The sequence below is a fragment of the Eubalaena glacialis genome, chromosome 12 (genome assembly GCF_028564815.1).
Source record: "Eubalaena glacialis isolate mEubGla1 chromosome 12, mEubGla1.1.hap2.+ XY, whole genome shotgun sequence".
NCBI classification, from domain to species: domain Eukaryota; kingdom Metazoa; phylum Chordata; class Mammalia; order Artiodactyla; family Balaenidae; genus Eubalaena; species Eubalaena glacialis.
In genome coordinates this window covers 64,758,887-64,830,975 of record NC_083727.1, presented here as the reverse complement: position 1 = coordinate 64,830,975, position 72,089 = coordinate 64,758,887, and the positions used below count along the sequence as shown (strand labels likewise).

The window sequence follows — 72,089 nt, the reverse complement described above, 5'->3', positions numbered from 1 at the left end:
TAGACTTTTCAACAGATTCTATGGAAGCCAAGAGACAGTGGATTGACATCTTTAAAATGCTAAAGGGAAAAAAAAAACTTGCTTACCTAGAATTCTACATTTATTTAAAATATATTTTAAAAAATGAGATGATACAACTTTAAAAAAAAATCCAAGAGTATCTGTCACTAACAGGTTTGCACTATAACAAATACAGAAAGATCTTTAGCCTAAAAAATTGATCTCATGTGGAATCATGGAAGTACAAGAATTAATTAACAGCATAGAATGAATGTATGTGAAAATATTAGAGGACACTGACTGTTGAAAGCAAACTGAATTTCAATGCCTTACGGGGTTTATAACATATGAAGAAATAAAATATATGACAACAATAGAATAAAGATGGGCATGATAGATGGAATTAAACTCTTCCAGGGGTTTTTGCATTGTTTGGGATATCGCAAAAATAACGATATATAGTAGACACTAATAAGTTAAGAATATATGTTGTAATTTTAGCGTAAGCAGTATAAGAATAAAACTAAAATGGGTCACGAAAAAGCTTATAGAAGAGATAAAATGGTTAATGTGTAATTCTTCATTGACACAAAAGAAATAAGAGATGGAGGAATAAAGGAACGAAAATACCACTGGTACAAACAGAAAGCAAAATGATAGAGCTAAACCCATTATATCAAGAAGTACAGTAAGCAATGCTTGTGAAGATCTAACATAGGAGCAAAACATACTTATAAAGTGTAGCCTTGTGTTAAATATTCAAAAGTCCAGCATCTACAATTTTAAAAAAATTAAAGAAGACACATTTTAAAGTCTAGTGTTCATTCACATGTTTGAGTATTTGCCATGTTCAATTTATTGTGTAAGCATGCTATATTATTATGAATAATGAGTAAGTGGATACTCTGGCTGATATCATAAGAAATACAATTACTTTGTGTAATTGTGTCCTTGTATGAAGAATATTCTTCAGCTTTTGCTTTAACATTTTTATCACATTTCAGTAATTTCATTATGTAAGCATTTGTGTATCAGTAAGTATTTCTGTGTCAGCATTTTGCTACTGATTAAGTGCCATAAACCACTCTGAGTGTGGTATCCCAGAAAGACGGTGTCTTAATGTGATATTGATATAAATCAGGATTCAGGAATATAAATAATACTGTGTGATATCAATTAATGTGGCATTTCAGCCAATGGCCCTGTTAGAGTAAGATTATGAAACATACTTAAAAAGCCTTCCATAGTCCTTAAGCAAGATGACCTTCATTGCTCAGTCAGTTTAGGTATCCTGCTAAGTCTTGATACTTCTGTAGGGCTTTATAAATTTCTCTTCCTGATTCCTTTATATTTTAGGATGGCAATTTTTTAAATACCATCCTAGAAGTGCAAATTCACAAATTTTGATAATTACACTTATAAAATCATTGCCATAGAAGAGACAATATTTAATTATTAAATTGTGAATACAATGATTTTTTTTTTTTGTCAGTGGAGAGATACTAAGATAATTAAAAGAGAAGAGAATGCAAGAAAAATGCAAAAATATAAAATAAGGAAAGCAGAACTTTGCAATGTTTAGAGGCAAATTCTTTTTGAGCTTCTAAAATATGAATAGCTTGGTAAAATATGAACAGCTTCTAATCTGATAGTACATTACTTCTCATTGCCTCAGCAAAACTATTTTTGAATATACAAAGCCTTTGCTACCATCCTATTCATGGGAAGTCTACCACAGTTCTGCAAATCACTCAAATTTTGCAGGAAATTATAATGCTGAAAATGATCACATAAGGCTCCATTTTAGCTTCAGCCTAGTTCTGTTCTTGGATATCAGAATATACTGCAGGTGTTTAATGCTGAAATGGCTCCACAAAATTTGGTTCTCATTACAAATGAAGTAGTCATTACCTTTCTAAAGTAATCAATAGCATATCAATTATAAGATTGTATTTTATACACTCTTTATAGTTACAATGTATTAAAGCATTCAGGTTTCCAAATATTTAAGTCAATATTTTTACATTTGTTGTTATATGTTAATAGTAAAAATTATGAGTATATTCTAATTCTAAATCTATCTGCCTTGAGATTGAACATTATCATGATTTGCTAGAGATAAAGTGGGGTAGGCAGTTTGAAAGTAAGAAAAAATCTATTGAATGGAGTTAGAAATCGATGCACAAAATGGTGAATGATGAACTTGGAAAATAAGACACACGTTTTGTGCAAGTAACAGCTACATTTGCTGGCAATGGCTTTACATACAATTTTGGAATTACCTTAGAAAGACCTTTTTTTTTTTTTTTTTCCCAGTAACTACTTACTTCTATAAAAAGTTAAAACTTATTTTAAAGGTATCACTTGTGGGCATGTACTTTTGAACTGCTTTTTGGCTAAGGCAAATGCAATTTTTAAGATATTAGATGAATATTTCTACAAATGCTGCAATAGTCCATTAACTTTACAAAATGAATAAATTGACCTAGTAGGGCACTAAGGTAAAATTAACAATTAGATGTTGCCATTTAATATACTGGAAGATACTGAAAATATATTTATTTCATGTGGAACATTTGACTCACCAAATATTAATTAATGTCATAATTATAAAAGTTTTAGAGAAACTATATGTCTTGGAATTAGATTTAAATCAGAAACTAAAGTTTGTTATAATTATACATATTCTTATGTAGATTCTTACTTAACTACCATGGCCAGATTTCTGTTTTTACAATCCAGAGTCAAATTTTTGCTAAATTTTCCATATGAGATCAGGATAAAGTCAAGCAAATATAGGATAGCTTTGTTTCTCACCCCTTGTCACTCTGTCTGATGTGACAAACTTGATGCTGAGAGTGTAGAACGATAAGGAAACTATTGGAACATTTTCCAGTAACTCCTGCTGCTTGGTTGGTATTCTTAGGAACAGAGCTAATTTAATGGTCATGCCTGTAGTGATTCTTGCATATTTATTTCTGAAATTATTTGGATTAATCAACCATTTGAAACCAAATGTATTTGAGCTATGGTTTCTCACAATTTCCAACATATTCACATCTGCTTATATGACATATTCTCAACCAGTCAAGTAATGTCTTGCAAGAAGAAATCCTAGTACTGACCTTAGCTCAAACCCAGAATCAAGATGATAAAGCTGTGGAAATAAGTTCTTGAGATCATGTGGACAATATTCGGAAATACCTGTTTTGTTAAAGAATTATATCAGTATAGTTCTAAAGGAGATGGGCATTATAGTTAAACAAACCTCCATTTAGTTCTTAGCTGCTAATTTACATACATTTGAGACTTGTGCTAGTTTCATAACAGCTCTAATTCTTAATTTTCTCAACATTAAAATGAATTTATTAATTTAGCAAGGAACTAAATATAGCAAGGATAATGTGATTTTGCAATGACCAAAACCCAATAAAGCATGGTGGTACTGGAATAATAAAATGGATATTTTGTAATAGTCAAGGATGAATCAAGCAATAGGTCTCAGGAGTTCTAGAAACAAGAACTTAGAAAGACATTAATGATGAACCAGGGAAATGCTCCATGATATCTAGGGATGCGTTGTCTCACATCTTCACTTCTGTCTCTAACTCTGCTTTTTATTTATTCTCTGCAGATGGTTTTTTCTGCTTCAGTTACATAAGGTAGATTTATAACACTATAATTCTAGCATTAATAACACAGTACTATAAATAATCTGCAAAATAATCTCACACTTTACTTAGCAGTTTACAGTCAATAGTAATAGTGATGATGTAATTTTGAAACCATATTATGAATATTGTAGAATAAAGCAAGTAATTTTATTAATCTTATTAGGGACCGATTTCTAAATATAATTCAAGAAAAAGACAAATATAAAACAAACATTAAGTATAGGCCTGTAATTTGAATAATTTGAAAATCTGAGTTGGATATTTTAATATGAACTCATGATATTTATAAAATGTACTTTATATTTCTGACTATTGAAAGGGCCTAAAAATTTGGCACACCAATGAACATAACTATTGCTCAGAAAACTTGGTTTCTAAATATTATACTACTAACAAAGAATCAGGGCTCCTTGGGAAAGTGGCTGATTCCAGGTCTGGGGCAAATAAAGTACAAGATGAGCTTATAAGATATTTTATAGTGCCAGGTAGCAAGGATATATTCAAATATGAGTGGAGGCATTTTAAAGGAACATAAGAGCCAGCTAGAAGGGGTTCCCCATGGTCAACTATGTAACAATTCAAGTATAAAGAGCTTTTAAAAAGAAGGAAAGAAGGAAGGAAGGGAGAAAAAGAGGATGGAGGGAGAGAGGGAGACAGGAAGAAAAGGGGAAAGAAAGGAAAAGCCATGATCTTCAAAACAAGAAATTGAGAATAAACAAATAAACCAAACTAAAAGAAGACAAATTAAATTTTCTACCACGGGAGTACAACAGAGAGAGAGAGAAAGAGAGAGGACTCTTGGAAGGCCTCTTGAGACCTAGGCTTAGAACTTACATCCCATCATCTCCCACCATATTTTTTTAGTTAAGAACATTACAAGACAAGACCTAATTGAAGGGATGCTGAAATAGACTCAACATTTCTAAAGGAGGAACTGCAAAGACACTCTGCAAAAAGCAGTGATAGAGGGAAAAATGTGGATAGAAGCCATTTTGCATTTAATCTATCATACTCTTATTTTCTTTTCATTGCCTCTACTAGTTTAACGTTTTCACTTTTTAAAAATTTTTGATGTTTACAGATTTTGCCTTTTTTTTGTTTGTTTCTTGGTCAAGTTTTTATGGGTTTTTCAGTTCTTAATCTTTTTAAAAAAGCTAAATTTGGTTTTGCTGAATGTTTTTCTATTTTTATTTTCTATTTAATTTATTATTTTCTTCTTTCCACTTTTTGGGGGCATTAATTATCTATTCCAACACTTTATAGAAATTCTCAAGTAAATTTTAAATGTCCTTTTTTCCTTTTATATGAATTTCAAAATATTTTCTATTTTGCGACGTGATCTCTTATTTGACAAGGAAGCCATTTATGTGTCTTTGTATTTCCAAATATTTGGAAAATATCAATAAATATTTATTATTTATTTGTATATAATTCTATTCTTATCAACTGTGATCGTTACACATTTTCAATCCTTTGGAATTTGTTGGGATTTTTTTTTCCCCAACATATAATCAATTTTTTCTGTTTTCATGAGTACTTGAAAATTATGTGAAGTCAATCATTGTTGGATGCAGTTTTCTATGTATATCATTAAGTCAAGTTTGTTGATCATTATGTTGTAATGTTCTATACTCATACTGATTTTTTCTGCTGTTATTCATCCTGAAACATGTATGTTGCAATTTTCACCATGCTTGTGGATTTGCTTACTTCTCTTTTTCAGTTCCATCTGTTTTATTTTAAATTATTAGGCATAAATAATTTTGAATAAGAACTGGATATTAGCAAATTATTACTAATTTTCTTAAGTATGATAATGGCCTATTAACATAGGCAAATATTCTTATCCTTAGAAGATGCATGATGAATCAATTAGGGAAAAAGACATTTGACACCTGAAACCTATTATCAAATGTTTTAGGAAATAAATTTTGTTTTCCATACATGTGTATAATTTTACAGCAAAATTAATGATTACTAAATCTAGATATTAGGTATATGGGTATCACAGTATAATTCTTTCATTATTTCTATGTTTTAAATTCTCTTAATTAAAGTGTTGGGGAAAATTCAGGAATTTTCTAAATTCCTTTCTGAGCTTGCTTTTTAGAGGTCTCATCATGCTGACTAGAGACAAAAAAATTCGTACATCAGGATGGGTGTGAGTTTCTTTTTGTGTTTATATCAGCACTCCAGTGCTTTAAGTTAATCTTTTCTTTAAAATCTTGCCTAATATATGACAGAGTAATCATCTAATCCATGTATTTCTGTATTATCAAAGCCTCAGAAAGAGAGGAAATTTGGGCTGTCATAACTTAATGAGATTGGTTTTAAGCTTCTTTTCTGTCTTAACTTTGTCCTCTTCTTATTTCCTCAGCATCTTCATCTCAGATTTATCAGAAGAGACTCTCTGATTGAATCAGTTCAACTGATGGATTGTTCCTATTTGGAGAAAGAGTCTTCCCCATTCAATCAGATGTACTTAGGTTGGAGGGAGGACATATGTTCTGTATTACAAATGGGTAAACCACTGATGTTGGTCAGAAGGTTCTTTTAGAAGAGATTGTGTGCTGGAAATAGTGATCACCATCTTCAAAACAAATTGTCAACTCAAGCACTGTCAAGGCCATTAGCAAATGGAGCCAGTTTTCAACAATGCTCACTTGGAAAAGCAAAAAGACTATTTTGTATGTGAATGAATTCAGCTAATATTTTATAATAAATATTAGGAACTTATTTTTATATTATCTTATATGTGTCATGATCAGCTTTCTGGAAAAAGAGGCTGCCCTGAATAAATTACTTTATTAGTATGAAGAAATGACTCAGATTTTCATCAAGGTAAAACAAAATGTTTACATAAAATAGCCAACTTGTAATTAAAATAGTAATACAATCTGTCCTGTTATCAGATCCACCAGACTGCCACAGGAAGCCCCTTGAATCTATGTAATGAAAGGGAAACTAGATTTACATTTACGTGTACTTTTCTACAGAGATGTGAATCAAAGGAACTTTCTGCTTTTTGAGGAGTTCCAGTGGATGCACTCTAGTTAGACTCCCCTATCTCATAGAGGTATTTAATTCGATTTAACAAACATGTATCTATGACAGCTTAAGAATATTAAGTTTGATGAGGAGATTTCTTTTAAAGAGACAATACTCTCATAAGCTCATTTATGATTACAAAATAAAATTAATCTGTGAACAATGCCCTTAATGTATGATAAAGTGTTAATGTGTGTGATATAAACTACGTGAAAGAGTAGTTCTGAGCAATGAACTTTTCCAGACATGACAAATGGATACGTCTCGGATAAATGGAGGGGAAAAGGGAAGCACAAGCAGGATGGAGGAATTTCACAAATTGTAATTAATTAAAGATTAGGGTACTAAAGACAATAGGCTAAAACTGTTTTATAATTTTACAAGAAATCTTTACAGAAGGATAAGGAAAATGTATCCTCTCCACCATGATTTTTATGGGGCATGTTGTTGTGCTTTCTGGAATCAGGACTGGAAAATTATGCTGAACAAGTCTGATGAATTTGAAAAAGATGTTTCCTTTCTTTGCTAATCTAACTGAATATTTAATGACTTGGGCAAGATGTGTGTGTCATTTTTGTGATTCAGTGTTATCTATTTTCACAAATACCATCCAAATACTGAAATAAACACAAAGACAAACCATGGATTGTTTGCTGCCTCTTGGCAATGGTACAGTAAATGGTTTTACTAAATTATATGTTCACTGTTTTTCAAGTATTGTAATTAAAGCCTGACAAAAACCCTAATAAATAATATTTTTTCATTAAAAGTACCACATTTTGTAGGAGTCTTTTAATTTAAAGTACTAAGGGTACTTTTGACTATTTTTCCTAGGAATCTCTCAAAACCCTGAAAATTCCTTTTTATGGGAGATTAAAATTTCATATTAAGTAGTAAAATGTTTACAGTTATAGCTCATGCATTAAAAGATAGTTATTTCTCTCCCTCTAGCTCTTTAGAACTTTCACAGTTTTTAAACCATCCTACACATCTTTAATCTATCAAATGTAGTGATATCTTTTTTATAGAGCGTCATATGAATTGAGATATTTGAATAGATTTAAATTAGTAAAACAGTTAATACATTGGAGCTGCTATAATAATCCAAATAATAATCTAACAACAAAGTACACAGAGAGCAATTTCAACACTATTAATACTATGCCAAAAATAACATCTCAAAGATAATATCTCTTTTCTCTCCAGCCAAATTATTATTTGTCAACAAATATTCATTCAACATTTAGAATGTGAGCATTTAAATGTCATATTTTCTGTGATCCATAGTATATCTAAGTTCTCTGTTGTGACTTGAAGATGGGAATTGGTCTCTAAGAATTTTGAACCAATTGAGAAATAAATATAGGTTCAGAAATGGTCTAAAATATTAGCTTATTTTATGGATTGGAGAATAAGTCACTACTACTACCATGAGGAGGTGGGTAGAGCTTATAAGAGCTGGAGGAAAGGTGGACATTTTTTACCCATAGTTCCCTGGGACAGCAGAGACTATTGGGAGAAAAATTTTTTACATGGACCAAGGAAAGAATACAGAAAATACAAAGAACATGACCTCCAACATCATGCTACCTGTTCGGAGTTGGGAGATAAGATATATATGCAGATTTTTAGTAATCAAGAAAACATTTATACCAAAAAGGATATTAACAAGTGTTCCTCTGAGGTTTGAAAATACATGATTCTTCTTACATGCCTGTGATAATTCTACTGTGATCGTTTGTCTCATCCCAATTCTAATGTTTTCAGCAAAATTTCAGTCTCTGTTTTAATAGATTACTGTTCCTGAAACTCTAAAAGACTACTATTTAAAGTGAATCTACTCAGGGGGTAAGGGAGAGGGGAGGGATAAATTGGGAGATTGGGATAGACATATACACATTACTATATATAAAATAGATAACTAATAAGAGCCTACTGTATACACAGGGAACTCTACTCAATACTCTGTAATGGCCTATATGGGAAAAGAATCTAAGGAAGAGTGGATATATGTATAACTGATTCACTTTGCTGTACACCTGAAACTAACACAATCTTATAAATCAACTATACTCCAATAAAAATTAAAAAAAAATAAAGTGAATCTATGAATTTCTTCTTTTATTCTAAGGTCTGACAAACTTTCTTTGAGAATAGCCTAAGGAGTCCCATTAAGCAACCCTGTTTTGAATGCCCTTAGAGTTTATGAATAGTTCTTCAGTTAGAAGACCTTTATAATCAGTTAAAGCTGTTCTTTTTATTTATTTAAATTCTGGGGCTTTTCCTGGAGATTTAGCATAGAGATTTTATTAAGAAATGGGCCCATATTATTTGGAACCTTTGTGAATGCATTAACAAGGTTAAAATTTCACAAAATAAATTCTCTCTGTACCCCACCTACTTTCCTACTTGACTTTCTAGTTAATAAGACTTAACCCTTTTTGTTCTTGATATATCTTAATATTGTTTAGATATCAATAATTCATCATCCATTTAGGTTTTATTTTTTTATAGACTGAAGATAAATCTACCAACAACATTATATAGTTAATTTATTTGCAAATGATGCGACTGACAAGGGCTTAATTTCCAAAATATATAAACAGCTCACACAACTCAATAACAAAAAAAAACAGCCCAATCAAAAAATGGGCAGAAGATCTAAATAGACATTTCTCCAAAGAAGACACATAGATGGCCAATAGGCACATGAAAAGATGCTCAACACTGCTAATTATTAGAGAAATGCAAATCAAAACTACCATGAGGTAACAACTCACACTGGTCTAAATGGTCATTATTAAAAAGCCTACAAAATAACAAATGCTGGAGAGGGCATGGCTAAAAGGGAACCCTCCTACACTGTTGGTGGGAATGTAAATTGGTACAACCACTGTGGAGAACAGTATGGAGGTTCCTTAAAAAACTAAAAATAGTTACCATATGATACAGCAATCCCACTACTGGGCATATATCCAGACAAAACTATAATTTGAAAAGATACATGCACCCCTATGTTTATAGCAGCACTATTTACAATAGTCAAGACATAGAAACAACCTAAATGTCCATCAACAGATGAATGGATAAAGAAGATGTGGTATATATGTATACACATATACATACAATGGAATATTACTCAGCAATAAAAAAGAATAAAATAATGCCATTTGCAGCTACGTTGATGGACCTAGAGATTATCACACTAAGTGAAGTAAGTCAGAGAGAGACAAACACCATATGATGTCACATATGTGGAATCTAAAATATGACACAAATGAACTCATCTCTGAAACAGTAACAGACTCACAGACATAGAGAACAGACTTGTTGTTGCCAAGAGGGGGGCAGGGGAGGGTTTGAGTTTAGCATCTGCTAATCTATTATATATAGATTGGTTATATTATATATAGAATATATAAAACCATCATATATAGAATGGTTAAACAACAAGGTCCTATTGTCTAGCACAGGGAACTATATTCAATATCCTGTAATAAACCATAATGGAAAAGAACATGAAAAATTATATATATATATATATATATATATACATATATATGTGTATATATATGTAACTGAATCATTTTGTTATACACCAGAAACTAACACAACTTTGTAAATCAACTATACTTCAATTAAAAAACATATATATACTTAATTTACTATTCGTGATTGTTTGTATCTGATAAAATGACTTCAGCTACATGTCATGAGAAAAATCTGACTCAATATGGCTCTAATAATCAAGAAATTCTTGGGCTCATCAATGGTTGTCCAGTGATAGGATACATTTCACAGCTAGTTGCTTCAATGTCGTGGTTCCATTTTTTGGGTGTGTACGTATGTGTGATATCTTAATTGTGCATGTTGGCTTAAACTTCAGGCAGCATTCTTCAAGGTGTCTCAAGTTTTCACATTAGCATAATTCAGCACGCAAAGAAAAGAGATGAGTACCTTTGTCCTAACATTGCCAGGAAAACTCTGAGATTCACTATGATTTCAATGTTTAGATCATATGTACCCTGATGCTAGTCCTGGGAATAGAATACTGATTAAGCAAAACATTGCCCATCTTAGGAACTGAGGGGTATGGTCAGTTATACCCAAAGCTTGGCTATGTGCTAAAACTTGGATATCTTAACCAGATTAGGATTTTTATTAGTAACGGGGAAGGAGCTGCATAAGTGATCAACTTGCCCACTACAATGATCCTCTTTTGAAACATCGTCTTTTGCCCAGTGTCCTTTCTTCATGGTCAAAAGCAGTTTTATTACATATTTTGCAAAGTGAAAGAGCTGCTGTGTGTTAGTGTGAACAATTTTTTCCCTCTACAAATCTTACAAGTACATATTTAGTTAAATATCATGATCCTTAGCATCCTACTTAAACTCTCGGGCTAATTATCTCGAGTGATCCATTCGATGATTAAGGACAACATTTAGGTTATTAAGATCTATTGATTGTTTATCTAATTTATTCACAGTGGTGTTTCTAATAATTTTGATCAGAACATGATATCTTACTTATATTCGCTAAACCTGTGTTTTAAAAGTAATATTTTATACTAATTCCTCAAATATTCTGATGTTTGTATTCCTGGAAAAGTCAGTGTAAGCTGCAATGATGACTATCAGATCTGATGTTCCCGTAGAAACAACTTTATAACAGAAAGTTATGTTGCAAACCAAGGGCCTAATGCATTTTAAGTTTTGTTTTATTTTAGAAAGAGCTACAAAAACACTATTTTATCTGTTCTTAAATTTTAAAATATACTGGTAAGACAAATAGTATGATGTTTTTCAGTGTGTTTATTGAATCAGGTAACATGGTATCCATGTACATAAAATTTTAGGAATTCTGGTATAGTTTTCTAGAATAACTTTTTTTTACTTTAAGAAATTAGAGGTGTAAAGAAAACATTAATCAAGGATATAGAATTTAAACAGATACTGTGAAGCAATTTTAGCAGGAAGTTTTAAGGCATTTTTAGGAATCCCAATGATGCCTGCCAGCAGTCACTTTTGTTTGAATCTTTGTTTATTTGGAAGCTGGCTCATGGGTGTTTGATAGTTTCTGTTGATCACTGCAATATTTTCTATAGCAAAAATAAGCTTAGATTCCTCTGCATTTGACATTGTATCCATTTCTTCAGTAGTGACTGGAAAAGATAATTGTGCTATATCTAAGCTGTTTCAGAAAATTTATATGCATTTAAGGTACGGTGTCAGAACTGCTGTTGCCAATGTTTAATGATCTATTTTTTAGTTTTCCAGGTTTTTTTTTTTAGTGCATTGGAAGAGATTGGAGATTTGTTTGTAGGGAACACTGAGATCTTCCCATTCAACTGTATATTCATTGGGAATTCCTTCTACAGCAGGATGGACAACTCTGTCCATGAGAGATGTTGGTCAGAAACCCAGTTCATGCTGAAGCTGAAGCCAACAAAGGGCTTTTAATCAGTTCACAGAACTTAGTCAGGAATGTCTTTCCATTCAGAGTCTCTAAGTCTTTGTTTCATTCTTTTCTCCTCTTAATATGCTTCCTCCCTTTGATGATGAACCTGGCTAATGTCAGCTTTAAGACAGAATCAGGTTAGCTCCAGATTCCAGGAAATGAGGGTCTTCCTCTCTGTCTCCACACATAAAACACCATGCAGTGGAGCCCAGTTAGTCAGACATGAGTCATGAGTCCACAATCTGGACTCATAAAACTTGACCTATGATATAAATGTGATATAAGCCAAAGTCATGTGTGTAATCCTGTGTCCAAGGAGAAGTGGAGAGCTGTGATTGGACTCCCCCCACCAAATCTATATGGAAAGGTGGAGAAAAAATATTTTGTGAAATGGGGGTTTCCATAACAAGAATAAAGCATGAAGAGATGATGGGCAAATAGAGACAGTAGGTACCCTGGTACAACTAGTATGGAGGTTCCTTAAAAACCAAAAAATAGAACTACCATATGATCCAGCAATCCCACTCCTGGGCATATATCTGGAGAAAACCATAATTCGAAAAGATATATGCACACTCATGTTCATTGCTGCACTATTTACAATAGTCAGGACATGGAAGCAACCTAAATGTCCATCGACAGAGGAATGGATAAAGAAGATGTGGTGTGTGTATATATATATATATATATATATATATATATATATATACACAATGGAATATTACTCAGCCATAAAAAATAATGCCATTTGCAGCAACATGGATGGACCTAGAAATTATCATAGTAAGTGAAGTAAGTCAGACAGAAAGAAAAATATCATATGATATCACTCATATATGGAATCGAATTTTTAAAAAATGATATAAATGAACCTATTTACAAAACAGAAACAGACTCACAGATTTTGAAAACAAATTTATGGTTACCAAAGAGGAAATGTGGGGGGCAGAGATAAATGAGGAGCTTGGGATTAACATATACACACTGCCACTGCTATATATAAAATAGATAACTAACTAGGACCTACTGTATAGCACAGGGAACTCTACTCAATATTCTATAATAACCTATATGGGAAAATAATCTGAAAAAGAATGACTATATGTATATGTATAACTGAATCACTTTGCTGTACACCTGAAACTAACACAACATTGTACATCAACTATACTCTGATAAAATTTTAAAAATCAATTAAAAAACAAACAAACAAAGAAACAGTATGTACCCAAATGTCTCTTTTTACCTATGTTAGGCTAAATAATAGCCCCACAAAGATAATAAAGACCATGATATTTTAATGAAGATAAATAGGCTCAGTACTGGCTTCAACCTTTTTAGTATTTGATTTTATAGATAGTGACTCCTTTGATTCATACAAATGCATGTATTAATGACACACTCATAGGAAATCTGGCATACTTTAGGTCCTAAAATACGATTACTAACATTTCTCAATTCACCATCACCTTCTTATCCATGCACATGTAGAAATATTCTCTTTTGTCAATAGTCAACATCTTTCTTAAAATATTGCACCAAAATATTGCTGGTGAATTATAGCTAGGCACGATAAGCCATATGTGGACTTATTAGCACATAATTAATTCATACTTCCCACTATCTGGAATACATACACAACTTTTTGATTACAAAATAAATTTTTCAAATGGTCGGTATTACAGATGCCAATATACCTCAAGACACAGTAAAATAGCATTAACATTTGTCATATTACTTCAAGCAAAAAAATTCAATTTGACATGTATATTAAAGTTCATCTGTACCATCCTTACCCCCTTCCTTAATCCCTACAGGGAAACCAGCATCTTTCAATCTGATTTATGTTTTGGTCAGTTGGTAGATATATATATGCATTCATAAACATTGCGTTTTGTTTTCTATGATTAAAGATGAACTGTATCTCATTGTCTTACCTATAGCAATGCAAAAGAGATTCTGTTTTCCCACAGTTTCATCAACTTAGTGTCTTTAAATTTCCTATTTCTGATCATATGGTTTTAATGACTTGTAGTTTTAGTTTGAATTTTCTGGTTACTAATGAAACTGAACATATTGAACATGTCGTCAATTTGATTTTCTTTTTCCGTAAATTACCTTTTCATACCATTGCTCATTTTTTTTTTTTGGATAGGCTATGCTGTTCCTTTTTCACTTGACAGATTTGTGGGAGTTTAATATTCTCCAAATTTTGGACATTTATTTTACTTATTGTATTTTCTCCCGGGCTTTCCCTTATTTTTAATTTGGTTGATTGTTGTTTTTATTTGTATGACCGTTTATTATTATAAAAATTTAAATGTCAGGGTTATCAAATTTAATGTTGTTATCTGATTTCATAAAGATATCTTATATATTATATTGTAATAATATTCACATTGCATCTTTTGTCCATTGGAATTTAATGTATTTGTGTGAGTTAGGATCCAATATACAAATTTTCCATATAGATTGCCAGATATTCCATTCTTTCTCCAATGTTTTTAATTCCACTTCCCATATATTAATGTGTTTCTGTTTCTAGATTCTCTCATTTGTTACATTGCTCCATTTTTCTGTAGTGTTCTTAAAATTAGTCTAATTTTATTTTGTGTTTTGATATATTGTGGGATAAGTCTTTAAAGTTGGCTGAGTGTTCTTGGACCTTAAGTTTCACATATACATTTTAGCATAACTTTGCAAGCTCATAAACTATCATGTTGGGAATTTTAAGTGAAATTGCATTACATTTAATATCTTATTTAACATGGGCAAAATGACATCTTTATGATTTTCAGTCTTCTGATACATGAATATGTTATAATCTCTCCATTTACTTGCCCTCATTTATGCCCTCCAATAAAGTTTTATAATTTTTTCCATAAAGAATTTGCATTTCTTTGGTTGGATTAATTCCCAGAAATCTTATGATTGGAGTTGATTTTGTGAATGTTACCTTTATTAAGTTGCATTTCCTAGTTATTTTATCAAGGGACAGTAATGCTCTTGATTTTGGAAATTGTTCTCAGATTCATCAAACTTGATTAACTGTATTGTCTATCGATTATGTACAATTACAGCTTTCTTTTTCACTTCACTTTCAGTGTTTTGTTCTTGTGTTGCACTGAATAGGATCTCCCGTACAATGTGTATAGATACAAAGATCATGACTCTCTTGTCTTGCTTCTGATTTTAAAAATAATGCTTTCAGAAATTCAACAGTAAGTTTATTTTCTATGTTTTATTGTTAGTTACGCATTACCAGGTTAAAGAAGTTTACTCTTGTATTTTGCTATAAGTTTTTATTGTAAATGGGTGGTATACCTTTCCTGTATTTAGTGACATTATTTTATGGTTTTCTACTTTAATCTGTTAATTTGGTGACTAATAGTAGATTAGCTAATATTCACTACCTGAATTCAGGATATAAATCCAAAAGTGTGGAAATAAGTTTTCCAAACGCATGGGGATTAGGAGTGTATTTTTTCTATTTTTGTATTAATTTTGCGCCTTATTGCATCATGGACAGCTAGGCTGACCAACCATTCCAGTTTTCCTGGGACTATCTTGATTTTTAGCACAGAAAGTCCTACATCTTGGGAAACCCCTCTCTGGAACTAAAAAAGTCCCATTTTTTGGTGATAGGTGTGGTAGTTTGGGAGGAAAGTATAAAAGTCATACAGCAACTAAAAGATAGGTACTGAAAGCAACATTGCTTTTAGTATTAAATGGATACAGCCGGGATCATTTGACTTCCATAGTCTATGTTGCTAGTATTCCCTGACCACTGAGGTTGGCAATCATGGTATGTAGTTTCTGGTAATGGATCACCCAATGTTACATCACTTGACTGATACAAGGTAATTATGTAACTTAAGAATGTTGTATTTGTGATCATTAACAGTTTGCCTTTGATTTTACCTGTGGATTAACTGTTGTGCCTTGTATCAAGATACCATTAATTTAGTTTTTAACATTGTGAATACTGTTATCAGCTCTTCTAAGGGTTTAGATGATAAAAATGAGAACAAAATAATACCAACATCAACATTACCTAGACCTCAATGAGAAAGAAGGCTAAACAACTGTATAATTTTAATGTCAGATGGAAGGACACATGGGGATTCAGGAGCTATATAACCAAACAGAGCATGCTATAAAATATGCAGAAAATAATTTGGGGTTAGGCATGGTGGAGAAAGCACACATGAAGACTGAATCTCACAAGTCAAGACCAGCAAGTACTTCTAAATCAATCACAATATTTTTCATCTCCCAAAGACACCAATGCTCAGTCAGAAATTGTGACTGCTGAATTAGCTTGGGCATACCACATGCATGAATGCATATCATCATATCTATCCCTTTGTTGCTCAATGAAAATGAGTAAAGTTATACTTTCTGATAAAGTGGCGGCAACTAAAATGTCTTGCGTTTAAAATAGTAATAATAAAGTATCTGATGTTTGCTCCTTACAGTGTAGAGCTGCTTCTGTCCCATCTTACTAATAACCATGCTTTCTTAGAGTACATCCAGTGATACGTCAACCACAGCAACAAAAAACAAAAACAACTGTTCCCCTTAGATCTGAGGTACTTTGATTTGTAAAATGAAGGTTCGAGTAGTCTGCTTAATTTCTATGAAAGTTTTGATGAAAACATAGAAACTATAAAACAATAGATTGTTGATATCTGGTCCAAATACAAACAAGCCCATGCTCATCTATCTGCATTTTCAGCAGCAAGTATAAATATAAACTTTGGCAAATTACATTCATAAACAAACTTCTTACTAAAGAAAAACAGCTCTGATTTGCTAAATGTCCTGAATACCTTGTATGTATTGCTAAAAGGAGGTGTAATTTGCTTACTTATCATATTGAGGCTTTTATAACAAAAGTTTTTCTTTTTATGGCCATTTTTCATTTCTTCAAAAAGTGCAGAAGCACATAATGAAGTTTTTGATTTATAGAAGTGCTTATAAGATATATATCATTGTTGCCTCCCATAGAAGAGATTTTAAAATATGCTGTAGAATCATATTTTCAAAGTATAGGGAAGAAGAATGTCTTTCTCCAGTTTGGAAATACATTGACAATGAGTACGGAGAAAAAGATGACAGTAAAACAGAAATTTGTACGCTCTTTCTCCAAAACTCTTTGATGGTGGTCTTTTGAAGAAGCCATGAGTCTAGAAATGGATGAACTAACTGTAATCTGAATTGCTAGCTTGAGGAGTGGGTTGTGATAGAAACTCATACTGTGAAGAAGTGACCAATTTTATTTTTTTAAAGAAATAAGACTGCTTCAGAACCCAAAAAATGTCGTGAGAAAAGGGCAGTGAAGGTAAGCAGGACTTTCTCACTTTCTTTACTAAAAACGTAACTTAATTGGAGTATAATTCAATTTCACAAGTTCTAATTATCTCTATGCTGCAAAATAGCCTTTTCTGAAAAATGAAGGTTTAAATTCTGATTATATTAAATTGATTCAGTCTTTAAAAATGATGGATGTTTTAGAGATGGATATCCTATACGATGAATTTATAGATGCAAAGAACCTGATTGCAAAAGCTGGTCTACTGAAACAAGACTGTAGATGCAAAATATACAGGCATTTTTTGTAAAGCCAGAATAATTCTGACAAGTTTAAAATGTTTCTGTTGTAGGTAAGTAAAACACCAGTTGTTTTTTACCATGCTCAAATACTTTTTTTGGAAGACTATTTAGTGCAGTTATCAATTAGCTGACACCAGAAATCAAAGGAATGGGACTTGATAAAAACAGAGATGGAAATCAAAATGAATCCTAGGGTTGATTGTATTGCCTTACCTCTCAATAAAAGGATGATTTCCTAAAGGCTGAAAGCCATTCAGGGGAGAATTATTTAGAAAAGGAAACAGAAAGGGTATAAGTATCCTACCGTATTATGGTGTAGAAGGAAATATTATTATTATTTAATATAAGTAATATTTGTTTACTTAGTCCTATTGTATTATGGTTTCATTTTTTAAATCTTATATTTATTAATCTTAAAGACATGCAATACATATATTGTAAAATTTAACATTCAGTAAAAATTAAAACATAAATTGCTATATTAGAAGACAGAAACATAAAATTTCAAATAAATTCCAATTTTTCAAAGTTTATGTTAAAAAGAATGTTATATAGCATTTACTGCTATTATTATTGCTGCTGTAATTAGTATTATTGTCTGGTATGGCTGTGTTGTGAGTTTACTCTCTAAAATATTGGTTATGTTAGGTATGGTCTATATAATATGATCTTTGATATTTGTTGTATTGTAGTTTAATGCATGGTTAATTTTTGCTTAAAGAGAATATATTCACTAACTGTAAGGGTTAAGAGTTCAAGTTACATGTCAATATATAGAGATTAAGCTTGTTATTTATTTTACTTAATTCATTTTTAGTTGTACTTTTGTTCTGCTTGATCTACTAGTTTCTGAAATATCATCATCTCCCACGCTAATTGAAGATATGTCCAATTTTCCTCACAATACAGGCGAATTTTGAATTATCTATTTTGAGATTGTTTTAAACTCATTCCTGTTCTGAATTATAACATCTTGTCAAATTTTTCCTTAATCACTGTGTAGAGTAGTGACTTTATCTCTAATAATCATTCTCTCTCAAATTCAAAATTGTCTGATTAATATTATTATATCAACTTTCCTCTCTTTAGTATTTGCCTATATCATCCTTTCACATGCAATCTTTCTCTGTCATTTTGTTTCATGTGTGCTACTTTATAAAACAGGTTTATTTTTTTAATTCATTTTGAGAGTTTCTGTCAACTGATGAGATTGGCTTATTTCTATTTATTGCAATCCCTGGTTTATTTAAATTCATTTCTGCTTTCATATTTTGTACTTTATATTTGCCATACTTTTATTTCCTTTCCTCTTACTTTTTTATTTAGTAAACTTTATTTTTTAGAGCAGTTTTAGGTTCATAGCAAAACTGAGTGGAAAATGCAGCCCCTCTTCCCACACATGCACAACCTCCCTGTCAACATTCCTCACCACAGTGGTACATCTGTTACAACTGATGAACCTTCACTGACACCTCATATTCACCCAAAGTCCACGGTTTACATTAGTTGACTTAGTCCCTTCGGGCTTCTGCAACAGAATGTTATAGACTGTTATAGAAGGTTTATAAACAGCAGAGATTTATTTTTCACAGTTCTGGAGGCTGAGAAGTCCAAGATGAAGGCTCCAGCAGATTCGATGTCTAGCGAGAGCCAGCTTCCTGGTTCATAGATGATCGTCTTCTCTCTGTGTATTCATAGGGTAGAAGGGGTGAGGAATCTCTCTGGGATCTCTTTTGTAAGGACACTTCATGAGGGCACTATCCTTATGATTTAATCAACTCCCAAAGGTTCCACCTCCACACCATTACATTAGGAACTAGGATTCAATATCTGAATTTTGAGGGGACATAAACATTCAGTCTATAGCTTTAGGGTTCATTATTGGTTTTGCACATTCTATGGGTTTGGATAAATGTATAATAACAGGTGTTCACCATTATAGTATCATACAGAATAGTTTCACTATCCTAGAAATCCTCTGTGCTCCTATCATCCTTCTATCCCCCATAACCACTGGCAACCACTGGTATTTTTACGATCTCCATAGTTTTGCCTTTTCCAGAATGCCATATAGTTGGAATTATATAGCATGTAGCTTTTTCAGATTGAATTTTCTCTTAGAAATACACATTTAAGTTCTCCCCATGTCTTTTTACAGCTTGATATCTCAATCACTTTCAGCAGTGAAGAGTCTGTTGTCTGGATGTACCCAATTTATTTATCCATTCACCCGTTGAAGGACATCTTGGTTTTCAATTATGAATAAATCTGCAGATTTCTGTGTGGATATAAGTTTTCAATTCATTTGGGTGAATACCACAGAGCATGATTGCCGGATTAAATGGTGAGAGTACTTTTAGTTTTGTAAAAGCTGACAAACTGCCTTCCAAAGTAGATGTACCATTTTTGCATTCCTGTCATCAATAAATGAGAGCTCTTATCGCTGTTCCACATTCTCACCAGCATTTGATGTTTCAGTGTTTCGGATTTTGGCCATTTTAATAGGTGTGTAGTGGTAGCTCATTTTTGTCTTAATTTGTAATTCCCTAATGATATATGATGTTGAGCATCTCTTCACATGGTTATTTGCCATCTGTTTATATTACTTGGTGAGATGTCTGTTAAGATCTTTGGCCCATTTTTCAAATCAGGTTGTTTATTTTCCTATTGTGTTTTAAGAACTCTCTGTATATTTTAAACAGTTCTTTATCAAATGGGTCTCTTGTGAATATTTTCTCCCAGTGTGTGGCTTACCTTCTCATTCTTTTGAAAGTGTCTTGAAGAGCAGAAGTTTTTAATTTTAATAAGTCCAGCTTATCAATTATTTCTTCCATGGATCATGACTTTGGTGTTGAATATAAAAAGGCATCACCATGCACAAGATCATCTATATTTTCTCCTGTGTTATCGTCTAGGAGTTTTATAGTTTTGCTTTTTACATTTAGGTAAAAAGCAAAACTATGATTCATAGTTGAGTTAATTTTTGTGAATAATGTAAAGTCTATGTCTAGATTAATTTTTTGCATGTCCAGTTGTTTTTGTACCATTTGTTTGTTGAAAAGGCTATATCTTCTCCATTGTATTGCCTTTGCTACTCTGTCAAAGATTAGTTCACTATATTTATGAGGGTCTATTTCTGGGCTCCGTATTATGTTCCACTGATCTATTGTCTATTCTTTCACCAATACCACAATGTCTTGATTACCATAGCTTTTAGTAAGTCTTGAATTGGGTAGTGTCAGTCCTCTAACTTTGTTCTTTTTCAGTATTGAATTGGCTATTCTGGATGTTTGGTCTCTCCAAATATACTTTAGAATCAGTTTGCCAGTATTCTGGGATTTTGACTGGGACTGTGTTGAATTTATAGGTCAAATTGAGAATAACTGACATCTTGACAATATTGAGCCTTCCTGTTTATGAACGTGGAATATCTCTCAGTATATTTAGTTCTCTGATTTCACTCATCAGGGGTTTGTAGTTTCCCTCATATAGATCTTGTACATATTTTGTTAGATTTATATCTAAGTATTTTAATTTTTTTGGAGTGAAAATATAAATGGCCTTGTGTTTTAATTTCAAATTCCACTTATTTATTGCTAGTATACAGGAAAATGATTGGCTTTTATGTATTAATCTTTTATGCCTTGTATCATGTGATCTTGCTATAATCACTTATTAGTTCCAGGAGTTTTTGTCTGTTCTTTCTGTATTTGCCATAGATGATTATATCCTCAGCAAACAAAAACTATTTTATTTCTTCCTTCCTAAGCTGTACACTTTTTATTTATATATTTAAGAACTCAGACATGCATTCAAATTATATGATTAATTATTTTATTTCAAAGATTTCTAGCTGCTGTGGCAGAAGGGTTTTATATTTTGTCCATCTGTCATCTTGATAGAATTGAACGTTATGCTCAAAATTTGTAGACATCACAACTAGAAGAGGAACCTAGGTGATCACCTAAAACAATGTCTCCAAACCTCTATTATGACCCACTCAGAAATAATAAATGTACAGCTCACTGAGGTAGACTGTATAAGACTTCTTTTAGTTTGTGGCAACCAACCTAGGCACCTGGCCACCCCAGGCTCCACCCACCTCCAAGGAAGGCTGAGAAGATCAGCATCCCTTTAGCCTATTTGTAAGCATACTGTGTTCCTTGGCACACAGCTTAGAAAACTCTGATAACTAAGATGAATGTTTTGCTATCTCTAGTTTTGATAATTTTAACACTATAATATCTTAGTATACTTGTTACAGTTAAAATCTTTGTATCTATTTGCTCATATTGTAACAAAAGTTATATTTTTCCACTCTATACTTTGTATATTTCCTTAAAAATACCAATTTGTTTTAAAACATTAAAAAAAAAACAAGAAATATAAAATTAACAGAAATCTCAACACCAGAAGACAAAAAAAAAGCCCTTATAACCCCAAAGCTTAAAAAACATGTCTAGTAGAGAGTATGTGCTCAATAATATTTTTTAAGTGAATGAGTTCTGAATTTTTATAGAATTTAAAAAAATATTTTACTTTGCATATTTGATGTAGTTGCTATCCTTACATATGTAAATACAGCTTTATGTCTAAATTTTATTTTTTTACCTAACATTCTAATGTAATTAAATCAAGACAAATTTGTATAAAAGTGACAGAGAAGCAAATTAATCTGATTTAAGGGAAAAGAAGCAATTGTTGGAAAGATATCAAACAACTGAAGGAAATTTTAACCTTCAAATTCTGAAAGCAGGCGTGTTCTTGCTTAGCCACAAAGAGTGCTAGGCACTCAAACCATCCCAAGAATCTTTCTGCCATTTTTACTGACTTCTTTCTGCATATCAACTTTCCTCTCTGCCCATTGCATTCCCCCAGATGGCAGGAAGTATGCACACCAAATATACCAAATATCCCATATTGTGGCTTCTTCCAGCAAAAAGAGCTGATTTATGATCTCTCTGGTGCCACATTCAAAAAAATAACACAAGTAAGAATTCTGATGGATCACTTCCCAGAAGAAAATAGACATCCTTTCTAGAAGAAAGGAAAAGTGCCTGAAAGGCACAGCAATATATGTATTATAGAGCATAAAGAATTTTAATTGCTAATTTAAGCTTCTTGTGAATATGTTCTTTAACGACCATACAATGAGCATTGTAGTGGATGTCCCAGAATTTGCTCACCCTTTATCCTGTTTCTAGACAGAACATTGTTCTAATTTTCCACTATTAAAATTAATGTGGTAATGAATGTTTTTTGCATAATATTTGTCATTTTTACAGAATTTACTTAGAATATATTTTCTAAAAAAATCACTAGGGAATACACAGTAAGTAATGTGTAAAATTTTATTTACATCTTAGCATTGGGCATTATATTTTAAACTTTTATTTAAGTGTTCATGTTGACTGTATTTTTTTTCAGGAGAGTGTTTTACCCAATGTATCATACTGTTTGTACATTGGACATCAGTAAAATGAACACTGGTTTTATATGAATTGAAAACAAATATTTACCACATGCTGAAATCTATATTTATACGCAGCTGCGTGATAGAATAAGCTTTAAAAAGTATGCAAGTTGCCAGATGAAAGTCTTATTTAATGAACTGTATTTAAAACAGATGAAACAAAATATAGTAGATTGACTATATGAAGTCACCATTTTTACACGTTAAAAATTCATGGATATCAGAAATTCTATGCGGTTAAGCCTAATATATCAGTTAGAAACTTTTTTTTAATCTGCAAATAAGGAATACTGAGCAATAGTAACTTAAAGCAAATAGAAGCTAATGTTTTTTTCTCCCACAGCAAGAATTCTGTAAGTGGAACATGCTGGTTCAGCAGAACAGTGCCTGTAGAGCCGCAGGGTACAGACTTTTTTCCTTTCTTGCAACTCCACTACATTTTGTGTGTTGGCTTTCATTTTTATGCTTGCTACCTCATAATCACAAAGTTGTGGCTAAAACTCTAGACATTATGCTTGTATGATGAGAAAAAAGACAGGAGGCAGGGTAAAGGGACCATAGTTCCAGCTCTGTCTATGCTTTTTTTATCAGAAAAGAAAATATTTTCCAGAAACCCACAGTAGCCTTCTGCTTATAACTCACTGGCCAAAACAGTGTTGTGGTCACATTTGTCTGCAAAGCTGGAGTGGCAAGTAGGTACATTGCCATCCTGAACAAAATCATGATTCTGTTGGTTAAGGATAAGAGAGAAATAGATACTAGGAAGGCAATTCACAGAGTATTTCCTCACTAAATTCAGTACCATGGAAATCCAGAATAACATCATAATCCCTACTCATGGTAAATATGAAAGAGGACTTTTAACATGGTATGAATGATTTTAGGAATTAAGAAACATAAATAAGTACAATCATAATTTTAGATATTAATAAACATATGCTCTATCATCTTGAACTTTGTGTATTACAGAAAGAAAAAGAGGTTTATAAAATTGTTTCCATAATTGGTGGACCTAGTGATATATTTCCCTATTGAAACACTGGCATTACTTCATCAAAGGTAATCTTACATAGTAGGCATCTAGAATTTACTCAGCTGACAACGACTGTGCTTCACACATGGTTAAACAAACCTGGAAAAACTATGAAGCTGACCCACCAGAAATCATTTTACATCAGGCATTCTGAAGCCTCCTGAAAAGTGAATACCATCCTTAGGGAGAAAGATTCAGGTGTGAGAAGCTCAGCCTTAAAACAAAGCCTTTGTATTGGGAAGGAGTGGTGACTCAGAGCCTAGCACTGTTCTGAAGCATGATTTGTTTCTCAGTCCAAACTAATCCCTTCCAACTATTAGAATCTTAAGAGTATAGAGGGAAGGCATGATTTATAAATGAGAAATGGTTTGTAAGTAGTTCACAGTCATACCTGCTCAATTAATTTACTGGAACCCTAGTAGTTCCCTTTAGTTCAATATAACACAAAAATAGGAGACAGGTATTCTTCTCCACTCAGTAACAATATTTATGAGGATCACAGTGATTCTAGCATAGCAGGTGGCTGCAGTGACTAAGGGACAGAGAGGTGCCTGAGGGAAGCCGCGATCTCTGGCAGGAATACCTACACATCCGTATAGACAGCAATGCCAAGTGTTAGAGGAAGGCCAAGAAGCGATGGCTGTACCCAGCATAGGTGACATGGGTTAAAGTGGAGTCCAACATGAGGCACTGTGATACTCAGCTGGGGATGGGGGGTGCAGGGCGCTGCCAAGTGGTCATAGCGGATGGAGCTAGTTTAAGACAGCGGTCCCCAACTTTTTGGCACCAAGGACCGGTTTTGTGGAAGACAATTTTTCCGCAGACGGGGTGTCGGGGGATGGTTCAGGAGGTAATGTGAGCGATGGGGAGTGGCAGATGAAGCTTCGCTCCCTTGCCTGCCGCTCACCTCTTGTTGTGCGGCCCGGTTCCCTGGTTAGGGATCCCTGGTTTAAGAGGTAAGAAATGGAGCACGCTGATAAAGAAAGTAATCATATTTGTCTGTGAGTGGGTATCATGTTCCTAGATATTCTTATGGGCACATTTTCAGTAGCCACAAAGTATTATTCTTATTTTGACTTCTTTCATCCATTTAAAAAAGTGAAAACCATTCCTAAGCTCTCAGGCTGTATAAAAACAGACACAAAGTTGTAGTTGCTGACCCTTGTTCTAGAAGCATAAATGAACTCATTTTATCTCTGTAAGAATTTAATGGAATAGTTATAATCTTTATCAAATATATGAGTTAACTGAGGTCCAGAGAGACCTCAGTGAGTGGACACACAGTGAGTGGTAAAACCAGTATTCACACAAAGGTATATGTCTGACTTTAAATTTCATGTTCTTCTGATATATGGAAATTTGTATTAATTGGCAGTAGCTTCCGAGAGCGCTGTGCTGAGATGGACCAGTAAAGTTGTGCTCTGGCTCAGCAGGAAGTCCAGCGATGAAGTTATGATGTCTTCCATGAGTATGGGATGCAAGAGTGGAGGCATATGCTCTATATAGTAATTTCTCCGTTGTTTTCATTTCTACTGTGACAACCCTTTCCTGCAGCAACAGATGAATTGGCCTCACATCTAACTGAAGAAGGAGCTGTCCACAGACTAATAATGGAATTATAGTAAATTAAGAATACATAGCTGAATATATCAAAAGGTCATTTTGTCACTTTGTTGATGGCCTTGTTCTGCTCTCTCTTGTGGGGCAGACTCCTTCCTGGGTCATTGCCAGTGCGAGATTAAAGTGAAGCAAAAGGGTGAAGTCCTTGGTCAGCTCATATAGGGGAATAGACCTCAGCATTTTCCAAATCTGTGGTTTCCTTCTACAGTAAAAATGACTAGAGGGTAGAACAGGTTAGCCCACGAGGAATTAGGACTACAGGCTTATTAACTACATTGAGTTAATCAGTGTCAGCAGAAGAATCAACAGAAGATAATAATTGTCCCATTTTACATGGAAGAAAACTAAGCTCAGATTTTTGCATACAGAACTCATTGACATTATGGCTATGATAGGCAAGTGTCATGTTGTATAATTTTCTATTACTGCAGTTACAAATTACCGTAAGTTTAGTGTCTTAAAATAATAACTATTTATTATCTTAGAGTTTCTATGGGTCAGAAATCCAGGTGGGCTTAGTTAGGTATTCTGCTGAGGTATACAGGGCTTAAATCAAAATGTAGGCTAGTTCTTAGCTGAAAGCTCTGAGGAAGGATCCATTTACAATCTCATTCAGGTTTTTGGCATAATTTGGTTCTTTGAGGTTGTAGAACTGAGGTTCCCGTTTCTTCGACATGTTGCCTCCTCCGTCTTTAAGCCAGTAATGGTGTTTCAAATTGTTCTTGTCCTTTGAATCTCATTTCTTCTGTCAAACTTCTCTGATGTCCACTTGTGTTTTGAAGAGCTCATGTGATTACACTAAGGCCATCAGATAATCCAGAATAATCTCACTATCTTGAGGTTAAGAGACCTGTTACCTTAATTATATTTGTAAAGTCCCTTTAGCCATGTAACATAACAAATTCACAAGTGTAACACACTGGCACAAAGGCCACAGGGGCCAAAATTCTGCCTAACACATGTGTTTATACAACATGAACAGTTAAAAAAATGACACCGATTAACATATAGCATAGTTATAGTCTAAATTTTCAACATTCATGCACAATAAATATGCTTTGAACATGTTATCTGGCCACTTAGAGAAACAGAAAGCCTTCTTCTAGTATTTGCTTGGACAGTGTATGACTTGAAATACATCATTTAATCTTTCAGTGCTTCTGAATTTTTATCGTAAAATGGGAATAATACATTTTACCATACCTAACTTGCTGAACTGATTTAAGCATCACTAGAAATAACAGTGGTAAACACAGTGTTTCAAGAATTTAGTGCCTATCCCTTATTTCTCATCATTGAGATTAGACTGTGATTAGAATCACTGCTCTGGCTGAAAAAAAAAAAGGAAGAACAGTCAATGTTTAGAAGAATGTATATTTAGAATTATTTAACACTAATGAACTTTGAGAATCTTATGGAAAAATCCATATGGTGTGTGCAAGTGCAAATAGAAAAAAAAGATGAGAAATCTATTTCTTTTCATGTTTTATTATGCCAAGAGATAATGCAGTCCTTGCTCTGGAATCTCATCTGTTACACTGTGCTCTATAAAGTGACAGGACACGATGTGACATGTTGATGAGACCCAACGTGACACAGGGCATGGTTTGTGGTCTGCGTGTAGGCATAGATAATTAGGAAAATCCTGGAAAAGGGCAGTTGGGGAAGGATTTAATGAAGAATTACTATGATAGATAAATAAGAGATAAGAATGAGGGCATATCTTTAAAAAAATAAAACATATAGAATATTAGGTGGACTCCCCTGACCCTCAAATTGTATAATCATCTGTTTGGCATTTAACCTTCATATATGATTAAGATAGCAAACCTCATACCACAGCATTCCCTTGTAAGAGGAGAATATGGTGATATGAAGTAATTGAATTTTGTTCTGACCCTCTTTGGCCTCTGTGCAGAAGCAATTTGTGAATTATTTAGGAAAAAAGGAAAAGGATATTTGCCTCAAGAGAGAAATGCTGGATGCAAGAAGAATTTAGTTCAGTTGTGCTGTCTCTTAGAATACATCTGCTTTCCCAGCTTGAAATGAAAATCGAAATGGAAATTTCTATTCATCCTTATGCATTAACAAGATCCCTTCCTTTCGCTGCCATGCTTCATATGTCCTCAACGAGAGCAACAGCAGATCTAAAACTTTATAAATCATGCTGGGGCCTTTGTTATTAAAATGACAATCTATGACTGAGCCAATGAAAGAAAGTAACCCCACTGTAAATAAATTTGGCATGAACATTTGGGCTTCTCAAGTCAAAACTAAAGCAAACTAAGAGCAGTGTTAATCTTAGCATTTCTGAGTTATATCTCTTTATATTTATAGAACTTTAAAAAAGAACTACAGCTTATAGACATATGAATAGTGGTGAAATGATTAGAACAAATTCCTTTTTTCCCCTTGTCTCTTTCTTTGGTTTTAAAGTACTTTTTAATGTTGTGATTACAAAACTTAGTGTCCGAAAGAATAAAAAAATGCCGATATGGTCATTGAGCTTTAAAATAAATCATGAATATGTCTACAGAACACCATCCTCCAAAGATTACAGATACACTACTTTTTATAGCCATCAACAGTATTGGCATGTATGTGACAGCCAAAGGGTCAGAATGAAAATTATTTAATAAAGAAATTGAAAACTAATGTAAAAAATGAAATTGCAACCCGGCTGTCACAGCCTTAGAGAGTTGAGGGGCCCGTATGAAACATTTTGTTTTATTTCTAAAGCTTTGATTGGCCTGCCAACATGCATTTGTGCTGTCACTCTGAGGACCCTTCTAGTAGCACTGAAGTGGCAGGCAGCTCTTGATTGATGAGCGTTGAATCCATTTTATTATTTGTTGTATATTTCTTCCCTGACATATTTAACTGAAAAAAATTCACACAAGAACTTCTACAATTATGTGAGCCAACCCACTCCAGAATTCCATTTCAATGTGTTTAAGAAACGGCAGCAAAAACAAACAGGTGCACAAACACAACAGCTTCTATGGAGATATAAGGAAGATAATGTCAGTTCCATAACATCATTCATATAGTTTTGTTGAAGAAAGGGGGAACAAAGAATCTAATACTAAAAATATAAATAAATCAGACTTGGCTAAAAACTTTCTGAAATTTTTTTTATTTTTTTGGTAGTAAGTCATTTTGCTCTTTCCCCATTGCAATTTTCATTTTCAAAAGGCAAAGGACCTCAAGATTGAGACTATGTAGCATTTGATTCTCTAACTATTAGTTAGCTGCGTTTAGAACCTACAGTGGCCTCATGATCAATGATTCAGCATCCTCATTTCATGAGCTATTGCAGGTTCGCACAGGTTAATGCCTTAAGCCCAAGGGTGGCTCAGGGTGCAGGTTGGAGCGTCCATATTGGCTTCAACCTTTCATTGTGCTTCCTGACTGAATAAAATGCATGAAAAATACATTCGCCCTTTGATTTCTCTCCCTTATTATAATGGAGCAGTCTTTGTGTGTGTTAGAGCTCTTTATGTTTTAGGTGAAAAAAAAAGCAACTAAAACTGGCTTAAATGATACACAAAAAAGGAATGTGTTTTGCTTTTTGCTTTTACAACTGGACTATCCAGAGTTGGGTGGAAATCAGGATTGACTTGCTTTCACTGTCACTCTGTGTGCCTTGTGCAGGGTCAGCCACATCTCCAGACCGCCTTCTCTCAGAGGGGCAAAATGACTGCTTGGATTTACACTTTATATATACTCACCCACTGTCAAGAATTAGACACAAACCTAGCTTTTTTCTCAGAATCTGCCAGAAACTTGAACTGTTCTAACCGAGTCAGATGTTCTTTCTTGAGCCAATATAAAGAGCATGGTTGACAATCACCAAATACCAAACACAGGACAAGTTTAATTTATGGTATTTTTAAGACTCATAAGTCAACTGGTGTTTTAGTAAGCTTGGTGAAGAAATTTTTGTGGAAATTGAATTAATTAGTATTAAAATTCTTCCTGGAGGAAGTTATATTCTTAATAGATACTTGAAACAGAAGAAAGAAGAAATGTGATAAACAAGGAGGGGGAAATTGGAGGTGTGTGTACAGGTAATCACTTCCTATTTCAATACCTTTGTACATGCATCTGTGATGCACTTAAAAATAGCTACCCTATCAAGCATTTATTCTAACCCCTATGCTAAACTCTTTATAAATATTATTTCATATTGTACAACAATGCTATTTAGAATTAGATATTATTATCTTTATTTAGCAGATGAGGAAACTGGATTTCAGAGAGATTAAGTAACTATTCCAAGATCATTGGTAGAAAGTGATGGAGGATAATTTGAATTCATATTTTCTAATTTCAAAGTTCATGGTTATGACTACTACATTATTATTGTACTCACATTTTTTTTGGTTTGCAGGTCAGTCACTTATTATTGTGAATACCCTAAGGGCAGAGACTTTTCTGCTTCATTCACTACCATATCTTCAGTGCCTAGAATAGAGCCTGGCTTATAGTGGATGCCTACTTAATATTTAAACATTGTTGAATAAAGGATTACATCCCTTTGGCCAGAAAAATGACATTTAATAATTGGTTTAGGGCAACCCTGGTATTGGTTGCTATATAGGAGGGGAGGGATAGAATTTACCATAGGAAAAATAAAATAACTACAATGTCTACTACAATCCTTGAGAGAAAATTCTAGATTTGAAATTTGGCATGCACTTTTGTCAGCTATGTACTTAAAATATGATTTTCTGGTCCTCTGTTTCCTCCTTTAAAAAATTATGGTAATTTATAGTACATATCTCATTGTATTATCGTGAGTTACTGAGATAATTAAATAAGGTAACACATATAAGTCAGATATCATGCTATCATCTGCTGAGCGTAAACACCCACCCACTGAATATTAAATGTTGTATCTTATTGTTACTACCCTCCTTCTACTTCATCATTACCCTTATCATCATCATCACCACCATCAGGTCAAAGTGGCTCATTTATATATATATTGAAGGATGCCATTTTTAACATATGTTTTTAAGTGTAAGATGGTCCTTAATAGCATCAATAATCTGTATGAATTAGACAAGCATGCCCAAGAAGAATATTTGGGCTTATTTGTCCTAAATCAGTTACTCCCTAGGGACTGTTCTCATCACAAGTCATTTAAAATACTATCTAATGAAGCCTTTGCCAGAAGCAACACAAAGAACTTAAAGAATGCCTTTGATATCCAAACAGAATATTTCGAATTCTAACTTAGTAGACCAAGGTAGCTGAAATAAATTACCTAATTTTTCAGTTTCTGGAAAGGTAGACTTTAAGAATTCTCTAAAATACATTTGATTCTGATGATTTAATAAAATTTTATTCCTACTCCGTATGACTGATCTTAAATACACCTGTACTTTAGAAACCTGTTTTTAATCACTCCTCATACACTGAAATATTATTGCACATACCTGACATTCATAGCTGTTTGTCACACATAATCTGACAGTATTAGTTGTCGTTTAATGGATCTTGGACTTGTTTTTCTAAGTTTTTTGTCACTACCTATTCTCATAGTGATAGCACCTTCCAATCTTAAAAGGGTAAAATATAATTAATTAATGGGTGTATATACACACACACACACACACACACACACACACCCAGAGTACGAATGCTTTTTAAATATCAACCTTATATGACATAGAGCAAGTAATTATATTTTACAATGGAGAACAATCTAAATTTCAGACCATTAAGTAATTTATTCACGGTCACTCATATAGTAAGTGGCAGATCCCAGATTTCAATTCAGGTAGGTCTTTACACTCAAGTCTGGTATTTTGGCTTCTTTTCTAACATAGATATCACTATTGCATGTGTACACTGTTGCACTAGATTGGGAGATATATGAAAGCGGGTACTTTTTCTTGATTTCTTTGTACTTCTCAGAATGTTCACTGTATTTCTCAGAATATACATATTGAGTATTAAAACAATAAGCTTAACTGATGAAAAAGGAAGCCCAGAAGCAGGTACAGAGGTTGTATGTTGGAATGATCTAGTCCTACCTTCTGTGGACACTTAAAAAGTAGCTTTAGAAAAGGCTGAAATTTAGTTTCTTAGTTTACCAAACATGGAAAATGACACACTCAAAGTTGGTGCGACTGGATCAGGGTTTATTTAAAGACACAGTGATCGTTAAAGTGTGAGTGTAGTACAGGGGAACTGTAAGGAATAGTGTAGGAATCTGGGAATTTTCTCCATCCGTAAGCATGTAGAACTTGGAAGGAGAAAAAAGTCTGCAGAGCAGACCCTAGCCACCTAGAGGAACCTCATAAGAGGGAAATAAGACATCTGACTTCACTCTCCTTTCTTTCTTCTGCCAATCTTTTGCCAGGGAAAACCAGGTTATTAATATGGTCCACAGAGATCAGTCTACTGGGGCAGAAAAATGGATGGAGAAGGGTGGAGAGTAGATCTGGAGGCTCAATGAAGATACTGAACACATAAATCTTTCTGTATAGTTGTGTGAAACAATGAGATTATATATATAAATGTGCCTGGTAAACTATAAACTGAAGTGCATAAAAGTATTCATTATTTCATATTATTTGAAAGCTTAAAAAATTGTTAATTGATTGAATCAGAGTGCAATGCTTTGTATAAAAAATACAGATCTGCAACTTGTCCAGTTAAAGAACAAAATTTTAGTTCTAGTTCTATTATATGCTCCAGGAAATACGGTGGTTCAAAATATCTAAGTTTTTTTTAAAAACTGCTGACCTAACTAGACTTACAAATAATTCTAAAAATCACATAAAAAAACAAAAATTGCATTTGGGTTGCAAATACATTCAGCTCTTTCTGCCTTCAAGTCCTCCCCACCTACTTTAACAATCCTACAAGCAAACACATTCTTCTAAATTCAGATAAATAAGAAAACAAAATGAAATGAATTTTATACTTAGAAGAAACCAAAGATCATTAAGTCCTCCATTATCTATCTACAGTGATGGAAGTGAAGCTCAGAAAGGTAAAGTGACTTGTCCAAGGTCATGGAACTACCAGAGGGGACTGAGGGTGAAGGCTCTGACTTCCTGCATGGGATTCTTTCCATTGGTCCATCTTCATTCAGCTACACCCACTGAAGAGTCCTCAGTTACTTAGGCATCCTCTGATTGTTTTTTTTTTTAAGTTTTCATATATATTTGCTTTTTTTTTTTTTTTTTTTTTAATTTTTTGGTCCCACCGCTGGCTTGCAGGATCTTAGTTCCCCGACAAGGGATCGAACCCACGCCCTTGGCAGTGAGAGTGCGGTGTCCTAACCACTGGACCGCCAGGGAATTCCCTCTAATTATTTTTAGAAATTGGAGATTGTTATTACTGATTTCTTTTTTTCAGTGTTTTTATTTTCTTGACTTTTATTCTAATATAAATATTAGAATAGGAGAGTGGTATGTCACTACATTGGCACCCAGAACTGGTTCAGCTTATATGACAGTCTAGATGAGGTTCTGCTTTCCTCTGTGCTCCATTGCATGCTTTCTAATATTAAATCAGACAAAGAAGGTGATGACCATCCCATAGATATGAGGATGCAGATTTTGCTAGAGCCTCTAAACAACTAAATATTATTTAACCAACTGATTATCAAGCATTCATTTATCCCCTTGTTTATTCATTTATTCAACTCCTATTGAATCAGTGGGGATACAACAATGAATGAGATATAATCTCTGACCTCAAATGGTTTATAGTCTAGTGGCTAGTACAATGAAGCAAACTGATAAAACCACAGAGATACATTTGATCTTTGGGGTAAGCATTGGGTACCATGAAAGCACTTGCAAGGCACCAGTCTCTATTCTAAGTAGTTCACATGTATTAGCTCAATTAATATTCACATGTGTCTGAGAGATTGGTATTATCATTTTCCCCATCATACAGATTATACAATGGAAACCCAAATAGATTCAGTAAATTTCTCAATAGTTATATAGTTACCAAATCAGGGCTTAAAACTCCTAAGCTGTCTGACTGAAAAAATCCAAGTTCCATATTACCTCCGTGCAATCAAAGTATTTGTGTTTACTATTGTATCTCTCACAAGATTCTACAATATATGTTGTTATTTGTGTACATGTGCCATTTTTCTACTAGATTCTTAGCTGCTCAGAGAAAGGAACCATATTTCATGTATTTGGGACTTACCTGCACTATCTAGCATCATGTTTTGGGAATAACTGCTTTAGAAACAAATTAAGGAGTAAATGACCGCTTCTCTTTAATTGTAATTTAAGAAAATGGATGAATAATATCAAATGTAAAGAATTAGACAAACACACTGGGCCAAATTTGCAAATTCATTTTGTAATAGCAAAATGTAGGCTCTTATCGTAATGCAGGATGAACTCAATGCTCAAAGAATAATCCTGTTCTATTGTTAAATCGAATAGGGACGTCTAATTAGCTAAGCACAGATTTTTCTTTCTTTTTTCCTCCCCCAGAAACCCATTCAATTTTTAAAATATTCAAAATTCCTAAACGAAACAATTTTAATCATCTACCTGTAAGTTGGTAGCATTATAGGAAATTGACAGCCTGGCATCAGAGTTAAACACCCTTTTAATTCTTCTTGCTCCTAATTTGTATCATTAGCGTATCTTAGTCTGTCAAAGTAATCAAAGCCATCAGTGGGGGAGAAAAGGTGACTTGTACGTACGACTATCATGTATTTATTAATATGATTATTTAAATCATTTAGTTGGCAAGAGCTTATTTGTAATGAGTACAGTTGCTGACCACGTGTATATTAGCATCTTTCCACCATGGCAAAGGTCCCATTTGCAAGTAAGCAGGCTGTAACTAGCATCAAGGAGTGATAACACAGCTCTGAGTAATGTGTGTTCTTGCACTCTGAGAGGCTACAATGCAGGGTTGGGGAGGAGGCTTTCTCTATAGTACCAGGTGGGGGATTATGAACACTTACCTGCCTTACTCTCCTCTGCTTTTCATGGCATGTGTGTGATTTAATGCCACCACTGCAAATCTTCTGGTATGGCAAACTGAGTTTGGCCAGTGCCAGTCACTAGAATTACAAAAGCAATTTAAAGAAACTAACATTTGCTTTGGGGTCTCTAGTATGGACTACTTTTTCCTCTTTTTCCTGTCCATTGCCTGATTCCCAGCAAAAGAAAAATACACATATGCAGGCCTATGTGTATAAACTATACATATGAAAATATAGAGTCATATTCATAGATGAGAAACACACACTTACCCATTTAGAATTCCCTAGGAGGAAAAGCCTAACTTAATAGAATGCAGTGTTTTATTTTTCGTTTTGAGAAAGTATTCATTAAGGGTAAAACAGGAAAGACGATCAAAGCACATGAAAGAGAAACTGTATTCTTTGTACTTTCCTTGTTGTCTTGACTGAAATTTAGTCCTCTTCACCTCTTGCCCCACTGGATTCACTAACCTCCAATTTTCTTCTCCCTATTGTGCTAAACTCAAAAATGTGCCTAGAAACCAAAGAATAAGGTTGCCTGTGACTTACGTATGTTTGGAATAGGGAATTACTATAGCTAAGTTTTCTCAGATACTTTTGAACTATTTTTCCCCCTCAAGGAAAGGGAATCTTTTTTTTTCTTGTTTCTACCCGCCCCCCCCACCCCCGTTTTCATTGTCCATTTAGAAGCTGCCTGAAATAGGCACTGTGAAAACACTGGGTGGCAGTTCCTCTCCCTTCCAGCCACCAACACAGGAATGGTCATCACGGGTGCTCCATCTATATAACATATTATTTCCCTGCTTTTGCTTGCTGCGCTGAAACTCCAAATTCCACCGAAGCCTGTTCAGTGGAGACAGGGCAGCGCAGAGCAGCAGAAATAACAGGTTTTCCTAAAAGCATGTGTCACAAAGCAAAACCATGAGATTTCCTAGGTCAGCCAAAACATGAAACCGGGAAGTGAAAAATGTCCTGTTCAGCGATCCAGTCAGTGGGATTAAATCACAAAATTCCCAACAGTTGTTTTTAGTAATCTTACTCATGATTTTCTGAGTACAGATGTATATCTTGTGATCCGGTATCTTTTTCTCCCTTCCACATTTAGTTCCGTGTACCATCATCATTTATTTATATGAGTTTCCTTTAATCAAAGTATCTGTAAGGGCTAGCATCTGGAGTCTTCTGCCATACTCTTGTTCCTTCCCTTTTACTCTATAAACCACCCCCCACCCCCACCCCATTCAAGACAAGAGTTTATGTTATGGGGCTCCAAAGTACACACGGTACAGCTTGCCTGCTGGGACTCAGCAGTGTCCCAGCGCAGAGCTCACGAATCAGCTCCTTTCTAAACTCCTGAGCACTGCTGGATGGAAAATAAAGGGGTTTTTTTTTTCCCAGTTAATTTTAAAGATTAAAAAATATGACAATGCAAGGCATTCAGAAAGTAATTAAATAGGCAATGTCTGACACTATATATATTGTAAGCAAAAAAACGAACAAAAAAAATTGCCCTTATGCAACTTTGTAAATAAACTATACTTCAATAAAAAAAAATTCCCATATGGTGTATCTGATATAAGATATTTAATTAAGAAAGCCAAAACCATTTAAAGATCCTGAGATTCCATCAGGAAGAAGCGGGTACTTTAGGCATCATGAAACATTGTACATAAATGGGAGTCAGATATCTGTATCTGTACCTGTATCTATATCTAGTCTTTTTTATTGTTGATGTTATGCCACTAATAGTCTTAAACTAAAAAAAAAATAAGTAAACAGACAAACAAAAAAGCAAATAAATAAATACATTCAGAAGAACAAAGGCAGGTTTTCTAGCCAAATAAATTCACCACAAAGTGTTCCATGTCCCATAAAATTATTATTTTTTTTAATCATCAACATCCCTAAAAGAGCTAATAGGAGCAATGTTTCTTCAATGTTAATTAGTGCAAAATTAAATAAGACAAATGAGTTAAAGTTAAGGTACAGTCTCCAAAATCATGGATAACAGTTAGAAAAAGGCTGTAAGAATTTATTATTCAAGTAATTTTCAACACAATAAGAATTTACTAATAATTTTTTTCTTTTAACATATATTTTTTGAGTATCTTCTATGTGTTAGACTTTGATATGGGTCCTGGAGATTCAGCAGTGCACAAAATAGAGGAAGCCGTGCTCTTGGGGCATACTCCTGACACATCAGGCATCTGTCTCTAATTCTAAATTAGAAGGTGAGGTAACCATTTCTTATACATCATTAAACTGTCTCGTACCTTACTTTGTCATTGGAGGTGCTCCCAATTTTGGTTTAAAAATAAATTAATTACTAATGCCTTTGACAAGGAGATGGTTGCATGTAAAAAGCAGTACGCCTGCATGTAAAATGATCAGCCAAAAGATTTTTTTAAGATACACAATTATAAAGAAAAACTGTATTAAAGTCTGTTATTGTAATATGAATTATAATGTGTAGCATTTTGATAGCACATTTCTAGAGTATTAATACTTTGCTTACTCCTCTGCCAACAATTTAACTTAATATTTATAATAATATACACAGAAATTCTAGCATTTTACTTTTACCAGAAATTCAATATTGAAGTTTTTATATATAAAGTGGAAAATCTTGCCCATGTGACTCATACATTGTGCCTCTGACTTTAATGCCTTTAACAAGACAGCCTAATGGCCCATTATTGTTTTTAACATGCCACCTTAAAATAACCTTTCTGCAAATTTTCTGACATATTTTATCTTAGCCTCCATTTATTTCATTTATATTGACCCTGGTCCCTTTAAAATAGCTGGTTTTTGAGAAACATTGGAGTAAGCATACCATTTCTGCAAAGACTTTCGGATTCTTCCAGTAATTTCACGTTGATGCTGCTTAGTTTTATGGGTAGCAATCTGCTCTTCTTTTGGAATCTGTCAAGAGCAGAGAAATACGCGTTAATCATTTACTATAGGAGCCTGTACTGCTCCAAATGTCCCCTATTTCAAGATGACAATTGGACACTTATCAGGAATTACCCACATCCTCACAGGTGAGGAGCTGGCTGTGCAGAGTTAACTGCGAATGGCACCTCCTCATCGGATGCTGCTCTTAGTGACGTCAGGATGGACCTCTACAGGTTCTCATGTCAAAACAGGGCTGCCATATACATATACTTTGTTTATGATGTACTATAGGGACTGTTTCACTTCTAGACTGAGTCTAAACCCAGACTCAGTTCCAAAGGAGCAATGCAGTTTTTCAAGAGTCTTTGGTCAAGAGCAATGCCATCTGCAAAAGACCTCTTCAGACTGGAGGTGAGCCTAGTAGTGGAGGGGGGCCAGAAAAACCATGGTTCTAAACTGGACAAGTAGTGTTGTGGGAACTCAGCGAGAGACTGAGTTGGGTTCTCCCTCAAAGATGTGAAAACACCTCTTCGACTGATATTGTGTGAAGCTGTGTGGTCCCATGAAATCATTAAACAGAAGCCTTCTGGAATAATTTTCACCAGCTGAATGTCTTTACATTGCTGCTACCTTTGAGACTCTTATCTTCTCTTACATTCTGACCTAGGTTCATAGTCTTTTAATTTCTCATGCCATCTCTAGTAGGTAGGATTGTCAATCGGGGGCAACCCTTCCACATTGCTCTTAGAAATGCGAATCCCAGAGTCAGCTATTTAGAATGCAAATATTGCTTTTCTAAAATATACCATAAGTGAATCATTCTTAGCATACAAGCCAGGCAAAACACCCAAGAGAAATACATATATTATTTCTTACTTAATCCTGCATCATTCTGTCTCTGAAAATATACAATTTTCTATTCTTCAAATTTGGACTCATGTTATCCCCAAGATTACTAGGTTATGAATAGCGTAATTCCTATCACATGTCCAGATATATGTTTCAGTTTGAAAGAGACAGAAAAAGAACAGAGACTTAACACATCTATTCATTTCATTCTGTCTTTTCACATTTCATTCATATCTATTTCATTCTATTCAACATCAAGAGTTTCAAACTGGAAAGTAAAGATTTAACATGTAGTAAAAGATAAATTACAATATGGAGTGGTAACTCAGTGTCAAATTAAAATATTAAATTAAAAAATCCCGAACACATGAAAGTTTTTGTAATGTGAATTCAATATTGCAGTCAAATATGCACATAAATAAAGTGTGAGAGGTAAAAGAATAAAGGTTATGAAAGACATTGGAACTTTGGGTCTTTACAAATTCCTCTGGATGGCTTTTACATAATCTTACTAACAAGGAGAATCAAAGAGTAGTTTAAATGTTATTCCCAATGAGTACATGTAATTCCAACACATACTAGGGTCTCAAAAATGTTGTTGAATAAATTAAAGAGTGAATAAATAAATAAATAATAAATAGATGGTGAAATAGTTCAGGAATGGTTGTTGTTATCTGGATTTTATGAGAAATTGTATCTGGGACTTGAATGAAAGAAATCAAAAATAGATGAAAGAGGAAGGTGCTATATTGCCATGTGGAGTTGAGAGTAAGGACGTCATCTTCAGCAACTGAAGTTAGGAAAAAAGGGGAGCATTTTTTTAAAAAAATATGTAAATGATATATTGAAAGTGATATTCAGGAAAGATTAATTTGGTAGAATAAGAGTATAAATTAGTAGAAATTTTCTGTTAAATGATTTGATAAAACATATCAAAACCCTTTCATCTGAGTGTTAGTATCTGCCTGACAATCCAAATTTATAAATTTATTTTAAGGAGATAATTGGATATATTAAAGAGTGTGTGATTGGAGAGACTCATTTTAGTATTGTTTTTAATGATGAAAGACTGAGAATTCAACAAACTGAATGAACAAACAACAGCCAACAGGTTAAATAAACTCATCCATAAAATGTGTAAATAACATTAACTTTGGAAAAAGTGCTCTTCCTATATTTACTGCAGGAAAAACAAGTTATATAAATGAATTATTATATAATCCAGATATTAAAACTATATACATTTCTAGGTTTGCTTTTTTCTGAATTTTTTCATAATGGTGCAGTATGACTTTTTCATGGTATTCAATTATTTCCTCGCTTTGAATTGAATCTGCATTTCTAACATTCTCTCTCACTTTACCTATCTATCTATCTATCTATGTATCATCTATCTGTTGGCTCCAGTTAAGAAGCACTTGTCCCTAAACAAATATTGCTCTTTCTTGTTTCAAGAATGCTGCTCATTTGCCTCTTCTATGATTACTTACCCACTATGATTTATCTATCAAGGTGCTGTTAAAGCCATCCGTGATCTTTCAGGCTAGACATGATTTCATTCTTCTCAAGTCACTTTGACCATAGGAGAATCCTGATGTCTGCATCAGTAACACAGAGGTTACTGTGTTACTCTACCCCAACCCTCATCTGCTCCAGTTTGAAGTAACAAAATTCTGCTCCCTGAACCTCAGACTCTTCATGTTCAAAATGGGGCCACTAAGTACTAATTCACAGGGTTGTTGTATAGATGTGTTTAGAGCACCTAGAATACTAACATGGTTAAAGGGCTCTAGGCACATGAGTTCTTCCTCCAGGCTGTGTGTATGATGGCTCCCTAACTGCACCGAAGAGTGTTAAAGGGTGAATGAATCTGAATCTTTTTTCCCCTAGTAGTGTGATGCAGCACCATGTACTTAGCAGTTGTTCAAAAAATATTTGACGGTGTGAATAGAAATTCACCACAGTGGAATTTAAAAACAACTTTTAAATATCCTCTTGGGAGACATACATAAAATAGGGTATTTCCAAAAATATATATTCTTTTCTCTTTCCCAATGTCTTTATCTCTCTAAGATAACAGAAAAAAATGTTTGCTAATGCTGTGGGAAACACAAAGCAGTAATCTCAGCAAAGTGGACATTACTGATTTTCTAGTTGGTCACCTACTCAACTGGTCAGGCCAATGGTAAGAACCACAGGTGAGAAAGGAACAGGCTCATTAAAATACCACAGGAGTCAGTGATATTTTAATGAGCATATACACTTTATCCAAATTATGAAAATAGCTTACTTTTTAAGAAATGAGTTTCCTTAAAAGAGAGTTTTTCTTATTGATGAAATGAGTGTGTCAGCTTTGCTAATTGGCTAAAAATTGCTTTCTTGGGCAAGCTGAGGTGTTGTTGGGGAAATTACTGTGGAGGCCTTTTTTTTTTTTTTTTTTTTGGGTTATGTTCAGGTATTTCTTTAAGGCAAGCAAGCAGGCAAGTAAGGAAACAAACAGAACATCCCTGAATGAAGGGAAAAGAGATTTGTTTCCTGGCTTTTCTGTTAATTACACAACAGATAGAAACATTTCAGATCAAAGCAGACAACTGTAATCTTGTAAATTTATGTTTCTTTAATTGAGAGTCAGTACAGTTTAATATTCTGATCACCCCAAGGTAAAAAATATTGTTACTCTCTTTAGGCATTTACTGGGCATAATTAAAGGCATTACCTGGATAAAATGGGCTAACAGCTTTAGAGAACAAAACATGCTTCGTTGGAATGAATATGAGTATATTTGAAAAAAAACTTTGCTCATTCACTTGAGAAACTAACTACAAACTAAATTGGAAAATAATTACAAGGCCTGGCTTCCACATTTAATCAGTGGCAGCTATTGGGCTTTCAGCCCAATGAATTCCGTAACACTATTAGTAATTGTAGCATCACATTTCACAAAACAGGCTAAAAATAATAGCAATGTGTAAATCTCATTGCCATGAAGCCCCCAGTGCCAAGGCATTTATTTTGCATCATATCCTCACCAAAAAGAAAAAAATCAAACCCCAAACAGATCAATAGAACTGTCACTGAGTCATCGACATTTCTTAACTCTGTTCCCTTCCAACAGATGCAGCACTTGCTGTTGCTTCTGGCTGCACACTCCCTCTTGCCTTGGGAGCTATGGTATTTGCTGGCAGTTGTAGGAATCCGAGCAGGGTCTGACTCAGTGTCGCAGAGGCCAATGTATCATGCACCCTGTAGGTAAGGAGAACTGCCAACAAAATGTTCTTAATTCACAATGGACAGATTATGAAACTGAAACAGGAGCACAGAAGCTGTGTAGGAGGATGAGGGAGAGGAAATGAGGAGTAGAAGAAGGAAGAAAGTGGCAGATGTAATTTTTTTTTTTATGATTGGTACTGGGTATTGATAAAGCACTAATGATTGGAATGATTTAGCCATCCTTTTTAAAAAGACAAATTTTTTTTAAACATCTTTATTGAAGTGTAATTGCTTTACAATGTTGTGTTAGTTTCTGCTGTATAACAAAGTCAATCAGCTATACGTATACATATATCCCCATATCTCCTCCCTCTTGCATCTCCCTCCCACCCTCCCTATCCCACCCCTCTAGGAGGTCACAAAGCACGGAGCTGATCTCCCTGTGCTATGTGGCTGCTTCCCACTAGCAGAAATGTATCTATTTTACATTTGGTGTTGTATATATGTCCATGCCACTCTCTCACTTCATCCCAGCTTTAAAGGCCCATCTCTGGCTGGAAGGTGAAGAGATGCTATGTTGAATTCTGGAATAAGGAAAATGTAATTATTTTCATCTTTCTTTTCTTTTTCTCTTTTTTTCCTCTCTCTCTCCCTCGCCATTCCCCCCTCTCCAATTTCTTTCCTTCCATCCTCCTTCTTCAAAGTATATAATCACTTAAGCAACTTTTGGCTAAATCTTTTTGAAAGGAAGAGAATGTTTCATTGTGGTGTGTGTGTGTGTGTCTGTGTGTAGGGGCACAATTAAAGTAAAATTTTCTGAACTGTCTGCCAATTTTAAATCCATCCTTCTCCTGAAGGTTTTTAATTTTGCCATAAATCTGTGTAATTCTTTACCTAAGCAAAATAATTTAAATTTTCAAAACTTATAGGAACATGTCTACTTATAATAGTTTTTCATGTCTTACTAATTGAGATTTTTTAATATTTTTATATGTAAGTAGAAAAAAAAGAGAAAATGATGACTACATCAACTCTTTCTTAGAATAATTAAAATAACTTTGTTCAGTGGCAACAGCACAAATTTAGCCTTTGACAATGGGAGAAAAAATGGTGCACCCTTATTTTACTAAAGCAAAATCTTGTTACAACAGACCATTTGTAAAATAACAGAGCAAAATTTGAATCTCTAACATAAAGCCTGCATGAATTGTTTTGTGTTTCTTGGGTCTGGATTACATAAATCTAAATTATAAAATGATTTCATGCATAAAATATTTAGCAAGTTATTGTGCTTTAGAAAGAAATCATTTAAACTAGTGCTACTTTAAAAGACTCTTCCAGTCTACAGTATATCAAGGATGTGAAAATGATTTTATATGTTAGAAAACTGGCCTTTAACGAGAAAAAATATTAGTCAATTCTAAGTGCAAAGCTATTAACTGGCTGATTTCTCATCCCTGACACAGGATGTCATTCTCAACCTAGGGCCTGGCTGCTCCACATCCTGTGGGAACCACAGGCTTCCGAAGATTCCTTTTTACAAATAACAATCAGTTCAGATAGAGGAGACACAAGGAGAGCCAGTTAAATCTTTCACATCATTACCAGCCTCATTGTTTTGCAAATCAGTAGCATAAAGTAGAACACGTGCATGAATCCTCTTACAGGTTTCTGAATGCTAGGGATTTCAAATATGTGAATCCTTTTGATTAGCAGTAAATGGATAAGCCGCATGACAAATCATTACCTTTACCAGCTAAGTGGCTAGTTTAAAGATTACAGGTTACAGTTTGAATTCATCAAGGTTTGTCCATCTAAAAGGATGAGCCTTTCCCCTCTTCATATGTCAGACCATCATTATCATGAAGTCTGCCACATCTGATCACTAGCTCACTTGAATAGCTCAAAACTGCATTTTGAAAATATCCTATTTATAGTAGAGGTATGTAGAGTAATCCAAAACACTGCTTTAACATGCTAACCCTCTCTTGGCAAGAAATTCTTCTTGGGAGACTCTAATTTCTGAAATGATGAAGTCCTGAAGCTGAGTGCCAGAACAATGGGATAAAAAGTGATTTATCTGTATTTTAACTAGCTGTTTTTCCCCCTTTGTAATTTACTTTTATAAATGCAATTATTCATTTTCTTCAGTAGGTCACTAAGTTGATCATATTTCACTTATAGGTATTTAATATTCTTTTCCTTGTAATGATTTTTCAGTACTATTTTCCACAAATGTCAAAATCCTGAGTTGTTTATTTGAATGCTGAGTTATTGCTCTAACAATGAGCAGCTCTAATGACAGAGCGCAGTGAACTAGGCAGCAAGAGCTTGCATCCCAAATACTACTACTAATATCAAGACACATGAAGAGTCCTAGTAACTTCTTTAAAATACATTTCTTACTTTCTGGTTGCATGGATACAGACTATTGTCTTATTTTTGAGGGGCTGCTATAAGCTCTGGGGTAAGGAACTCCTTACCCTTGTTTGTAATCTCTTTTCAAATCAGGCTTCATCTCAGTTTAAGCAGAGAACTCACCTGAAGCTTATTGCCCTGTAGTTGCTGAAGACTACACTTTCTCACTCAAACAGCAGCACAGAAAGCAAGTTGGCACCGACCCTCACCCTCAGTTGTTCTTGTGGGCACCTCACTCTCACTTTTGTTTGTTACGCATATCCAAGCAATAATAGTTACAGGGAGCACACAAGGAAAGAAACCGTTTTCCCCTCCCACTCCCCATCTGTTGTGAAAAACACACAGGTTTTTCCACCACAGGTTTAGAACAACCTCATGTCCTTGGAGCACAGACTCCGACTACGTTGTAACAACAGTGCGAACCTTCCTCCCACTCCTCAACCCACAAACCTATTTTAAGGCTGCCTTCTGAGAATAACCTTCACTGTGATGCTGTTGGAACACAAGTTACCATGTTAAACAGCAATGGCGTGAGACTAACTACTCCTGGAGAACCAACCATGATTAAATAGCTCCATTAAATAGCTCCTCTTCAAAGAGTAGTGACTACAAGGCTTACATCTATGGGTTGGAATGTCCTCACTATTCTTCCAAAGGTAAATGACCCAAAATTATTTCTTACCAAAGCAAGGCCTAATTTTATAAATTTTTAAAACTTAAAGTATTTAAAGTTTCCACTAAATATTTGCTGATATTTTTACCCCAAAAATGAAAAGTTATCTCATTTTTTGACTTATTGCCTCATCCATGGACTCAATGATCAGTAATTACACATGAGGGATAAAAACCACTTAAATGATGTACACAACGATGTACTCAACGATGTGCTGAGAAAATAGCTGATTCAGTAATAAAGCTGAATTAAAACTCAAGTTGTCTCTCTCTCTGAATAGCACAAGGGATTTAAACATACTGTGACATGTGAGAAAAATTAATTGGGAGCCTCTGATTACAGAGGTAGAAATCCAAAGCCCTAGAATCTATTTTTGGCTTAATCACAGGTAATTTGTAGAATCTTTCCAAAATTATTTTTAAACATTTCTCCATACTAAAATGGACTCCACATTGATTTAACTGTCATTCGTTTACTTAAAAAAATACATTTGTTACCAAGCAACTCTATGGCAAGTTTAGGAAAACAAGATGGATATAGTTCTTTTGGATCTTGTTATTTATTTTCTTTTAATACATTTTTAGTATCACTCAAGAATACACATAAATGATAAATGCCTGAATTAAAACACAAGGCATACAACTTCCAATAACTAATAATGTGCAATTTATGTTGTTATTAGTAATTCTACTTCATAATTTAATTAATAATGAAATTTTGAGACAGTCGAGTGACAGATTCTACATATAACGTTGTTCACAATTAAACAAATTTTTTTACTATGAAACTTGAAATTAATCACCGAAGACATCATAAGCAAGAATTAGTACATGGCACCCCCTACTGATTTCACTGGAGGCAAAAGAGTTTAGAAGAACGGGGCCGCATCCTTGATTCTGTTGCACATAATATCAGCTTATTTAAGTAATCAGGGGAAATAAAACACGTTTAATTTTACATAGGCTAAACTGATAGTAAAATCTTAAGTTCTGAAGAGAGAATTAAAATGATAATTATTTTATTTTATTTTTTCACTGCAGTTCTTATCTGAGAAACCACCTCTTGATAGCTACACTTTATGCCTCCACTTAAGCTTCTTAAATCTTACTTTTTCATAACTAACTCTTCATAGATAACCCTTTATAATTAATTATAACTAACCCTTCGTAACTGAAGGATATGTTCATTGTCCTTCACTGGATTTGCTTATATCCTTCCACTGTTCGGTACCTCTGAATAGTGCTAACTGTTGGACATAGTGTAGACTGGTTGATGCTCTCCTTTTGCCTCCCTGAAATCGGAGTGGAATTCTCCCCTGTAGCTGTGTCTGTAAAGAAGATTTAAGTTCTCATCTCAAAGGTTTATTGAAATACTGTGAGTTACAAGGGGATAATGAGAACTCACCAATGGAGACCATCTCAATTAAACAAAAATCAGTTTATATTAATATAGCAGTTAATTATATATGTCAGAATAACTTGAAAACCATTCCTTTGTATTTATAGAGAGCCTAAACTTATATGAAGTAAAGAAAAGTATTAATTGTGCAGAATTAAATGGAGAAATAGAGATCTATATGAATGTCAGTGGTGGTCTTGTTATAAAATTAAAAAAAAATTAATTAGTAAGAAAACAATGAAATTTTTCAATGATGAGCATTTTATTCAAAGTTAGAGTGGGGATAATTTGTATCTCAATGTCATTCATCTTTTTTTTTCTTTTACCATATTAAGGAGAAATATGGACCAATTCTCAGTAATATTTTGGATACTTAGAAACCCTAGTGGTTTATGTGAGTTTACACTATATAAACTTATGTACCCCAAAGAACTTGTAATGCTAATGGCATTTATCAGGTATTGTTTATAAAGGATGTGAAAAATAATATTCCATCTGCTATATTCCCTTTTCAGCAGAGGAATCATACAAATTAATGTTGGCCTGGATGTAATCCATTTAGGATGACTCATGAGAGTAATAAAAATGATCTCTTTCTTTTAAAAAATTCCTTAGCAAGTATTTGTCCACTAGTTATTTTTATGCTTTTTTTTGTAAAGTCCTTTAACTTTATCAAATGCTTTATGACCATCTGGGAAAAATACCTAATGACAGGACCACCATCATCAACAATAATATTAAACTTATATTTATATAACAACCTAAGCTTATGCTATGTTAATTATAGGAGAGAAAAAAGAGTATATGAAGATGCATCAACTATAAAAATAAAAGAAAAATGAAAACTAACATTTATTGTTTACTAACAACTTTTGAAATATTATCTCCTTTTGATTTTCACAGTATCTCTTTGAGACAGATGCACAAATTAACCCCATTTTATAATGGAGAAAACAGAACCTAGAGCATAGAAAACCATTCTGAGGTCACACATCTAGAACATGATAGAGATGGTTCTCAAACCCTGGTCTGTTTTCTGAAAAACTTATGCCCTAAATCACTATGAAAATTGTCTTTTCGTAGAGGCTGGTAGAAAGCAAGCCTAGATAATGAAGTGGTATGGAATGACAACATTTTGTGATTAAATGGATTTTATTTATTATGAAAATCACCTATGCACAATACTTTTTAATATCAGTAAAACATACATACCAGGTACAGTTTATGTTAGTTCTCATCCATAAGCCAACAGTTTTTCCTCTAATTTTTAAGGGGAGAATACCAATTGACTTCTATTTAATTATATCCTTATATTTTCTGGTACATGACAAAATGGAAGACTGAATAATCGCTTACAAGTAATAAGAAAAATAATGCATCAACCCTTCATGAGTAGGAACTATTCCTAAGTCTTAGAAGGATTAGAACATATGCAGTTTTGGGAAATACTTCCTTTCATAGACATATGGCCCTTTCTTCATTTTTTCTTCTATTATAAACATTTTTTCATTGTGTTCCATCCTCCCTTTTAAAAAATAAATTGATCTATCCCTTTTCTTGTTTTGTAACTATCTCCTTTCTTTAATTTATTTACTACTAATGTTATCATAGTGTAAACAATTGAAGCAGAGGAACAAAGATTAGAGTATATGAAAATTTGATTCCAAAGTAAAAGACTTTGTTTGATTGTTTGGATGACTTCGTTTTGAGCAATTAAAGGATTCGTCTTACTCTTCCTTACTAGATAGAAGTATTATACAGTAGTAAAAGTAGACTATGGGTTCACACAGATTGGGATTTAAATTATAGCTCAACAACCTACTGGGTATAAACATTTGAACAAGTAATTCTTGTGTTCTCAGTCCAAATGTGCATTGGAGCTAATGATACCTACGTTTATTTTTTATGCATTGAAGATAATTTACATATTTAATTAAACTTAAAAAAATGTATTGAGTGCTTACTATAGGTCAGGTACTTTTCTACCAACAAAATAGACAATTAACTCACTACTTGCAGAATTTATATCTTAAAGAGGAGAAAAAGAAAGTGAATAACTGACATAACTAATAAATAAGTTATTCTTATGTTAGAAAGTTATTTGGAGAAAAAAGTAGAGCAGGATAAAAGATTTAGGAGTGCTGGGTGTGGGACATACTACAATTTTTAATGTGCAATGTTAGGTAGGTATCACTGGGAGGGTGACAGAATTGAAGAAAGTAAGAAAGATGGCTATGTGGATCTCCCAGAGGAAAGAGTACAGCCAGTGCAACGACTCCACAGAGGAAGTGCCTTGTATTAGAAGAAGAGGAAGCAATGTGGTATGGAAGAGAGCAGAAGATAACTCACAGACATTAGAGAGGGATACAGGTGATGTAGGGTCTTGCCTGCAGAGAAACACTCAGTAAATACCACTGTAAATGTATTTAGATAAAAAAAAAGTTAGGCTTACCAACAGAAAAAATATTGTCCTGTGACAAAAAAGTAAACATAGCATTGTAAATATTTATTTAATACCGACTGTGTGTCGAGCATTGCACTGATCACTAAAAATCATTCTCTCATTTATTTGCCATGAAAGCCCTATGTGGATAATGCCATTTCTATATCCATTATACAGATGAGAAAACTGAGGCTCTAATAGGTAAAGTAACTTGTCCAGGATCACACCCTTATTAAGTGACAGAGATGTTATCCATTACCTTAACATGATTTCTTTTTGTTTAATATTAAATGCATGTATCACTTTGCTCCCTTCCAAAACCTACCTGTCATGTCCTTTTGATTTCCAGATGAGTCGTTTACTTCCTTTTACTTCTCAGTTGGGCTCCTTTGAGCTCTCTATCATTATATCCTTTCCATAAAAGGCATTCAGTGTACTGGTTGCAGAAAATAAATTACTTTTTCACCAGCTCTCTTCTGTATTCTTCTCTTTCACAAGGGACTGGATTTAATTGTCCTCTAGCTATAATTAGCTCATTGTGCAGGGATTTTATTTTAAATGTGGCCAAGCAACAATTTTGTGATTTCATTTCCTAAATCATATATTTTAGGTCTCCTTCTTTTTTATTGTTGTTTTATTACTGCTCACAGTATTCTTACTTGCATTAGCATTGATTCACTCATTTACTGTATTTTGGATATTTCTTTTTCTCTGAATGATTTTACTCTGTTTTTTTAAAAAAAATGTCATCAGTCTTTTGTTGAAATTTTTACTTAATAATATGCAAATATATAATCAGATTTTAATGTTGGCAGTATGAAAACAAAGCCTGCTTTTAGGGACACACATGGAATAAAGGTATAATTATCCTGTGTTCAAATGACATAAATAAAACATTTTTTCTTTTCAAAAATTATCATCAATTCCCTATTATCAATTTGATATTTTCAAAATTCACCATAAAAGGAACACAGGTTCTAATATATCTTTTAAATGTAGAATGGGATTTGTTGATCAAAACATACTATACCAAGGTTAATGTCTATAAATCATAATGTCTCCTTATTTTTCTATTTCTATATAATTTTCAACATCATGGCTTAATATTTATATTCACCCTAATTTCACCCCTCTTGTTTCTAAGTCTATATGCTAACAACAAAAAAAAGCATTCAAAACTTATTATCAGAGGATTCAAACTTCAAGAAAGTATAAAGATCCAAAACTATGAAATAATTTACTTATCAGAAGCATACAAGTGGTTGCTTGCTTTTGAGAGTATTTAGATAGTTGAATTTTCTACTCTTAATCTGCTTCTTTTAGCATGGTATGGACAAACCCAAGTTTTTATTTCCTTAGGCAAAGCCAATATGATTTTTCAGTATACTGAGGGCTATACCCAGTGCAGCAGATTCAGAACCTACAACTTTCAACACAACTCCCTCCTCAAGTCAGTGTACAAGACTTACAAGTGCAAATGAGATTCTCTGCAAATCCTGATCTCCACTCAGTGACTCATGAATCCAGTGCCCTGGTATCCAGCTATTAGAATCATCGACCAATACAACTTTCAGGGTTTAAGGAAATTAAGAGTTTATATGATCCAATCATTTTATGTTACAGATGAGGAACTTGGAGTTCTCATAAAAGAAGAAGTTAGTCAAATTTATTTGTGACCTTAATCTTAAAACAGTTTAAAAATTGATGTCACATAAATATGTAAACCAGCGACATTTGTTAAACATTTGGCATGTGCAAGGCACTGAAGTATCAATTAAACCATGGCAAATACTCATGATTTAATATTGAAAAAATGTGATTGTCAGCAAAATAAATCTCTAAAGTTATTTATAGTTCTCAATAATAGAGTACACAAAAAATCACAAAAAAGTGATTTTTTTGCGGATGATTTTTGTGAATTTATTTCCTTAATGTAGGTATCTATTAAAACTAGGTGCGGTGAGAGGTGAAAAAGCCAAGGCATTATTGAGAGGAATCAGTGAAAACTGAAGATCTAAAAAAGTAACTTAAATGTTCAATCAAATACTTTACCCAAAGGACAGAAACATCTATCATGTTACAAATGAGAAAGAAAAAAGCGACATGATGTATCAGGAAGGAAAGAACTTTTCTAAAAAGGAGGACTTTAACTATTTCATGCCACTCTAACCCTATAATCCTAATAGAACATTGAGGGTAACCCCTGTAGTATAAAGAAATTAAAGCAACCACACAAAAAAGCAGCTATGAAGTAATACCAACTGATTATCTTCGTAAAAATATTTCCTTTTTTAAAAAAAAGAAATGTAAGGATTTATCCTATTCTGATCCTAAATGTAAGGATTATCCTATTCTGACATACCTTCTGTAGCCAATCACTATTTTGTTCTAAGATTTTTCAGCATCTTGAATTAAATAAGGGATGTTCATGAGAGATATTTGTTATTCAATGGCTCTTAATTGGTTTGGGGGAAAAAATCAGTATCAACTACTGGTAGAAATTCCACTTGATGGTAGAAAATGAGCCAGCTGTATTATTACAAATTGTAACTAGTGATTTGAATTTTTTTCTAAGTAAAATGAAGAGTTTTATTGTTTTTCTGCTATAACATTAGGCTTTGTTTTACTTTGTTTTGTTTATTTTGTTTTACATTTTTAAGTGTTAGGAACTTCACCTGACAAATTAAAATTTTTTAAGTTAAATAAATCTCAATTAATTTTACTTCCAGTATTTCCAAAAACCCATAAATTATCACCTCTATTTTATAGATTAGGAAATTGATCCTCATAGATTAACTGATTTATTCAATATTACTGAGTTAGTTTGTCAGAATGAAAGAAATCTGAACCTTAGAGACCATGCTATTGCCACTATGTGAACTTTCTATTTGTCACATATATGACAATGTCTGCAGAGTAAAATATGTAGTCAGTTGGTAATGACTTCAACTTCATTTTTAGACAAGCTCTTCAAGAAAGATAGTTAACTTTTTACATTTCCTAAAACAATATCTTGGAAAGAAATGAGCTTGTGTTCTTAATTCTCTGACCCACAGTGACTGCAGGCTCCAATAAAAGCCTCTTGTCTTATAGAAGCAGAAATGCAGTCAATGTAGGTTACTGGTCATTCTCCCAAAAGATTAAAAGGGTAGTTCAGAGTTAGGGAACATAATTAACTGCTAAAATAAAACTTCCTTCATTGTGGTACACAGTATGTGTCTGGCATGGAAGAAAATGGAAAAAAAATGACACTTTACATGTGTTAGAAATCTAGTACATTTTAGATTATATTTGACTCAAATGATTTTTCTTTTGTACAACACTGTGCTGTCTTTTTTGGATCTCTTTCAATTTGAGAATATTTTGGTTTGTATGTATTATTCTTCATAAAAGCCAAAGGTCACTTATTTTTTAATATCTAAATTAATATTTTCCTTTACTCAATCATTGAGTTTTATATAACAATTAGTGAATGTGGGACACTGTGCTAGGTTCTAGGAATACAACTGTGAAACAGACTGACATTTCTTGTCCCCAAGGAACTTGTGTTTTACTGGTGGATACAGACCAGGAAGTGGCTCAGTACAACATGGGATAAAGATGGTCAATAGAAATATATAGAATCTATAGTTGCTGGGAATGAGAAGAATCAACTAACCTGGACTTGGCACATTCAGAATTTTTTTTTCAGTATCAAAAGTGAATTCTGACAAGTGGAGCAAAGTTAGTCAAATAATGAGGAAAGGAAAAATAATATATGGGGCAGAGCGAATAGAGGAAGTCAAAGAACTTGATGACTAATGAGGTGTGGGAGTGACAGAGAGAAGGGATTCAAGCAACTGGGAGAATAGTAGTGCCATTTGGTGTAAAAAAAGAAGGGAGAGAAAAGAACAAATTTGAGTAGGTTTATTTACTTTGGTTTTGGACACACTGAGTTTTTGGTGACTATGGGATGATTAGTAGAAAAAAATATATATATATACACATTTATTTTAGTTTATGAATTCTAAGCATATTTTTCACATTTTAATAAAGATGCAGATGTAGAGAATGGACTTGAGGACCCAGGGAGGGAGAAGGATAAGCTGGGATGAAGTGAGAGAGTGGCATTGGCATATATACACTACCAAATGTAAAATAGATAGCTAGTGGGAAGCAGCTGCATAGCACAGGGAGATCAGCTCGGTGCTTTGTGACCACCTAAAGGGGTGGGATAGGGAGGGTAGCAGGGAGATGCGAGAGGGAGGGGATATGGGGATATATGTATACATGTAGCTGATTCATTTTGTTACAGAGCAGAAAATAACACAACATTGTAAAACAATTATACTCCAATAAAGATGTTAAAAAAAATATTTCTAAAATCCAAATGAACAGCACGAGCAAAAGTGTCTTACAGTTATAATCGCCAGTGGGCTTGCTTTCTTGCTTGTATATAAAGTATTGGTGCATATTACAGTGAATAGTGTCTCAGATTGAATGAAATATGCTATGCCATGGATTTCAGTCTCTTCCTGCAATATTTAACTCGAGCCTAAATCATTCATAGCCAACTTCCAGTCATTAGATATCATTTGTGATATCTTTAGTGAACTTCAAGCTCTCTTCACCCTGAAACCAACTGCAAATCCAGGCTGCACAGCACATTCTAAGTCATGATTAGAATCCCCAAACAGGTATGCTCTGATCTTGCTGTTTAAAGAAGAGAGGTTTAGAGCCATATGATCATTTTACAATTCTCTCTCTAAATCCCCACCATGTATCTGGGAAACAAAGGAATATTATTACCTGAGAAATTGTCCAAGTACCTTGCCATGAGTACACTGTATGTTACAGGCAGAGCCAGGGTAAGAATCAGTGTCTTCCCGACTGCCTCCTGCTGCAATCAGCAGTATTCTGAGACTGTACACGTAACTAAAATCAAGACTGCTGGGATTCAGAGCGAACGTCCCCTAGATTACCTTTCCAGCCCCTCTTTTCAATTTATTTTTTTACCATAACCAGGCAATAACTCTGAGGAATTTTTAAAATGACTTTCTCCTCTAGCACCTCTGTGAGACCTCATGCTAATAAGGGGCTTAGGGGTGATAAACTAACACAAAATATATCTCAGACTCAGTCTCTCATGAGATTCCAGGGAATGTGCTTAGTTAAAGATTAAAGCTTGGCTGGAATGTTATGCTTGAATTTTTGTGAGTCTTCTTGTAATCAGAACGAGTAATGTTTTTTCAACCAACAGAAGGTTACTTAATAACTAAGGTACATTGCTTGTAGTTTTAACTTACTGTTTAACAATGAGTTAAATAACTTGTGTGAGTGTGTACACGTTACTAGGGATACTTGTCATGAAAAGATGCAAGAGATTTCCTTTCATGGTGGTAGACACACATATAAACATCCCCTTTTAATGAGGAGAAAGCAGAAAAACAAGCAATATGCTTTGAGGCTACAAAGGCACAACTGATTTAATCTGAAGGTGAGAGGGCTTTAAAGAAGGTGTAGCTGAGATATCCTTGAGAGGTGGCTGATCTGGGGAGGACACTGCAGGCCGAGGAATTAGGTGCAGGTGTCTGGAAACATATTATGTGTCCAGGTAATGGCAACAGCTCTCTGTGGTCAGGGATCACGGTTTGTAGAAGGCTGAAGTGGGAAATGCAGCTTTAAAGTTAGTTTATGCAGTTAGAGCCAAAGTTAGCATTGGGCAGTGCTAAGTTGTTTGCTTATTATTTTGAGAGGAATGGAGAAACTACTGAAGGGTTCTTAGCAATGGAGAGTCATGACTGGACCCAAACAAAGTTGTAACATTGAATAAGACCTCAGATGTACATACTCTTACTCCACATATGAGGAAATTAAGGTCCAGAGAGAAAGCTGGTCGGTGTTAGCCCTGTTCAGCCTACTGTTCTACTGTTTGAGAAATAACAAATTAGCCTGAACAATATTATTGCCACTGAGAAAATGAATAGGGATTCTAAATGAACAAGAAATATTTCCTGGCCTTAATATTTAACTACACAAGCAGACAAAAATATTCTTAAGTTAGAGACACAAAGATATCCCTATAACATAAGAAACTCCCATAATACAATCCACAGATGTCATGATATGTTGGAGGATTGGGATACTACACTGGGTAATAGGAGGGCTCAGTTTATTCCTGGTCTCCACTCTCCTGCTCACATTCTATTGAGAGAGTCAGGACATAGATATATAACACAATAACTTATCTGAGGGAAAAAGAGGTGAATATAGTAACCAAGTCTGTATCTCAGAAAAATTACATTAGTGTAAGTTTGGGGTGAGGGGTGGAAAAGTTGAGGAGGAAGAAGAGGTGTTGAGTTTTACTTCTGTTTTGACTGCTTGTTCTAACAATCACTGCATTATCCTTAACTCTTAATTTAAGACTCTTTTTTTCTATTGAATCAAAGCATTGAAAAAAATAGTGCAGAAGTATGTAAACTTTTAGTGGTACAGCACCATTATGCCTGATACAAAACTGATTCTGTACTGTTGTAAAATAAATATAGGGTTGTGTTAGTCAGCTTAGGCTGTCATAATAAAATACCATAGACTGGGTGGCTTAAACAACAGAAATTTATTTTCTCACAGTTATGGAGACTGGAAGTCTAAGATTAAGGTGCCAGCATAGTCAGGCTCTGGTGAGAGCTCTGCTCCTGGCTTGCAAACGGCCACCTTTTGACTGTGTGCTTTTATGGCCTTTCTTCAGTGCCTGTGCATGGAGAGAGATCTCTCTCTCTTCCTTTCCTTATAAGGCCACCAATCTTACTGAATTAGGACCATAATCCTATGATCTCATTTAACCTTAATTAGGAGCCCTATCACCGAATACAGTCACATTGGGGGCTAGGGCTTTAACATATGAATTTTGGGGGGACACAGTTCAGTCCATAGCAGGTCATTATTGAAAATTTGGAATGTGTAGGATAACAAAAAGAAAACACCATCATTTTTCATCCTTTCTCTCAAAGATAAATACTGTAAGATTTATGAATTAATCACTATTAATATTTTTAAAATACCTTATATGTCTTTTCCCTTAAACTTTTGGAGAATTTGAAACAGTTCCTTAGTGTAGTCAAAAAAAAAAACACTCTGGAAATAAAACTGAGGAAGTCAGATATATAGATGAATGATATGTATATATTAATTAATTCACCAATTCATTCATTTACTTAGGATTTACTATGTGTCAGGAGTCATTCCTGCCAATTTGGCAAGGAAGTGGAGAGGCAGGAATTAAACAAAAAAATCACAGTTTAACATAAAATCAGTGAAGGAAAAATGCAGGGAGTATATGGTAAGTAGACTAAATTTAGCCAGCATGTGAGGGTAAGGAGGTCAGTAAACCCTCTGATGAGAACTGCTATTAATATTGTTGAGGATACCTTTTATGTGATGTATCATTTTACTCTTGCTGCTTTCAATACTGTCTTTCTCTTTGGTTTCTGAAGTTTTGATATGTCTTGCTATGGATTTCTTTGAAATTCTTTTACTAGGAGTTCATTGAGCTTCTAGGATGTGTAGATTAATGTATTTCATCAAATATGGGAAGTTTCTAGCATTATTTCTTCAAATATACTTTGCGTCCCTTTCTCTTTTTCCTCTCCTTCTGGGACTCCAACTATACACATGTTGATACACTTTATGGTAAACCACAGGTTTGTGAGGGTCTGTTCATTTGTCTTCACTTATTTTTGTTTCTATTTCTTAGGCTGAATTATCTCTATTGACCTATCTTCAAATTTACTAATTCTTTTTTCTGCAAGTTCAAATTTAATGTTGAGCCCCTCTAGTGAATGTTTCATTTATTTTATTTTTCAACTTCAAAATTTCTGTTTGGTTCTTTATTATAATTTCTGGCTCTACTGATATTCTTAATTTGGTGAGACATTAATGTCATATTTTCTCTTGATTTTTAAAAATAGATGGATTACTTTAGTTTCCTGAATATAACTACAATAACTGATTTAATATCTTTGTCTTGCAGGTACAAAATCTGGTCTCCACAGTGACATTTTCTATTGATTGCTTTTATTCCTGTGTATGGTTTATACTTTTCTGTTTCTTTGAGGTCATTTAATTTTATTTTTTGCTGAAAACTGGACATTTTAGGTAATATAATATGGCAACTATGGAAATCAGATTCCTCCCTCCCAAGTTTTTGTTGTTGTTATTGTTATTTTTGTTTGGTTAATGACTTTCCTGGTCTAATTCTATAAAGTCTGCATTTCATGTAGCATATGCAAAAGCCGTGAGGCAAGAAACGGCTTAGTGCCTAAGAGAAACATATGGAAGATTATTATAATTGGAGTATAAAAGAAATGGAAGGATAAGGTCACAAAAATGATTTTGCACATTACAACAAAGGTATATAAGCAACAATTGAAAGGTAATAAAGAAGTAACATGATTAGATGTTACTAGAAAGATCACTCAGGCTACTGTGTGGAGAATTAAGTGAATATGGTAAGATAAATACTGAGTATCCGATTAGAAAAGACCTGCTATAAAACAGGCCAGAGATGATTCTGGCTTAGAAAATAATAATAGCAAAAAGTAACTGAAATGTTTTGAATACTGTTTCAGTGCTGATTAGGTATACTTTCACAATATCCTATAAAATAGATACTATTATTAGTATACTATTTTGCAGATAAGGAAACAGAGTCACCAACAGGGTAAACTATTTTTCCAGGGTCACACAGCTATTAGATGGAAGAGAAAGAATTTCAAACACAGGCAGTTTGGCTATGGAGTCTATGTTCTTACATATCATAATACACTACCTACAAGTTAAGACTAAATTAACATGAAGAAGCTGGATAATTTATAAAGCTGAAAGGGATATTTTTGAGGCAAGATTTTCAGGAGTTGGAGACAGATTGGATTGGAAGTATAAAGGAGAGGAAATTGTTATTGCAGATTCTAGGCATAAACTACTTAGCTGAATAAAGGTGCCATTTACCGAATGGGGAATGCTGAAGATAAACAGTTTTGGGGAAGGGAAAATTTTGGAATTGAGTTTGAGATGTATAAATATTCACATCTAACATTATGTGTATTCATCTATGTAGAAATATTAAATAGACATTTGGAGTTCAGAGGAACAATCTGGATGGGAGACATCAGTGTGTGACTCTGGGGATATATTTAGCATTTGAGGTCATGGCAGTAGGTAAGGAGGCTTAGTGAAAGAGAAAAGGGCAGAAACGTGATGTTGAGGTGTGCTAGTATTTAAGGTTTGGATAATGGTTTCTAAAACACAAACACAGAACAATTACCTCTCCCTAATAAATAATGATCAGTTTAGTAGTATAGATGATGGACTCATTTATACATTATTTTATCCAATTAATTATAATCCATTACCATCATTATTTGTTTTAATGCTCAAATTGTCCCAGATTTGGGAGCCTCTTAAAGCTAACTTCTGTTGCTTGTGACATATCTCCATCAATCTTTGAGCACTTGTTTGTTTCCTGGCTCATCTTACACATTTCCTGTCCCAGTCCTAGAATTATCAGTTTACCCAGGGACTTTTTTTTTTTTTTTTTAGTAATGAGTGATATTTAGTAGATAATACCTATTGTGGTGTCACTGCTTTCTAGGCTCTCAGTGATTTTACATACACAGAGACAAATATCTTATATATGCATGTGTGTATATGTATATTACATAAGCATTTATGTATGTATGTGTGTATATATGCATACATATGTACAGAATCTACACATATGTATAGAATCATGTTTATACTAATACTTCTAACCCTAATTTAACATTACAGGGTTTATTCTAATTTTCTACCTTTTCATATTTGTAACTTAATTATCTGGCAGCAATAAACCTGGAACTTATTATTTCTAATGTACTTAACTTGTTTAATCAACCACTTAATAAGTAAGTAACCTCTTGTTACTGCCAACCCTCTTCTTCACCCCCATCCAGTCAGATGTCCTCTGAATCCTACTCAAGGTCTAATACCCTGTACTGTGCCATCACATCTGTACCCTTAATTAGACACCCTCCTTTTCTTACCAAGGTTCCAACTTCTTGTTTCTCCCATCTCATGTAGGTTGCTGTTATGAATTGAACTATGTCCCCCCAAATTTCATAACTTGAAGCCATAACCCCCAATGTGACTGTATTTGGAGATAAGGGCTCCTAAGGAGGTAATTAAGGTTAGATGAGGTCATAAGGGTGAGGCCATAATCCAATATGACTGGCATGTTTATAAGAAGAGACTCCAAGGATGTGCATACATAGTAAAAAGCCCACGTAGGGACATAGAGAGAAGGTGGCATCCACAAACCAAGGAGAGAGGCCTCAGTAGAAACCAAACCTCTAAAACGGTGATCTTGAAATTTAGGTCTCCAGAGCTATAATGAAATAAATTTCTAGGTTAAGCCACCTGGTCTATGGTAGTTTGTTAACGTAGCCTTAGTAGACTGATACAGTTGCTTCCTTACACTGCTCAAATTCCAGCACCCCACCCTACCATGGAGAACTTCTCAATCCCTCATGTCAGGCTTCAACAACTGCCACCAGGCCAACTCACCCTCCTGGCTCCCTTCACACCCTTCCAGGTTGCACCCCCATGTGGAAGCCCTATTCACACTATTTGTGTTCCAACCTCTCCATTGTAGATGTCTTTCCCCATAGAAGGCTTCTTCTTCTTACATCATAGTAGACTTTTCTAATCCTTATACGCTGATACCTCATTTTCACATCTATGGGTGGATGCTGTTCTCAGCTCATTTGGACTCCCACACCATACACCAGTAGGGACATCAGGTCACCCTCCCACATGGATATCATTCTTACTATGTTCAGGCTTGGACAACTTGTATGAAACACCCCTGCCACGTAGATGCCTTTCACGCTAAACTCTGATATCTCATACTGAGAAGCCCTTCATCCTGCTCATGTTCTAACTCTTTATATAACTGTGAATCCCCCCTTCTCCATTCTCCTAAATATGTTTATGTATGTTTTGCTTGGCTGCACCTAATGACTTCAGACTAATTTCCACCTCCCCCCCCCCCTTAGGAAGGCAAAGGAAGAGAAATAAAGAAGAGGAAGGAAATAAATGAATAAAAGGAAAATAAGAATTGCCTGGAAACTTACTCTGTACTAGACATTTTGAATATTGTGTTGTAAAAATTCTGGATTTAGTTTTCTTCCTCTGAGGAGTGTTGATTTTTGTTGTAACAGTCGGTTAGTTCTGGCTGATCACTCTGAATTTGTGTAGGCTTGTGTTAATGCTCTTTATATGGCAGTCTTTAAGTTTCAATTTCACTCCTAGTTCTAAGTTTTTGACTCTAAGTATAGTTTTACTCCTAAGACAAGAACTTTATGGAGATTTAATTGGAAAGTGCAAGATATTTATCAAAATTCTCTAAGTTGATGGGCCTCAAATTCTAAACTCTGTCTCCTTTGTGGTAGGCACAAACTGAAAATCTTTGCTCAGGCTTTTCAAACTTACAGCTTTTCACTGGGTCACTTTAAGTCTCTTCCATGCATATTCAATTCTGCAGTAAGTCAAGGATTTAATGGCAGTTTATACATAGATTTTGGGTTCTCTCTCTTCTGGCTTCTCTTATGATTTCCCCCTTCAATTTCCAACTGCACTAATATGCTCATATCCTAATCTTTATCACCTCTGTAAAACAAGCTTTTTCCTTAAATTCCAGCCAATATGCAGTGTAACGTGAAATGTGCTCTCATGGGAAAAGTTATATTCACGTAGATGTTGCTAAGTTTAATTCCATTCTTTCAAGGGTCATGCGCCTCCAGTTTCCACCTGCATTTTGCTGCTTTCCAGTTATCTTCAAATACTTGTGTGTCTGTGTTTTTTTTTTTAATGTTGTGCTGTTGTGTTCTGAGTTTATAGTTGTTATTAGCAGGAGGCTCAGTTTCGTACAAGTTACTTCACCATTACCAGTATTGGGACTCTTCCTCTTATTCACTTTTAATATCGCTTTGGCATGTTCTGAGTAGTTGAAAATTTTTATGTTTTTCTTCTGTCATAAAGTGTTACAAATATTTTGAAGAAACATTGCGACTGTTAATCTTACAAATAAAGGTACAAACATAACATCTACATAGCTTGATGTGGAAACAAAAAATTATACATATATTCTAGAAAATTCCTTGAGGCTTAATAATTGTGATTTAAATTTCTTTTCTGCAACTTTCTTTGAGTTGAATAGTTAGAAAAAAGTTATATTGATAAAAAGTTTAGGAGAAAAACATGGTATTGCAAAATATATTTTGAAATAGGAAGAATATTTTATTTTTCAAATCATATATTTTATGCAAAAAGTTTAATGATCATGTACTTGGTAAAAATTCAGTTCATTTATACTAAAAATTTAATTCAACTCAAATATATTAAAATTTAAAAAGACACAGAACACAATTGAGGTTTAATAATGTCAATGAATTTCTCTAGCTTATACAGCTGGAAAAACCAACATGCAAACTTAAACATTATCAGCTAGACCTATCTATCTATCTCTATCTATCCACACATATATATATGTATACTTGTACACATATATATGTATGTGTACATGTATAAACACAAATATATACACACACATATGCAACTTCTTTTTTCCCTTGACAATTTATTGTAGCCATCTTTTAATAAAACTGTTTCTAAATTTTTGATGTCCAAATGTTAATTCTTAGTAGTATTGTGCTCTTTTAAAATAATATACCTCCTTTTAATGGATCTTTAAATTATTTATAGTTTTTGTTATTATACAATAAGTATTTTAATATAATTTATACTTATGTGTTTATATTAGTTCTTATAGTGTATATTATTAGAAGCAGAATTACTGTATCAAAGAATTTTCATAAGTTATGTTTTTACTAATACAGCCAAATAAATTTCAAGTCAGGCTAAAATGGTTTCCTCATACATTTCAAAGACTAAATAATTTAAATTAAGTGGTTTCATTTGATTTGGCTTAATTTTGCAAAGTAGTTTGGATGAAAAAGTATGTCACATTGTTTTAAGTTGCATTTTTCAGATATGCACCTTAATCTCCATGTGAGGTTAACAATCTGTTCATTTCTTCTTCAAATTGTCTAGTTACATACTTTATGTACTTCTCTATCAGAAATTTTTTGTAGATATATAGTGCCCCTTTGTACTGTGAGTAATTAAGCTATTTCTGTTACATTTATCTTAAATAGGTTTTTTCAGTCCTTTGTTTGTTTGGAAATTCATTGATGGATGATTTATAATACCATGCAGACATTTTTCAATCTTCTTAATCAAATCTGTCAGATTTTCTCTTTGGTTTCTGAGTTTTTGAAACCTTAGAAAAACCTTCCCATCCTAAAATTATGCATGTAAAAAGATTCTGCATGTGTGTATAAGTATAATATAAATATTAAATTATTATTCTTTACTTTTAGTCAATCAATCTAAATTTCTTTTGTGTAATGTGGATTGAGATAATTATAATATCTTTTTTCTTTGGCCACACCTCAAGGCATGTGGGCTCTTAGTCTCCTGATCCATCAGGGATCAAACCCGTGTCCCCTGCAGGGGAAGCACAGAGTCTCAAGCACTGGACCACCAGGGAAGTCCCAAAAGATAATTATAATATCTTATCTCCCCAAATGGCACACTAGTCGACTTGATAAATGTATGTGTTTTGTGTCCTTTTTCAACTGTAATTTTCTATTAAACCACTCATCTATTTTAAAACTTCACATTTTAATTGCTACTTTTTAATACCGTTAATTGCAATTAATGAAACTTCTTATTTTGATTCTGATCAAAAGTATCTTAGTCATGATAAAATTTTAATGTAAATATTTGGTCAACTTTTTTCATTTATCTCTATGTATTTAACATCTCTTTGAAAATACTTTCTTTCTAAATGATCTGTTTACATTTTTATGCATGTTTATGTACATATTTATGAATATATTTGTACCCTGTCTCATAGAGAAAGAAATTTAGGCAGCTTCAAAGATCGTAAAATATTAAGACATAACTATAAATGAGATGTATTTGTGAGAGAATAAAGAAAAATATTTTATACATAAAAATTGTTCCATTAGTGAGCTAAAAGTGAAACACATTTATCTCTATATATGCCAAACCAAGGCCACAGTTTGGCTATGTGTTTTCTAGAAGCCAATGAGAAAAGAGAAACCTAACCAATAACCTGATGCACATTCTTAAACTGTGTTTATGTTACAGGTAACCATTTTTACTGTTTAGATGGAGACATTTTATATATATTTTTTGATAATAAATGAAATCCATCGATGCTGAAAATTGAACAAAATGGTTTCTACATTATAAACTCACTGAAAGTAAGAACCATATTTCATATCTTTTTGACCCTAAAATTTCAACTTAAACTCCAGAGAGGCTAAAAATTATTGCTAGATATAACAACTTAGTATAGTAATAACTCATTTAATTTTGCTATTATACCCATTATTATCAATGAAATAATAAATATTTTATTAGTATTGAATTTTCAATTTTCTAGATATCCTGAGAGAAAATGAAAATGTATTTAAAAATAGTCTGTATTGAGACATTCTTTGCATAGGAAAATAATGAGACTAATTCTTGTCTAGCTAGAAGTGATTGCTTCTATAGTTATTTTGTATTTAAATAACAATTTGAGATTTTTCCTTTTGGCCGTAATGGAATAGCAAGAACTTTCACTGTAAATAACCAGAAAACAGGACAAAATACATGAAATTACTGTTTAAGACATCAGACAATGGGTAGCACAGATCCACGATTCCTGAGAGAAGGGAAACAAATGAGGGGGGCCTTATGACCACATCAGCTCCTGCCTTGAGACAATTTCTTAATAGTTGACAAAAGGAATGGTAACCCAAAGAGAGTCCAGTAGCCTCAAAGGATGAAAAGTAAGATCAGATTTTGGGGAATCTGAAGCAGCTGGAAATTGCAGGAAAAAATTCCATAAAGGAGGTTATACACAGAAAAGACCTCCAAAAAGCTGCATAGGCATCCCCTTTAATCTTTGCTGATTTCAAGGCCATACACTTATCCAATGAAAGGCTACAAAGAGGGGCAAAGACCAAGCACGGATTTGCAAAGTGAATAATTCTCAAGCTCATACAGAGTGGTGAGATATTTGAACTGCATCCCGTAAGTGTGGAGTCCTGAGTACTTATCTGGGGAATAGAATTTTTAGTTGAATACCTCTCTAAAAAGAAACCTCCAAGCTCAGATAGCTTCACTGATTAGTTTTGTCAAACACTTAATGTAGGAAAAATTGTAATCTCATGCAGACACTTTCAGAAAGAGAAATATAGTGAATATCTCTCAACTCATTAATTTGAGTCCAGTATTACCCTGATACCAAAATCAAACAAAGAGTACCACACTACAAAAATACAAAAACAAAATGAAACAATATACCTCATGCACAGAGAGGCTATAATCTTTTAAACATTTTAACAAATTAAATGCAGCAATATATATTAAAAAATGGTAATGTACCATAACCAAGTAGGTCTTATTCTTGGAATGCAAGGTTGTTTTACCATACGAAAGTAATCAATGTAATTCATTATTTTCAGCTGGAAGGGGGGGGAAAGCATGATATTCTCAATATATGAAGAAAAATATTTAACAAAATTCAACATCCATTCCTGAAAAAAACTTTCAATAAACTAGGACATGGGGCTTCCCTGGTGGCGCAGTGGTTGACAGTCTGCCTACCAATGCAGGGGACACGGGTTCGAGCCCTGGTCTGGGAAGATCCCACATGCTGTGGAGCAACTAGGCCCGTGAGCCACAACTACTGAGCCTGTGCGTCTGGAGCCTGTGCTCTGCGACAAGAGGCCGCGACAGTGAGAGGCCCGCGCACCGCGATGAAGAGTGGCCCCCGCTCGCTGCAACTAGAGAAAGCCCTCGCACAGAAACGAAGACCCAACACAGCCAAAATAAATAAGTAAATAAATTAAATAAATAAATAAATAAATAAATAAATAAACTAGGACATGGAGAAAACTTCTTAATCTAATAAAACACATCAATGAAAAACCTACAGCTAATGCAATACTTAATTGTTAATCTCTGTTTCTGGCTGTGAAGGAGCAACGAGGATGAGATTTACCCTATGTTTTAAATAATTGAAAACTTAGAAAACTACATGAAACAATGGCTTTGTATAACTAGTTAACAGGCAGTGATCCCTAAGAAATGCGGAAGAAATAATATGAGCCCTATGAGAGCCTTTCCTTATTGTCTAGAGAGATTTTCCAAGCTGTAGTACAGGAAGGGGTAACCAAACAAAGCCCAGCAGTCTCACAGAGAATATGCAGTTTGGCACTCAGGGAGGCCAAGGAAGCTATAATTTGCAGAGTAACATACTAGAGTGGAGGAAGTTGCAGAAAGATAGAGCATTCCAGTGATCTGTGAAGGGGTTACCTCAAGTCTTTGATAGAATCCTTATCTGAATATGTAAGAAAAGTACCCAGTGAGGGTGGTGATAGAAGGATCACTTAAGAAGAGTACACAGAACAATCTCTGAAGCTCATATAGTGCTGGAAATAGCTTTTGTTCTTCCTAGTCAAAGGTAAATGTCCTTTTAATACTGGCATCATGCAGACTCCTCAAGATGGGATTACCTTAGTTATGGGGATAACTAATTAGAGACTACAGCTTAGACTAAAGGCTGCCCTGGGCACATTCTACCGAGCTTAAAACAAGTCATGGAAGATCAAAATGATTCAAATTCACCTAACTGTATCCCAGAACAATGCTAGATAAAATTTAATGAAAATATAAGAACAAAGTTAGGTAACTTATACTATCTGGTTTCAAGGCTTACTATAAAGGTACAGTTAGCAAGACAGTGTAGTTCTGGCTTAAAGACAAACAACTAGATCAGTTCAACAGAAGAGGGAGAGTCCAGAAGTATACGTGTAACAGAGAACAAACCTGACAACATATTAGATCTATTCCTTTAGCTCTACCCCTTGTGCTCTGTTGCCTGTTCTTAGTCATGCTGGCTCTGCACCTTTTACAAAAGAATGTTGCCTATGGCCTAAAATATACTGGAGAGCCCATTCTCAAGGCTGTGACCTTTAAAGGGATAACACTTTTCCATTCATACAGAGATAAAAAGTTGCCTAAAAGAAAATAATTGTGTTGTTGGAGGTTTACAGTAACATCGTGACCAGCCCTACCCGGACATTTACAAGAACAAAGAATTCATGTACCAAAAAGTGTGCAACAACCAGCCATACCTCCTCCCCTTTTAGTATAAAAGAAGCCTGAATTCTAACTCAGGTAATATGGTTCTTTGGGAGACTAGTCTGCCATGTTCTCGGTCTGCTGGCTTTCTGAATAAAGTTGCTATTCCTTGCTCCAGCACCTAGTCTCTCAATTTATTGGTCTGTGGTGTGGGGAGCAGTATGAGCTTAGACTCAGTAAGAGACCTGTCCATATACGATGATTGACTTTCACTAATGTTTCCAAGGGAATTTAACAGAGAAAGGATAGTTTAAAACAATGTTTACAGAAGTGGATATCCATCAGCAAAAATAAATAAATAAATAGATAGATAGATAGATAGATACGCTGACTCATATTACACTAAATGCAAATATTAACTCCAAATAGATCATAGTCTTAAACACAAAAGATACAATATAAAACATTATAGAAAAAATAGGGGAACATAGGAGGATATCTTTATTTCTTTTGGATAAGCAAAAATTTCTTAGATTATGAAAAGAATAAAATGACAAATTAGCCTTCATGAAAATTAAATGATAATTCTGCTCTTCAAGCGACACTGTTTAGAAAATCAGAAGGCAAGCCACTGGCTGAGAGAAAATATTTGCAATAAATATACCTGATTAATGACTATATACAGAACATGTTAGTATCATTTAAAACACAATTATTAGGAAATGACCCAGTAAAAATGAACAGAATATTTTAACAAACACTACACAAAATGAGATAAGAAAGGTCAAAAAGCACACAAAAAAGATATTCAATGTCAGTCATCAAGTAAGATGCAATTTAACATGAAAATGAAAAGCATTTACAAGTACTTTAGAATGTCTAAAATAAAATAACTGGCAAAACCCGTAACCTGGCAAGATTTTGGAGCAAGTGGAATTCTTTTACGTGGCTTGTGATATTGTAAAATTATACAAACATTCTAGAAAAATGTTTGGCAATGTGTTATAAAGTTAAACATATACTTACCATGAGACCCCGCCACTCCACTCCTCTTTGAAATGAAAACACTTGTCCATAGAAACATCTGAGCATGAATGCTTACAGCAGCTTACTCATAAGAAGTCCAAGCTGGAGACAACAGAAATATAACTGTTACATGGATAAACAAATAATGGTGTATTCATAAATGAAATAGTGCTCAAGCAATAAAAAGAATGAACTATTGATGACACAACAGTATGGATGAATCTTAGCAAAATTATCCTGGGCAAAAGAAGCCAGACAAAAATAACTGCATACTCTATGATTCCATTTATTTGAAAATCTAGCAAGGACAGATAAAGTTACTGTGACAAATGGAAGTTCAGTAGTTGCTATGGGTGGGAGTTGACTGGACTGGGAAGGATTACAAAGGAAACTCTTTGGGATGATGTCAATCTTCTGTATTTTTGTAAAAGAGAAGAAAAAACCTGACTCCATATTCCTTTAGCTCTACCCTTTGTGCTCTGTTGCCTATGCTTAGTCATGCTGGCTCTGTACCTTTGTAAAAAGAATGCCCATTCTCAAGGCTCTGCTTCTGAGGCTTGACTTTTAAAGGCATAGCAATTTTCATTCATATAGAGGTAAAAAGTTGCATAACAGAGAATAACATTTGTCTTGTTGGAGGTTTACTTGACCATCCCTACGTGAACAGCTGCGAGAACAAAGGATTATCACATCCCCTCTAGGGTCTGGCCAGCACCAAAAGGTCTGCAACAACTGATTTCAGTGCCAAGAAGACCTCAGTCTTTGTCTTCTTTGAAGAACGAATTCCACAAAGGGACCAAGATTGTAAAGCAGGCATAGGGTTTATTAGAAGCACAGTGCCTGTGGGAGAGCACAAAAAGAAGCAGTTTCTTTAGGGCAGAAGTGAAAGTTACACACTCAGAGAAGAGTGTGGGCATCCTCATGAGTGAGAAGCACGCAATAGGGGCTTAGGTTGTTAATATGGGGTTAATCTTCTGGGGTTTAGATGAGGGTGATTCCCCTTTCCCTCCCCTAGGATCCTGTCATCTTCAATTCCTTATTTGGACTTCCACCAGCCTCTATTTCGGATCTTTCCCATGAGCAACCAAGTGAAACCCATGGGGGTGGGGAGGCCAAAACCACAATGCTAATGATATTATAATGATATTACAATGTGTCCAAGGTTACTAGAGGACGATTTGAGACCCCCTCTGTGCAAGTGTCAGGCTGGGAAATCTCCTTGATCACAAGAATGTGGAGACTGTGGTGGGTTGCTTTTGTCCTTCACCCAATCATCAGCAAGCAACCTGTCCATTTTTATTTGCACATGTTTCATGGTTTTCAAGGTCGGAGTTTCTTGCTCAGATGATACAAAGTTTCTGTTTTAGTTGCCATTCCTCCATGTGTCATGGCCTCATTAAGTGCTAAACACGGAGGGTGGTTTGCCTTCTGCCTAATGCTTATGCATGAGGAAGCTGTCCTTGGGCCCAGCCCTGTCTTTCCTGCCTCACAACCAGCCACACCCCCTCCTTTTTTAGTATGAAAGAAGTCTGAATTCTAACTAGGGTAATATGGTTTTTGGGATACTAGTCTGCCATCTTCTCGGTCTGCTGACTCTCCACATAAATCCACTATTCCTTGCCCCAACACCTAATCTCTCGATTCACTGGCCTGTCCTGTAGGGAGCAGGAGGAGCCTGGACTTGGTAACATTTTGATTATAGTAGTGGTTATACAGATGTACCAATTTATCAAAACTCAAGAATGCATCGTGTTGCAGTTCAAACATGTTTATAGGATCCGCAAAAAACTGACAAGGAAAAGAGCTTTCCTCATACACCACAGAGATGCAGTGAGTTGACCAAAGTGTGAAATAGCCATCTACTACTATGTATAAAACAGACAAGTAATAAGGACCTACTCAATAGTCTGTAATGACTTATATGGGAAAATAATCTAAAAAAGAGTGGATATATGTATATGTATATCTGATTCACTTTGCTGTACAGCAGAAAGTAATACAACATTGTAGATCAATTCTACTCCAATTTTTTAAAAAAAGAAATAGCCATCTAGAAAATCAGTACTCACAAAATAGAATAAAAATGTCAAAGATTAAAAGCTTAATCAAGAAAAATAAAGACATTTGAAAAGTTTGCAGAAAAAAAGATAATTCTTAATATATGGAAATGCTTATATCAGTAGTTCTCTGCTATGCCAAGCAAAAACATAATCAGTAATACTTGATTATATTATTAACATTTTGAGACCAAAGAATACTTTAGATATTAAACTTTTATTCTGAGACAAAATATTTTTATTAGAAGACATCATGGGCAAAATAATGGAACACATCCAATGTCTAAATAGCTTGAAAATTTGGCAGATGCTGTTTCTCTTTTTGTCACTCTTCCATGGCATTCTCATATCAATCAGAGTACCTTTAGAGAAAGGAACATACCAAATCCTCTACTTATGTTAACAGGTTAAATCCACTGTCATAATGCCCTTTTCCAAAATTCAGTAGCTCTAACATTTCTCTATAACTTAAAAACTGAATCTCAAAATTAACAATGCCATGAAAATCTCATTCCTAAAATTCCCGTATTTCAAAAAAAAAAAAAGTGAAGCCATAATGAACTAATTGGCTAAGAGAAGGACAGAACAGACCAAGAGTTAATTTACTTTAGAAGAAATAAAGAATTAATCAGAAATAAAGAAAAAATAAATACTGCAGAACAAGATGGCCTTTATTGCCTGGATATCGATGGACTGTTTAAATTTAGGTAACTGCGTTGGTTTATTATCAATTCTAAAATTTTGATGTCTTTATATCTATCCCAGTCCACTTTTTTAGTATCTCCCTCATAAAATATTTTTATTTCCAATTCTTTTAAAATAATTCTGTACCCCTAGACAACTTTCCCACCTGTATCTGGTGTTGCCAGTCTTGTCTTTCTATATCCTACCTTTATGTCAAGCCCAAGTCTTCATTGGAACTTCGCTGAGCTTTCTCTTTTCTGAATTATTTTTGAATTAAAACCCCTCCTCTTTACATATTTATAATAATTGCTCTTTCTTTTCTTCATGAGTGCCAGTATTTTCAATAAACCTAACCTTTAATTACCCTAAGATATAAGTCACACACTCCCTGTCTTCTCACAGTGGTCTGGACTAATCTGGATTCAGCAAATATTTGGTTGTAACTAGTTCTTGGTAAATTGCTATTATGAAAAAAAATTGCCAAAATGTGAAATGATTTCAACACTGAAAAGTAAGTAATTATTGCTTAACAAATGTGGAATTTTTCTTTTGGGGGTATTTCCAGTTACCTAGAAAAGAACTTTATTTTCAGGGAAGGGACTCTGAAATCCTTCCTGGGGAGGGATATATCTGAGCCTATGTTTGGTGACTTAGGTGACTAAAAATTTGCCATGGGAAGAAGTTTTAATTTTTTTTAATGTGCAAAATTCCTTTGTATCCTTATATTTTACATATTATGAAATCACTGGCAGCTTTTCATGCTACAAAAGTGTGCGTTTTATATGTTTTAATTTTTTTACACCACATCACATTTTAATTAATGCACACTATATTAAATTAATATAATAATTTCTAAATCCTTATTCTATTACTGAAAATGTAGCTCTTTTTTTTACATTTATTACACTCTCTATTCAACAAATATTTATGTTGTATTTATCAGCACTATTCTAGACACTGGGAGTATAGTAGTGAATAAGGCAAAAGTTCCTACCTTCACTGATTAGTATTGCATGAAATTTTTATATGTATCAGGAATCAAGGCTTTTTAATCTGACTTCCTGAGTTGTACTTTTACTTAATAACTTTCTTACTTGGACAAGATACTTCACATCACTAAGTCTCAGTTTTCTCATCTATAAAATGTGAATGATAACACAAACTTCACATGTTTGCTCTGAGAATTCCTAGGACTAAGCACCATAGAGCACTTAGTATTGAATAAATGCTAAAAAAAAAAGGTGTTCAAAGAATTACTGGGTCCAAAAGAGCTTCCAGTATCTGCCACAACTATACTCAGGTCCCCTGGTCACGAATCTTTACTACTACTTCCCTGCCTCTGGACTTTCAATGGAGTCTCCTTGGTCTGTCATCTTAACCCCAGTACTTGGTGCCTTCGGATCCCAACGAATCTATATTTTAAAAAATGAGGGGAGTCTGCTCTACAGTGTTATCTGATCCTAATTTTACATAACTGTGGATCTCTCACAAGATTTCCAATAGAGTTAAGATGATGGCCTTCAAGGTAATTTTCTGACCCAATCTATAATAAGTATTTAGCCATTTTTTTAAAGGGTAAATTATATATATATATACACACACACACACACACACACACATATGTATACATTTATATTTTTGTGTCTTAGTAGATACAATATTGAATAGAAAGTGATTTACTACGATTTTGTTATCCCCATTTTCTGGTTTCATATAATTGCCTACACAGCCTTTATTTGTCCTCTTTAAATACATTGCTTTCTATGGTTTATAGGAAAATATTATAAACTATAATGAAGTTACCTGAATCTCTCTCTCTCACTCTTTCTCACACCTCCATCTCTCCTATACACGTCATCCTCTCAATAATCATATTGCTTCTAATTATTTAACATCAATTGCTTATTTTAACACCTCCCTTAGATGTTATATAAAAACACAGCACTTAAGCTTTACGTTTCATTTTTTCTTTTCTTTTTATTTTTGGAGCAGAGGTTTAAGTGCCGTTTAGCTCCCATTCTCTTATAATAGAAATGCTAAAAGGCATTTTAGAGCTAAAACAACTATTTCATTTTCCTTACATTTATTATTATAGGCTCCCTTAAACTCAGCAGTTTTAAAGCTTTATTTTTAGAGGCAAGTCACTCTAGATGGCAGGGGACTGTTATTTGGCACTGAAACAATGAACTGTGTCCCATTCTTCTTTGAGAACTTTTTAATTTTTTTGGCCAGCAAATCGCCAATTGTGAAGGATCTATTTTTCTCAGTTTTTAGCTCCGAAGTCCCAT

The 72,089-nt window shown here is 34.0% G+C and overlaps 1 long non-coding RNA gene across 1 annotated transcript; it reads right to left on the bottom strand.

Annotated features, from left to right (window-relative positions):
* Window positions 1-34,892: 34,892 nt before the first annotated feature.
* Window positions 34,893-53,671, bottom strand: LOC133102577 (uncharacterized). The gene is made up of 3 exons (XR_009702999.1): window positions 53,585-53,671; window positions 37,744-37,832; window positions 34,893-34,985 (listed from the first exon to the last, which is right to left on the bottom strand). It is a non-coding gene; the product is annotated as an uncharacterized LOC133102577 (long non-coding RNA).
* Between the last annotated feature and the right edge of the window lie 18,418 nt (window positions 53,672-72,089).